This window comes from Oncorhynchus gorbuscha, linkage group LG18 (assembly GCF_021184085.1).
Source record: "Oncorhynchus gorbuscha isolate QuinsamMale2020 ecotype Even-year linkage group LG18, OgorEven_v1.0, whole genome shotgun sequence".
Lineage (NCBI taxonomy): Eukaryota > Metazoa > Chordata > Actinopteri > Salmoniformes > Salmonidae > Oncorhynchus > Oncorhynchus gorbuscha.
The window spans coordinates 50,063,159-50,135,247 of record NC_060190.1 but is presented as its reverse complement, the minus strand read 5'-3'; the positions used below and the strand labels follow the sequence as shown (position 1 = coordinate 50,135,247).

Below are 72,089 nucleotides of genomic sequence, written 5' to 3'. Positions count from 1 at the left end.
GTTAGCAGACTAGAGACCAGCCTCCACTAGACCCACAGGTAGTTAGCAGACTAGAGTCCAGCCTCCACTAGACCCACGGGTAGGTAGTAGACTAGAGACCAGCCTCCACTAGACCCACGGGTAGGTAGTAGACTAGAGACCAGCCTCCACAGGTAGGTAGTAGACTAGAGTCCAGCCTCCACAGGTAGGTAGTAGACTAGAGGCCAGCCTCCACTAGACCCACAGGTAGGTAGCAGACTAGAGACCAGCCTCCACTAGACCCACAGGTAGTTAGCAGACTAGAGACCAGCCTCCACTAGACCCACAGGTAGGTAGCAGACTAGAGTCCAGCCTCCACTAGACCCACAGGTAGGTAGTAGACTAGAGACCAGCCTCCACTAGACCCACAGGTAGGTAGCAGACTAGAGACCAGCCTCCACTAGACCCACAGGTAGGTAGCAGACTAGAGACCAGCCTCCACTAGACCCACAGGTAGGTAGCAGACTAGAGACCAGCCTCCACTAGACCCACAGGTAGGTAGCAGACTAGAGACCAGCCTCCACTAGACCCACAGGTAGGTAGCAGACTAGAGACCAGCCTCCACTAGACCCACAGGTAGTTAGCAGACTAGAGGCTAGCCTCCACTAGACCCACGGGTAGGTAGTAGACTAGAGACCAGCCTCCACAGCTAGGTAGTAGACTAGAGACCAGCCTCCACAGGTAGGTAGTAGACTAGAGGCCAGCCTCCACTAGACCCACAGGTAGTTAGCAGACTAGAGGCCAGCCTCCACTAGACCCACGGGTAGGTAGTAGACTAGAGACCAGCCTCCACAGGTAGGTAGTAGACTAGAGACCAGCCTCCACAGGTAGGTAGTAGACTAGAGGCCAGCCTCCACTAGACCCACAGGTAGGTAGCAGACTAGAGACCAGCCTCCACTAGACCCACAGGTAGTTAGCAGACTAGAGACCAGCCTCCACTAGACCCACAGGTAGTTAGCAGACTAGAGTCCAGCCTCCACTAGACCCACGGGTAGGTAGTAGACTAGAGACCAGCCTCCACTAGACCCACGGGTAGGTAGTAGACTAGAGACCAGCCTCCACAGGTAGGTAGTAGACTAGAGACCAGCCTCCACAGGTAGGTAGTAGACTAGAGGCCAGCCTCCACTAGACCCACAGGTAGGTAGCAGACTAGAGACCAGCCTCCACTAGACCCACAGGTAGTTAGCAGACTAGAGACCAGCCTCCACTAGACCCACAGGTAGTTAGCAGACTAGAGTCCAGCCTCCACTAGACCCACGGGTAGGTAGTAGACTAGAGACCAGCCTCCACTAGACCCACGGGTAGGTAGTAGACTAGAGACCAGCCTCCACAGGTAGGTAGTAGACTAGAGACCAGCCTCCACAGGTAGGTAGTAGACTAGAGGCCAGCCTCCACTAGACCCACAGGTAGGTAGCAGACTAGAGACCAGCCTCCACTAGACCCACAGGTAGTTAGCAGACTAGAGACCAGCCTCCACTAGACCCACAGGTAGTTAGCAGACTAGAGTCCAGCCTCCACTAGACCCACAGGTAGTTAGCAGACTAGAGTCCAGCCTCCACTAGACCCACAGGTAGGTAGCAGACTAGAGGCCAGCCTCCACTAGACCCACAGGTAGGTAGTAGACTAGAGTCCAGCCTCCACTAGACCCACAGGTAGTTAGCAGACTAGAGACCAGCCTCCACTAGACCCACAGGTAGGTAGTAGACTAGAGACCAGCCTCCACTAGACCCACAGGTAGGTAGCAGACTAGAGGACAGCCTCCACTAGACCCACATGTAGGTAGTAGACTAGAGACCAGCCTCCACAGGTAGGTAGCAGACTAGAGACCAGCCTCCACTAGACCCACAGGTAGTTAGCAGACTAGAGACCAGCCTCCACTAGACCCACAGGTAGGTAGCAGACTAGAGACCAGCCTCCACAAAACCCACAGGTAGGTAGCAGACTAGAGACCAGCCTCCACTAGACCCACAGGTAGGTAGCAGACTAGAGTCCAGCCTCCACTAGACCCACAGGTAGGTAGCAGACTAGAGACCAGCCTCCACTAGACCCACAGGTAGGTAGCAGACTAGAGACCAGCCTCCACTAGACCCACAGGTAGGTAGCAGACTAGAGTCCAGCCTCCACTAGACCCACAGGTAGGTAGCAGACTAGAGACCAGCCTCCACTAGACCCACAGGTAGGTAGCAGACTAGAGACCAGCCTCCACTAGACCCACGGGTAGGTAGTAGACTAGAGACCAGCCTCCACAGCTAGGTAGTAGACTAGAGACCAGCCTCCACAGGTAGGTAGTAGACTAGAGGCCAGCCTCCACTAGACCCACAGGTAGTTAGCAGACTAGAGGCCAGCCTCCACTAGACCCACGGGTAGGTAGTAGACTAGAGACCAGCCTCCACAGGTAGGTAGTAGACTAGAGACCAGCCTCCACAGGTAGGTAGTAGACTAGAGGCCAGCCTCCACTAGACCCACAGGTAGGTAGCAGACTAGAGACCAGCCTCCACTAGACCCACAGGTAGTTAGCAGACTAGAGACCAGCCTCCACTAGACCCACAGGTAGTTAGCAGACTAGAGTCCAGCCTCCACTAGACCCACGGGTAGGTAGTAGACTAGAGACCAGCCTCCACTAGACCCACGGGTAGGTAGTAGACTAGAGACCAGCCTCCACAGGTAGGTAGTAGACTAGAAACCAGCCTCCACAGGTAGGTAGTAGACTAGAGGCCAGCCTCCACTAGACCCACAGGTAGGTAGCAGACTAGAGACCAGCCTCCACTAGACCCACAGGTAGTTAGCAGACTAGAGACCAGCCTCCACTAGACCCACAGGTAGTTAGCAGACTAGAGTCCAGCCTCCACTAGACCCACAGGTAGTTAGCAGACTAGAGACCAGCCTCCACTAGACCCACGGGTAGGTAGTAGACTAGAGACCAGCCTCCACAGGTAGGTAGTAGACTATAGGCCAGCCTCCACAGGTAGGTAGTAGACTAGAGGCCAGCCTCCACTAGACCCACAGGTAGTTAGCAGACTAGAGTCCAGCCTCCACTAGACCCACAGGTAGGTAGCAGACTAGAGACCAGCCTCCACTAGACCCACAGGTAGGTAGCAGACTGGAGACCAGCCTCCACTAGACCCACAGGTAGGTAGTAGACTAGAGACCCAGTCTCAACTAGACCCACAGGTAGGTAGTAGACTAGAGTCCAGCCTCCACTAGACCCACAGGTAGGTAGTAGACTAGAGACCAGCCTCCACTAGACCCACAGGTAGGTAGTAGACTAGAGTCCAGCCTCCACTAGACCCACAGGTAGGTAGTAGACTAGAGACCAGCCTCCACTAGACCCACAGGTAGTTAGCAGACTAGAGACCAGCCTCCACTAGACCCACAGGTAGGTAGCAGACTAGAGGCCAGCCTCCACTAGACCCACAGGTAGTTAGCAGACTAGAGGCCAGCCTCCACTAGACCCACGGGTAGGTAGTAGACTAGAGACCAGCCTCCACAGGTAGGTAGTAGACTAGAGACCAGCCTCCACAGGTAGGTAGTAGACTAGAGGCCAGCCTCCACTAGACCCACAGGTAGGTAGCAGACTAGAGACCAGCCTCCACTAGACCCACAGGTAGTTAGCAGACTAGAGACCAGCCTCCACTAGACCCACAGGTAGTTAGCAGACTAGAGTCCAGCCTCCACTAGACCCACGGGTAGGTAGTAGACTAGAGACCAGCCTCCACAGGTAGGTAGTAGACTAGAGACCAGCCTCCACAGGTAGGTAGTAGACTAGAGGCCAGCCTCCACTAGACCCACAGGTAGGTAGCAGACTAGAGGCCAGCCTCCACTAGACCCACAGGTAGTTAGCAGACTAGAGACCCGCCTCCACTAGACCCACAGGTAGTTAGCAGACTAGAGACCAGCCTCCACTAGACCCACAGGTAGTTAGCAGACTAGAGTCCAGCCTCCACTAGACCCATGGGTAGGTAGTAGACTAGAGACTAGCCTCCACTAGACCCACGGGTAGGTAGTAGACTAGAGACCAGCCTCCACAGGTAGGTAGTAGACTAGAGACCAGCCTCCACAGGTAGGTAGTAGACTAGAGGCCAGCCTCCACTAGACCCACAGGTAGGTAGCAGACTAGAGACCAGCCTCCACTAGACCCACAGGTAGTTAGCAGACTAGAGACCAGCCTCCACTAGACCCACAGGTAGTTAGCAGACTAGAGTCCAGCCTCCACTAGACCCACAGGTAGTTAGCAGACTAGAGACCAGCCTCCACTAGACCCACGGGTAGGTAGTAGACTAGAGACCAGTCTCCACAGGTAGGTAGTAGACTAGAGACCAGCCTCCACAGGTAGGTAGTAGACTAGAGGCCAGCCTCCACTAGACCCACAGGTAGTTAGCAGACTAGAGGCCAGCCTCCACTAGACCCACGGGTAGGTAGTAGACTAGAGACCAGCCTCCACAGGTAGGTAGTAGACTAGAGACCAGCCTCAACAGGTAGGTAGTAGACTAGAGGCCAGCCTCCACTAGACCCACAGGTAGGTAGCAGACTAGAGACCAGCCTCCACTAGACTCACGGGTAGGTAGTAGACTAGAGACCAGCCTCCACAGGTAGGTAGTAGACTAGAGACCAGCCTCCACAGGTAGGTAGTAGACTAGAGGCCAGCCTCCACTAGACCCACAGGTAGTTAGGAGACTAGAGGCCAGCCTCCACTAGACCCACGGGTAGGTAGTAGACTAGAGACCAGCCTCCACAGGTAGGTAGTAGACTAGAGACCAGCCTCCACAGGTAGGTAGTAGACTAGAGACCAGCCTCCACTAGACCCACAGATACAGTGGGGAGAACAAGTATTTGATACACTGCCGATTTTGCAGGTTTTCTTACTTACAAAGCATGTAGAGGTCTGTAATTGTTATCATAGATAAACTTCAACTGTGAGAGACGGAATTTAAAACAAAAATCCAGAAAATCACATTGTATGATTTTTAAGTAATTAATTTGCACTTTATTGTATGACATAACTATTTAATCACCTACCAACCAGTAAGAATTCCGGCTCTCACAGTCTTGTTAGTTTTTCTTTAAGAAGCCTCCTGTTCTCCACTCATTACCTGTATTAACTGCACCTGTTTGAACTCGTTACCTGTATAAAAGACACCTTTCCACACACTCAATCAAACAGACTCCAAACTCTCCACAATGCACAAGACCAGAGAGCTGTGTGTAACGATCTGGGTGTAGTGGGTGCTAAGTCAGACGTCACACAGACATGCACACTAGTCACACAAACAATGACGTGAATATACAAAACCGAAAACAGTACCGTGTGGACCAAACACTCACACTGAAAACAAACACCCACATCCCAAAAGTGAAACCCAGGCTACCTAAGTATGATTCTCAATCAGGGACAACAATTGACAGCTGCCTCTGATTGAGAACCATACTAGGCCGAACTCAAAAACCAACATAGAGAAACAAACTGACTGCCCACCCAACTCACACCCTGACCATACTAAAACAAAGATATAATAACAGAACTAAGGTCAGAACGTGACACTGTGTAAGGACATCAGGGATAAAATTGTAGACTTGCACAAGGCTGGGATGGGCTACAGGACAATAGGCAAGCAGCTTGGTGAGAAGGCAACAACTGTTGGTGCAATTATTAGAAAATGGAAGAAGTTCAAGATGATGGTCAATCACCCTCTTTCTGGGGCTCCATGTAAGATCTCACAATATTGGGGCATCAATGATCATGAGGAAGGTGAGGGATCAGCCCAGAACTACATTTACATTTACATTTAAGTCATTTAGCAGACGCTCTTATCCAGAGCGACTTACAAATTGGTGCATTCACCTTATGACATCCACACGGCAGGACCTGGTCAATGACCTGAAGAGAGCTGGGACCACAGCTGGGACCACAGCGTAACACACTACGCCGTCATGGATTAAAATCCTGCAGCTCACGCAAGGTCCCCCTGCTCAAGCCAGCGCATGTCCAGGCCCGTCTGAAGTTTACCAATGACCATCTGGATGATCCAGAGGAGGAATGGGAGAAGGTCATGTGGTCTGATGAGACAAAAATAGAGCTTTTGGGGTCTAAACTCCACTCGCCGTGTTTGGAGGAAGAAGAAGGATGAGTACCACCCGAAGAACACCATCCCAACCGTGAAGCATGGAGGTGGAAACATTATTCTTTGGGGTTGCGTTTCTGCAAAGGGGACAGGACGACTGCACCGTATTGAGGGGAGGATGGATGGGGCCATGTATTGCGAGATCTTGGCCAACAACCTCCTTCCCTCAGCAAGAGCATTTAAGATGGTTCGTGGCTGGGTCTTCCAGCATGACAACGACCCGAAACACACAGCCAGGGAAACTAAGGAGTGGCTCCGTAAGAAGCATCTCAAGGTCCTGGAGAGGCCTAGCCAGTCTCCAGACCTGAACCCAATAGAAAATCTTTGGAGGGAGCTGAAAGTCTGTATTACCCAGCGACAGCCCCGAAACCTGTAGGATCTGGAGAAGGTCTGTAGGGAGGAGTGGGCCAAAATCCCTGCTGCAATGTGTGCAAACCTGGTCAAGATGTACCAAATATTAAGTTCTGCTTTTTTGATGCATCAAATACTTATGTCATGCAATAAAATGCAAATTAATTACTTAAAATCACACAATGTGATTTTCTGGATTTTTGTTTTAGATTCCATCTCTGACTGTTGAAGTGTATCTATGATAAAACTTACAGACCTCTACGTGCTTTTTAAGTAGGAAAACCTGCAAAATCGGCAGTGTATCAAATAGTTGTTCTCCCCACTGTAGGTAGCAGACTAGAGTCCAGCCTCCACTAGCCCCACAGGTAGGTAGTAGACTAGAGACCAGCCTCCACTAGACCCACAGGTAGGTAGTAGACTAGAGACCAGCCTCCACTAGACCCACAGGGAGGTAGTAGACTAGAGACCAGCCTCCACTAGAGCCACAGGTAGGTAGTAGACTAGAGACCAGCCTCCACTAGACCCACAGGGAGGTAGTAGACTAGAGACCAGCCTCCACTAGACCCACAGGTAGGTAGTAGACTAGAGACCAGCCTCCACTAGACCCACAGGTAGGTAGTAGTCTAGAGTCCAGCCTCCACAGGTAGGTAGTAGACTAGAGACCAGCCTCCACTAAACCCACAGGGAGGTAGTAGACTAGAGACCAGCCTCCACTAGACCCACAGATAGGTAGTAGTCTAGAGACCAGCCTCCACAGGTAGGTAGTAGACTAGAGACCAGCCTCCACAGGTAGGTAGTAGACTAGAGACCAGCCTCCACTAGACCCACAGGTAGGTAGACCCACAGGTAGTAGACTAGAGACCAGCCTCCACTAGACCCACAGGGAGGTAGTAGACTAGAGACCAGCCTCCACAGGTAGGTAGTAGAATAGAGACCAGCCTCCACTAGACCCACAGGGAGGTAGTAGACTAGAGACCAGCCTCCACTAGACCCACAGGTAGGTAGTAGACTAGAGACCAGCCTCCACTAGACCCACAGGGAGGTAGTAGACTAGAGACCAGCCTCCACTAGACCCACAGATAGGTAGTAGTCTAGAGACCAGCCTCCACAGGTAGGTAGTAGACTAGAGACCAGCCTCCACAGGTAGGTAGTAGTCTAGAGTCCAGCCTCCACAGGTAGGTAGTAGACTAGAGACCAGCCTCCACTAGACCCACAGGGAGGTAGTAGACTAGAGACCAGCCTCCACTAGACCCACAGGTAGGTAGTAGACTAGAGACCAGCCTCCACTAGACCCACAGGTAGGTAGTAGTCTAGAGTCCAGCCTCCACAGGTAGGTAGTAGACTAGAGACCAGCATCCACTAGACCCACAGGGAGGTAGTAGACTAGAGACCATCCTCCACTAGACCCACAGATAGGTAGTAGTCTAGAGACCAGCCTCCACAGGTAGGTAGTAGACTAGAGACCAGCCTCCACAGGTAGGTAGTAGACTAGAGACCAGCCTCCACTAGACCCACAGGTAGGTAGTAGACTAGAGACCAGCCTCCACTAGACCCACAGGGAGGTAGTAGACTAGAGACCAGCCTCCACAGGTAGGTAGTAGAATAGAGCCCAGCCTCCACTAGACCCACAGGGAGGTAGTAGACTAGAGACCAGCCTCCACTAGACCCACAGGTAGGTAGTAGACTAGAGACCAGCCTCCACTAGACCCACAGGGAGGTAGTAGACTAGAGACCAGCCTCCACTAGACCCACAGATAGGTAGTAGTCTAGAGACCAGCCTCCACAGGTAGGTAGTAGACTAGAGACCAGCCTCCACAGGTAGGTAGTAGTCTAGAGACCAGCCTCCACAGGCAGGTAGTAGACTAGAGACCAGCCTCCACAGGTAGGTAGTAGACTAGAGACCAGCCTCCACAGGTAGGTAGTAGTCTAGAGACCAGCCTCCACAGGTAGGTAGTAGTCTAGAGACCAGTCTCCACAGGTAGGTAGTAGACTAGAGACCAGCCTCCACTAGACCCACAGATAGGTAGTAGTCTAGAGACCAGCCTCCACAGGTAGGTAGTAGAATAGAGACCAGCCTCCACAGGTAGGTAGTAGTCTAGAGACCAGCCTCCACAGGTAGGTAGTAGAATAGAGACCCGCCTCCACAGGTAGGTAGTAGTCTAGAGACCAGCCTCCACAGGTAGGTAGTAGAATAGAGACCAGCCTCCACAGGTAGGTAGTAGTCTAGAGACCAGCCTCCACAGGTAGGTAGTAGAATAGAGACCAGCCTCCCCAGGTAAGTAGTAGTCTAGAGACCAGCCTCCACAGGTAGGTAGTAGACTAGAGACCAGCCTCCACAGGTAGGTAGTAGACTAGAGACCAGCCTCCACAGATAGGTAGTAGACTAGAGACCAGCCTCCACAGGTAGGTAGTAGACTAGAGACCAGCCTCCACAGGTAGGTAGTAGACTAGAGACCCTCTGCTTTCGTTTGTTCCCTTTTCACTAATCTATGGAGGTATAAGCAATAGCACCACCTATAGCTGCTGACATGAGGCATATGGGGTGTGATGTATGTAGGTGACTCACAGCATCTTAGAGTCTGCATTTCTAGTCTAACTTGCTAAATTGGATACACACAGACACGCTCTCACACTCACATTTGGAATGAACACTGAATTATTTCATGGAATACAATACAATACAATATAATTTTTCAGACATCATCATGATAGAAGGCAAACAAATATACATTGATCTGAATAAAACACAACACATGACTACACCATGCAGTTAGGTGCCCCCCTACTAGTCCAGTGACTAAACACATTTCTTTGACTTTGTGATGAAGCCACCAAATGTCACACACAGCTAGGCTATGTCTAAAGAAGTATTTTTGGCTTTAGTGCCATCGCATATCTGGTCCATTACCCCCGGGTGGCCCTTTCCAAAATGTCCAACAACTAGCTCCATAAATAATATGTACAGGAAGCCCAATGATGGATTAAAATGTTTGAGGGGTCTGGAGAAGAGAAGCAAATGGTCCAAATATGCCAGATACAGTACATGTATCCTTTACATTGTAGTAGAAGAGTGGTGAACAAGTGTACTGTTTTTTATAAATGTTTTCATAGCTTGCTCAATAGTTTACATGTAAACACTCAGGTTATATGGATGTTCCCTGGCATCTACTGATTGCAATGATATATAATATGATATTCTATATCGTGTCAATTTGAAGAAATGTGACAGGAAACCAGCCCTGTACATGTCACGTTGGGTCAAATCCAAATCCCCTCCTCAGAAATGCAGTCCTCCATAGGGATGAATGGAGTTCTACAGTAATTCAATTCAATATTTCAAGGACAAAATGACATGTATTTAAGTACTTTTTTGTTGCAGTTTTTTGTTGGACAGTAACATTAGTACTTTATACATTGTAGGTTTAGCTCACATATAATTTAAAGTGTGCATTAAGGTGTCTGTAATAAAATATATCTGTCAACAACTAATTTAGATGTTAGGAAATGGAATTCTATAGCTCCCAAAATATTATTTGGCAACAGTAGGGGAGTACCAGGATGGAGGTGTAGGTGCTTCAAAACAGAGCCCCCTGTCTGTCATCTAATGTATATATATATGTATATATATAAGAAATCCCTTATGCCAAGCAGAGAGATAGGTACCCGTTTCAACTCAATTATTTTATGATGAGACCATTCAACCTTTACCAAAGCAGGTAAAGGTTTAAATAAAGATATCTAGCTATAGTGCCATTGCAGAATGAAGATACAGTATATGTATCCTTTAAAACAGCGATGAGCAGCTTATGGGGGTGGCAGGTAACCTGGCGGGTAGAAACGATGGGCCAGTTGCTGGAAAGAAAGGTTGCTTGATTGAATCCCTGAGCCGAGAAGGTAAATATCTGTCATTCTGCCCCTGAGCAAGGCAGTTAACCCCGAACAACATATGCTTCCCAGGCACTGATGACGTGGATGTCGATTAAGGCAGCCTCCTGCATCTCAGAGGGGTTGGTTTAAATGTGGAAGACACATTTCAATTGAATGCATTCAGTTGCACTACTGACTAGGTATATCTTGGTGTCCTGATTGGTGTTTGCCCCGGCTAACTTCAATAATCAAAAGCTTCAGTTTAGAATGAAATGAGTTTAATCAGCTGTGTTTTTATTTTACTAGGCAAGTCAGTTTTATTTTCAATGACAGCCTAGGAACAGTGCCTTGTTCAGGGGCAGAATGACAGATATTTACGTTGTCAGCTCAGGGATTCAATCTAGCAACCTTTGCGATACTAGTCCAATGCTCTAACCACTAGGCTACCTGCCACCCCATGTCTGCTAGGGATGGGCACACCACATCATCAAACGTGGATGTTTGGGTAATATTTTGTAATAATGAGATTTCAACATTTATTCACCCTCTCAAAAATACAGTTTTTGAATTCCCAATGTGTTATCGCTATGCTTTGAACCATCTGAAAGCACAACCAAATACAAAAAGACTGTCCAATTATTGGTGTTGTTGTCATCTAAATGTGTTACCACTGCGCTTTCAACCATTTAAAAGCCCAACAAGGTAGAAATGGGAGCACAATTTTGTATTTATACAATAACTTAATCTAATAGCTCAACCAAATGACCAACATTGCAGTTGAGATTACATTAAAAGTACATAGTGCAAGTGATCAATGCTGTTTGAGATTCTTCACAGATTATTATAGAAATTGTGAAGATCTCCACTGATCTACGACCTCTGCGTACTATGTTGTACATGCACGCTTTCTATGATTACATAAGATATTTATACTGAGTGTACAAAACATTAGGAACACCTTCCTAATACTGAGTTGCACCCCGTTTTACCCTGAGAACAGCCTCAATTCATCGGGGCATGGACTCTAAAAGGTGTCGAAAGCATTCCACATGGATGCTGGCCCATGTTGACTCCAATGCTTCCCACAGTTGTGTCAAATTGGCTGACTGTCTGTTGGGTGGTGGACCATTCTAGATCAACACTGGTTATTGTTGAGCGTGAAGAACCCAGCAGTGTTGCGGTTCTTCACACACTCAAAACGATGTGCCTGGCACCTACTACTGTACCATACCCGTTCAAATGCACTTCAATATTTTGTCTTGCCCATTCACCCTCTGAATGGCACACATACACAATCCATGTCTCAAGGCTTAACTATCCTTCTTTGTCCTGTCGCCTCCCCTTCATCTACACTGATTGAAGTGGATTTAACAAGTGACATCAATAATGGATCATAGCTTTCACCTGGATTCATCTGGTCAGTCTGTCATGGAAAAAGCAGGTGTTCTTAATGTTTTGCACACTCAGTGTATATCATTGCAATCACTAGACTGTAGTGAACACCCATGTTTAAATGTAAAATACTGAAATTGAGAAGTATATTCATATACACAGCACCGGTCAGACGTTTAGACACACCTACTCATTCAAGGGTTGTTCTTGAATTTTACTATTTTCTACATTGTAGAATAATAGAAGACAGCAAAACTATGAAATAACACATTACAACTATGAAATAACACATGACAACTATGAAATAACACACATGGAATCATGTAGTAACAAAAAAAGTGTTAAACAAATCAAAACATATTTTATGTTTGAGATTCTTCAAAGTAGCCGTCCTTTGCCTTGATGACAGCTTTGCACACTCTTGGCATTCTCTCAACCAGCGTTCCAACATATGCTGATCCCTTTTAGGCTGCTTTTCCTTCACTCTGCAGTCCAACTCATCCCAAACCATCTCTATTGGGTTGAAGTCGGGTGATTGTGGAGGCCAGGTCATCTGAAGCCGCACTCCATCACTCTCCTTCTTGGTCAAATAGCCCTTACACAATCTGGAGGTGTATTGGATCATTGTCCTGTTGAAAAACAAAGGATAGTCTAAGCGCAAACCAGATGGGATGGCGTATTGCTGCAGAATGCTGTGGTAGCCATGATGGTTAAGTGTGCTTTGAATTCTAAATAAATCACTGACAGTGTCACCAGCAAAACATCCCCACACCATCACACCTCCTCCTCCGTGCTTCACGGTGGGAACCACACATGCAGAGGTCATCCGTTCACTTACTCTGCAACTCACAAGACACAGCGGTTGGAACCAAACATCTCAAATTTGGACTCATCAGATCATAGGATAGATTTCCACTGGTCTAATGTCCATTGTTCGTGTTTCTTGTACCAAGCAAGTCTCTTCTTTATATTGGTGTCCTTTAGTAGTGGTTTCTTTGCAGATATTAGACCATGAAGGCCTGATTCATGTAGTCTCCTCTAAACAGATGATGTTGAGATGTGTCTGTTACTTGAACTCGGTGGAGAATTTATTTGGGCTGTAATCTGGGGTGCAGTTAACTCTAATGAATGTACAGTGGGGCAAAAAGTATTTAGTCAGCCACCAATTGTGCATGTTCTCCCACTTAAAAAGATGAGGCCTGTAATTTTCATCATAGGTACACTTCAACTATGACAGACAAAACGAGGGGGAAAAATCCAGAAAATCACACTGTAGGATTTTTAAATGAATTTATTTGTAAATTATGGTGGAAAATAAGTATTTGGTCACCTACAAACAAGCAAGATTTCTGTCTCTCACAGACCTGTAACTTCTTCTTTAAGAGGCTCCTCTGTCCTCCACTCGTTACCTGTATTAATGGCACCTGTTTGAACTTGTTATCAGTATAAAAGACACCTGTCCACAACCTCAAGCAGTCACACTCCGAACTCCACTACGGCCAAGACCAAAGAGCTGTCAAAGGACACCAGAAACAACATTGTAGACCTGCACCAGGCTGGGAAGACTGAACTTGCACAATTGGTGGCTGACTAAATACTTTTTTGCCCCACTGTATCCTCAGCAGCAGAGGGACAGTGAGGGGGAAAAGTATTTGATCCCCTGCTGATTTTGTACGTTTGCCCACTGATAAAGAAATGATCAGTCTATAATTTTAATGGTAGGTTTATTTGAACAGTGAGAGACAGAATAAAAACAAAAAATATCCAGAGAAACGCATGTCAAAAATGTTATAAATTGATTTGCATTATAATGAGGGAAATAAGTATTTAACCCCTCTGCAAAACATGACTTAGTACTTGATGGCAAAACCCTAGTTGGCAATCACAGAGGTCAGACGTTTATTGCAGTTGGCCACCAGGTTTGCACACATCTCAGGAGGGATTTTGTCCCACTCCTCTTTGCAGATCTTCTCCAAGTCATTAAGGTTGAGGCTGACGTTTGGCAACTCGAACCTTCAGCTCCCTCCACAGATTCTCTATGGGATTAAGGTCTGGAGACTGGCTAGGCCACTCCAGGACCTTATTGTGCTTCTTCTTGAGCCACTCCTTTGTTGCCTTGGCCGTGTGTTTTGGGTCATTGTCATGCTAGAATACCCATCCACGACCCATTTTCAATGCCCTGGCTGAGGGAAGGAGGTTCTCACCCAAGATTTGAAGGTACATGGCCCCGTCCATCATCCCTTTTGATGCGGTGAAGTTGTCCTGTCCCCTTAACAGAAAAACACCCCCAAAGCATAATGTTTCCAACTCCATGTTTGACAGTGGGTATGGTGTTCTTGGGGTCATAGGCAGCATTCCTCCTCCTCCAACCACGGTGAGTTGAGTTGATGCCAAAGAGCTCCCTTTTGGTCTCATCTGACCACAACACTTTCACCTAGTTGTCCTCTGAATCATTCAGATGTTCATTGGCAAACTTCAGACGGGCATGTATATGTGCTTTCTTGAGCAGAGGGACCTTGCAGGCGCTGCAGGATATCAGTCCTTCACGGCGTAGTGTGTTACCATTTGTTTTCTTGGTGACTATGGTCCCAGCTGCCTTGAGATCATTGACAAGGTCCTCCCGTGTAGTTCTGGGCTGATTCCTCACCGTTCTCATGATCTTTGCAACTTCACGAGGTGAGATCTTGCATGGAGCCCCAGGCCGAGGGAGATTGACAGTTCTTTTGTGTTTCTTCCATTTGCGAATAATCACACCAACTGTTGTCACCTTCTCACCAAGCTGCTTGGCGTTGGTCTTGTAGCCCATTCCAGCCTTGTGTAGGTCTACAATCTTGTCCCTGACACCCTTGGAGAGCTCTTTGGTCTTGGCCATGGTGGAGAGTTTGGAATCTGATTGATTGATTGCTTCTCTGGACAGGTGTCTTTTATACAGGTAACAAACTGAGATTAGGAGCACTCCCTTTAAGAATGTGCTCCTAATCTCAGCTCGTTACCTGTCTAAAAGACACCTGGGAGCCAGAAATCTTTCTGAATGAGAGGGGGTCAAATACTTATTTCACTCATTAAAATGCAAATCAATTTATAACATTTTTCTGGATTTGTTTGTTGTTATTCTGTCTCTCACTGTTCAAATAAACCTCCATTAAAATTATAGACGGATCATTACTTTGTCAGTGGGCAAATGTACAAAATCAGCAGGGGATCAAATACGTTTTTCCCTCACTGTACCTCTGGGTCTTCCTTTCTTGTGGTGGTCCTCATGAGAGCCAGTTTCATCAAAGCGCTTGATGGTTATTTGTGACTGTACTTGAAGAAACTTTCAAAGTTTTTGAAATGTTCCGTATTGACTGACCTTCATGTCTTAAAGTAATGATGGACTGTTGTTTCTCTTTGCTTATTTTAGTTGTTCTTGACAAAAAATGGACTTGGACAAGCTAGGGCTTTCTTCTGTAATATTTCATTTAACTAGGTAAGTCAGTTAAGAACAAATTCTTATTTATAATGACAGCCTACCCCTGCCAAACCTGGGCTGCCCTATGGTACTCCCAATCACAGCTGGATGTAGCCTGGATTTGAACCAGGGACTGCAGTGTCCCCACTTGCACTCGAATGCAGTGTCTTAGACCACTGCGTCACTCGGGAGCCCAACTATATCACCCCTACCTTGTCACAACACAACTGATTAGCTCAAACGCATTAAGAAGGAAAGAAATTCCCACAAGCTAACTTTTAACAAGGCATACCTGTTAATTGAAATGCATTTCAGGTGAGTACCTCATGAAGCTGGTTGAGAGAATGCCATAGAGCTAAAAACACTTCTAAGGACCTGTCATAGCTGTGTGTGAAATCTGGTGCCTTTTAACATAAAGTCCACAATTCCCCTCACATTTGATGCATAGCCACTGGACTGTACCCCCTGTTCGATATAGGCCCAGACCTAGAGGCTGTAGTAGTACATTCACAGACAGGGTGTCTATATATGCCCTGTATCCATACCAACTCTTGTGGAATACAGTGCTGTGATAAACAGGAACCAGTCTGAGGACTAGGCTGCATGGACAGATTGATTGATCATTGAAGATCATGGCTTTTGAATTGTAAGTGGGCCAGTTCATCTTGGGTTGGTTAGACACATGGTTCTGTCTATCTGGTGGGCCTCAATAAACTCTAGAGGGATTTAAATGGGTCACATCCCCAAACTGATGTCCCAAAGGGACAGTTCTGCTGACCTCACTCTTTCCATAAACTCCGGGAATCCGCCAGGAGATGGAGATGGAGCTAGGGAATGGAAAGCAGCAGAGGGAGGAAGAGAGGAGAAGAAACGAGAGAGGACAGATACTGTATCAGTGAGACAGATGGTGAGTGACCTCACTGATAACATCATCTCCTCCCTGAGTGGATAAATCAGATAAGGAGAACAGCGGGGATCAGACAGGGAGTGAAAGTGACAGGCGTGTCGTGGTCCAGAGCTTTCCAGGCAATGTGTTCATGTGGGCAGCCTGCTGTGGTCTTGGCCAGTACTGTTTATATGGGCTCAGCTGCACTAGCTCTCTCCATGCTGGTGGGTTTTTCTATGGGGGATTGGACTCAGTATTGGTTCCCCTTGGCCTGCATGGCGACCACCTCTCTCTCTAACATACAGCTGTGGACACAGTGGATATATGAAGACCATCTCAGGCAGGACGGTGTGTCGACACATCATACGGGTGGATCAGAGATGTGTGAGATGTTCCTCACACCTGGACAGTGCTAGCACCTGTGGGAATGTATCTGTGGCGTGGCAGGTGAGGGGTGACGGACTGTGTGTGTGTGTGTGTGTGTGTGTGTGTGTGTGTGTGTGTGTGTGTGTGTGTGTGTGTGTGTGTGTGTGTGTGTGTGTGTGTGTGTGTGTGTGTGTGTGTGTGTGTGTGTGTGTGTGTGTGTGTGTGTGTGTGTGTAGTACAGCTGAGACTGAGGGGAGACGGACTGTGTGTGTGTGTGTGTGTGTGTGTGTGTGTGTGTGTGTGTGTGTGTGTGTGTGTGTGTGTGTGTGTGTGTGTGTGTGTGTGTGTGTGTGTGTGTGTGTGTGTGTGTGTGTGTGTGTGTGTGGTACAGTACAGCTGAGACTGAGGGGAGACGGACTGTGTGTGTGTGTGTGTGTGTGTGTGTGTGTGTGTGTGTGTGTGTGTGTGTGTGTGTGTGTGTGTGTGTGTGTGTGTGTGTGTGTGTGTGTGTGTGTGTGTGTGTGTGTGTGTGTGTTACAGCTGAGACGGACTGTGTGTGTGTGTGTGTGTGTGTGTGTGTGTGTGTGTGTGTGTGTGTGTGTGTGTGTGTGTGTGTGTGTGTAGTACAGCTGAGGCTGAGGGGAGACGGACTGTGTGTGTGTGTGTGTGTGTGTGTGTGTGTGTGTGTGTGTGTGTGTGTGTGTGTGTGTGTGTGTGTGTGTGTGTGTGTGTGTGTGTGTGTGTGTGTGTGTGTGTGTGTGTAGTACAGCTGATGCTGAGGGAGACAGACTGTGTGTGGTACAGCTGAGGCTGAGGGGAGACGGGCTGTGTGTGTGTAGTACAGCTGAGGCTGAGGGGAGACGGAGTGTGTGTGTGTGTGTGTGTGTGTGTGTGTGTGTGTGTGTGTGTGTGTGTGTGTGTGTGTGTGTGTGTGTGTGTGTGTGTGTGTGTGTGTGTGTGTGTGTGTGTGTGTGTGTAGTACAGCTGAGGCTGAGGGGAGACGGACTCTGTGTGTGTGTGTGTGTGTGTGTGTGTGTGTGTGTGTGTGTGTGTGTGTGTGTGTGTGTGTGTGTGTGTGTGTGTGTGTGTGTGTGTGTGTGTGTGTGTGTGTGTGTGTGTGTGTGTTTCCACAGAGGTAGGTGGAACTGTGTGTGTGTGTGTGTGTGTGTGTGTGTGTGTGTGTGTGTGTGTGTGTGTGTGTGTGTGTGTGTGTGTGTGTGTGTGTGTGTGTGTGTGTGTGTGTGTGTGTGTGTGTGTAGTACAGCGGAGGCTGAGGGGAGTGTGTGTGTGTGTGTGTGTGTGTGTGTGTGTGTGTGTGTGTGTGTGTGTGTGTGTGTGTGTGTGTGTGTGTGTGTGTGTGTGTGTGTGTGTGTGTGTGTGTGTGTGTGTGTGTGTGTGTGTGGTACAGCTGAGGCTGAGGGGAGACGGACTGTGTGTGTGTGTGTGTAGTACAGCTGAGGCTGAGGGGAGACGGACTGTGTGTGTGTGTGTGTGTGTGTGTGTGTGTGTGTGTGTGTGTGTGTGTGTGTGTGTGTGTGTGTGTGTGTGTGTGTGTGTGTGTGTGTGTGTGTGTGTGTGTGTGTGTAGTACAGCTGAAGCTGAGTGGAGATGGACCATGAGAGTGTTACATGTATCTGTTAGCCGGTGACGACTTACCATCTCACAACAAGCTGTGCTGTGACAGGAGCTTGGTATCCATGATCTCCACAAACAGCCCCTCCAACCCACTCTGCTGCAACATATCTCTCTCTCACACAAACACTAGCTTTGCCAAGTCTGAGCTAGTAATGGAATTGATAGGAAATGACATCAAGTCGGGATGTTCTGTCTTAGTACATTTATTGTCCTGAAATACACTCAACAACCTGTGCCTAAACCCAAAAGCATACTGCCTTTCAGGTCAATCAAAGAGAACCAATATACAGAAATATTGATAACCTTCCTTCACTGAGTTGATCACTGACCTGTACGATGTGAATACTTCAAGAAAGTAAAGAAGGATTGTAAAATCATTCAGAATGGACCTGGGAGACAGCAACTCCAGATGAAATATCAGGCATCTAAATCTTTCTCTTCCCTCTGCCATCCCTGTGGCCATCTTTAGCATGGCATCATGGGCCACGTTCACACCGCAGTCAGCATACCTGCACCTGTTTCTCTCTTTATCTTGTCCTTCCTTTTCTCTTTATCCCCCCCTTTCTCTCCCTCTTACTTGATGAAAAACACATTGTCTTCCACATATTGGCAAGAGTGTCTGGCAAAAGACAGTAAATAGACAGCCCTCTAAGTTAACAGCCCTCTAAGTTAACCGCCCTCTAAGTCAACAGCCCTCTAAGTTAACAGCCCTCTAAGTTAACAGCCCTCTAAGTTAACCGCCCTCTAAGTCAACAGCCCTCTAAGTTAACCGCCCTCTAAGTTAACCGCCCTCTAAGTCAACAGCCCTCTAAATTAACCTCCCTCTAAGTCAACAGCCCTCTAAGTCAACAGCCCTCTAAGTTAACAGCCCTCTAAGTCAACAGCCCTCTAAGTTAACCGCCCTCTAAGTCAACAGCCCTCTAAGTTAACCGCCCTCTAAGTCAACAGCCCTCTAAGTCAACAGCCCTCTAAGTTAACCGCCCTCTAAGTTAACAGCCCTCTAAGTTAACAGCCCTCTAACAAATTAACAGCCCTCTAAGTCAACAGCCCTCTAAGTCAACAGCCCTCTAAGTTAACCTCCCTCTAAGTCAACAGCCCTAAGTCTAAGTTAACAGCCCTCTCAACAGCCCTCTTAACAGCCCTCTAACAGTTAAGTCAACAGCCCTCTAAGTCTAACAACAGCCCTCTAAGTCTAAGTTAACCGCCCTCTAAGTCTAACAGCCCTCTAAGTTAACCAGCCCTCTAAGTCAACAGCCCTCTAAGTCAACAGCCCTCTAAGTTAACAGCCCTCTAAGTCAACAGCGCCCTCTAAGTTAACAGCCCTCTAAGTCAACAGCCCTCTAAGTTAACCGCCCTCTAAGTCAACAGCCCTCTAACAGCCCTCTAAGTAACAGCCCCTAAGTCAACAGCCCTCTAAGTTAACCGCCCTCTAAGTCAACAGCCCTCTAAGTCAACAGCCCTCTAAGTTAACAACAGCCCTCTTAACAGTTAACAACAGCCCTCTAAGTTAACAGCCCTCTAACAGCCCTCTTAACAGCCCTCTAAGTCAACAGCCCTCTAAGTCAACAGCCCTCTAAGTCAACAGCCCTCTAAGTCAACAGCCCTCTAAAGCCCTCTTAACAGCCCTCTAAGTTAACAGCCCTCTAAGTTAACAGCCCTCTAAGTTAACCGCCCTCTAAGTTAACCGCCCTCTAAGTCAACAGCCCTCTAAGTTAACCTCCCTCTAAGTCAACAGCCCTCTAAGTCAACAGCCCTCTAAGTTAACAGCCCTCTAAGTCAACAGCCCTCTAAGTTAACCGCCCTCTAAGTCAACAGCCCACTAAGTCAACAGCCCTCTAAGTTAACCGCCCTCTAAGTCAACAGCCCTCTAAGTCAACAGCCCTCTAAGTTAACCGCCCTCTAAGTTAACCGCCCTCTAAGTTAACAGCCCTCTAAATTAACAGCCCTCTAAGTTAACAGCCCTCTAAGTCAACAGCCCTCTAAGTTAACAGCCCTCTAAGTTAACAGCCCTCTAAGTTAACAGCCCTGATACAGACATGTCATGGAATTGTTTAATGACAGTCAATTATTGCAATACACACAGACAGGCAGGCAGACAGATAAACATCAGGCGTGCGCTTGAACACCCCCCCCCCCCCCCCCCCAGGCACACATCACCCACGCACAGACACACACACACAAGGCTGAGGTGGCATGCCCATGCGTCTCCTAGACATATCTGTAGTGCTTTAATAAACTGCTAAAACCTTGACTGTGCTTTTCATCATAAGTCATCTTCTGTGGAGATCATCGTAAAACGCTCAAGTCGTAAAACGCTGCATAGCTACACAGTTCTAGTGTTCAGCACTGCGCTTCTCTCAGTATTCCCATCCTGGAACATGGCTCTCTTCCAGCTGTGTGTGTGTCCCAGGTTGAAGGGTTCCTCTTGTGGTTCTCAGTTATTTCCAAGCTCTTATTTCCAAGTTATTTCCAAGCTTCTTATCCCAGAGGAGACGTTTAAACATGCTCGATCATGATTGGCTGTCCCTAAGGGGACATTTAAACAGGCTTGATCTTGATTGGCCCTCCTAGAGGAGATACTTAAAACAGTCTGTCAGTAATGTGGAAGAGCAATGAGTTTTGTGGGACTCTTCACTCAGCTCTACATTAACCCAATGAGTCTTGTGGGACTCTTCACTCAGCTCTACATTAACCCAATGAGTCTTGTGGGACTCTTCACTCAGCTCTACATTAACCCAATGAGTCCCAGCGCGACACAGGTGGGACTCACGATATATAATTCTAACAACACATTGTGATTTTGAGCTACATACTTCTGGGTTGATTCGCCTCTTTCTTCTACATCCATTGGTACCAACCAATAGTCTGTGTGATAAACGGGGGCTGAACTAGAGTGGCGTTTCTGAGTCCGAATGGTCTGTAGTCCGAATGGTCTGTAGTCCGAATGGTCTGTAGTCCGAATGGTCTGTAGTCCGAATGGTCTGTAGTCCGAATGGTCTGAGCTACAAACTATTAAAAGCTACTGTATCTATGGAAAGCTGAGACACTCACAAGCCACACAGCTGTTGCTAGAAGGTAAAGGTTTCTTCTACAAAGAAGATCCAAGAAGGACAGTGTCTACAATACTGTCAACCTCCAAAGAGTTGTCACTGACTAGTTGGTCCTTCGTATTTGTATTGACATTTGTCAATAAAACTCATGAATTCAACTGTTTGCCAAATTGTTTTGTGTTCTGCTTGTAGCCCTGGTTGTCCTGAACACACCCCCCGCACTAACACACAGAGAGGAGAGTTGTCCTGAACACACCCCCGCACTAACACACAGAGAGGAGAGTTGTCCTGAACACACCCCCCGGACTAACACACAGAGAGGAGAGTTGTCCTGAACACACCCCCCGCACTAACACACAGAGAGGAGAGTTGTCCTGAACACACCCCCGCACTAACACACAGAGAGGAGAGTTGTCCTGAACACACCCCCCAGACTAACACACAGAGAGGAGAGTTGTCCTGAACACACCCCCGGACTAACACACAGAGAGGAGAGTTGTCCTGAACACACCCCCGCACTAACACACAGAGAGGAGAGTTGTCCTGAACACACCCCCGCACTAACACACAGAGAGGAGAGTTGTCCTGAACACACCCCGCACTAACACACAGAGAGGAGAGTTGTCCTGAACACACCCCCGGACTAACACACAGAGAGGAGAGTTGTCCTGAACACACCCCCGCACTAACACACAGAGAGGAGAGTTGTCCTGAACACACCCCCGCACTAACACACAGAGAGGAGAGTTGTCCTGAACACACCCCCGCACTAACACACAGAGAGGAGAGTTGTCCTGAACACACCCCCGCACTAACACACAGAGAGGAGAGTTGTCCTGAACACACCCCCCAGACTAACACACAGAGAGGAGAGTTGTCCTGAACACACACCCGCACTAACACACAGAGAGGAGAGTTGTCCTGAACACACACCCCGCACTAACACACAGAGAGGAGAGTTGTCCTGAACACACACCCCGCACTAACACACAGAGAGGAGAGTTGTCCTGAACACACCCCCCGGACTAACACACAGAGAGGAGAGTTGTCCTGAACACACCCCCGCACTAACACACAGAGAGGAGAGTTGTCCTGAACACACCCCCGCACTAACACACAGAGAGGAGAGTTGTCCTGAACACACCCCCCGCACTAACACACAGAGAGGAGAGTTGTCCTGAACACACCCCCGCACTAACACACAGAGAGGAGAGTTGTCCTGAACACACCCCCCAGACTAACACACAGAGAGGAGAGTTGTCCTGAACACACACCCGCACTAACACACAGAGAGGAGAGTTGTCCTGAACACACACCCCGCACTAACACACAGAGAGGAGAGTTGTCCTGAACACACCCCCGCACTAACACACAGAGAGGAGAGTTGTCCTGAACACACCCCCCGGACTAACACACAGAGAGGAGAGTTGTCCTGAACACACCCCCGCACTAACACACAGAGAGGAGAGTTGTCCTGAACACACCCCCGCACTAACACACAGAGAGGAGAGTTGTCCTGAACACACCCCGCACTAACACACAGAGAGGAGAGTTGTCCTGAACACACCCCGCACTAACACACAGAGAGGAGAGTTGTCCTGAACACACCCCCGCACTAACACACAGAGAGGAGAGTTGTCCTGAACACACCCCCCAGACTAACACACAGAGAGGAGAGTTGTCCTGAACACACCCCCCAGACTAACACACAGAGAGGAGAGTTGTCCTGAACACACCCCCCGCACTAACACACAGAGAGGAGAGTTGTCCTGAACACACACCCCGCACTAACACACAGAGAGGAGAGTTGTCCTGAACACACCCCCAGACTAACACACACAGAGGAGAGTTGTCCTGAACACACCCCCAGACTAACACACAGAGAGGAGAGTTGTCCTGAACACACCCCCCAGACTAACACACAGAGAGGAGAGTTGTCCTGAACACACCCCCCAGACTAACACACAGAGAGGAGAGTTGTCCTGAACACACCCCCGCACTAACACACAGAGAGGAGAGTTGTCCTGAACACACCCCCCAGACTAACACACAGAGAGGAGAGTTGTCCTGAACACACACCCGCACTAACACACAGAGAGGAGAGTTGTCCTGAACACACACCCCGCACTAACACACAGAGAGGAGAGTTGTCCTGAACACACACCCCGCACTAACACACAGAGAGGAGAGTTGTCCTGAACACACCCCCCGGACTAACACACAGAGAGGAGAGTTGTCCTGAACACACCCCCCGCACTAACACACAGAGAGGAGAGTTGTCCTGAACACACCCCGCACTAACACACAGAGAGGAGAGTTGTCCTGAACACACCCCCGCACTAACACACAGAGAGGAGAGTTGTCCTGAACACACCCCCGCACTAACACACAGAGAGGAGAGTTGTCCTGAACACACCCCCCGGACTAACACACAGAGAGGAGAGTTGTCCTGAACACACCCCCGCACTAACACACAGAGAGGAGAGTTGTCCTGAACACACACCCCGCACTAACACACAGAGAGGAGAGTTGTCCTGAACACACCCCCCGCACTAACACACAGAGAGGAGAGTTGTCCTGAACACACCCCCGCACTAACACACAGAGAGGAGAGTTGTCCTGAACACACCCCCCAGACTAACACACAGAGAGGAGAGTTGTCCTGAACACACACCCGCACTAACACACAGAGAGGAGAGTTGTCCTGAACACACACCCCGCACTAACACACAGAGAGGAGAGTTGTCCTGAACACACCCCCCAGACTAACACACAGAGAGGAGAGTTGTCCTGAACACACCCCCCAGACTAACACACAGAGAGGAGAGTTGTCCTGAACACACCCCCCACACTAACACACAGAGAGGAGAGTTGTCCTGAACACACCCCCAGACTAACACACAGAGAGGAGAGTTGTCCTGAACACACCCCCGCACTAACACACAGAGAGGAGAGTTGTCCTGAACACACCCCCAGACTAACACACAGAGAGGAGAGTTGTCCTGAACACACCCCCAGACTAACACACAGAGAGGAGAGTTGTCCTGAACACACCCCCCACACTAACACACAGAGAGGAGAGTTGTCCTGAACACACCCCCCAGACTAACACACAGAGAGGAGAGTTGTCCTGAACACACCCCCCACACTAACACACAGAGAGGAGAGTTGTCCTGAACACACCCCCCGCACTAACACACAGAGAGGAGAGAGAACGAGAGCTCAGCTGTGATGGTGGTGATTGTGCCCACGGGGTTCTGGTTTTATGAGTTGTGAGAGTTGAAGAGGAGATGATACTTGTACTGGCGAACACACAGTTTATCAAAGAAAGTAGCGGGGAAAATACTTATTTTTCCAGTTCTGCAGTGTAATGTAAAGTATAACAGGCGTGGACCTTGAAAAACAGGATGGATATCAGCAGGTTTTGGTACCACCAGTATGGCATTATGACGACTAATCTGTGTGCTTGGATAGCAACAGCGACAGTGTTATCTAAATGTCTCCTCTGCAGGTGTCTACCCCTAGCTAACATACCATCACATATAGGAATGCCCTTACCTCAGCCTGTGGGATAATTCATGGCTGTCCATTTCTCTTTAGCGTAGGAAGGCGCTGACACACAGCAGTCCAGAAATGCACGGAATGTGTGAAGGCCTCGCAGGGGTGGAGGGGTGTGTGTAGGGGGGGCATATTTCTACCCCCCTTAGGGCCAGATAATCTGGGTCACCTATCCTGGGAGTTCTCCCTCATCTACAGCGATTTGAGGAATTCCAATTCTGTGGTGTGTGTTTGCCAGCATCCGTATAACCATGTGCATGTTTGTGCATTTCAACACAAACCACCCCATCAATAAAGCCAGACAACACAGACTTCATCTTTTCATATTTAGTTTCATGTAATGAGTATGGAGGCAAAACATTAGTTGCCCATTTCGCTGTCTGATCTTTTTTTCTCCAGCAGATGGCAGCAGTGAGAGCAGTATGTCTCACCTGTGGTCAAATGGCGCTCCCTGGTGGTTAAGGATTGTTCTACATATACTCAAGAATATCACATTCTTGAAAGACTGCATGCGCAACAGCTTCCTGGATTGTGATTAGTATGGAGGATACAGTGATGAACTTAACTTCGACATAGCCTTTTTCTCAGTGTGATTGGAATGTTGAATATTTACACTTCGATTGTGATTTAGAGCCTCACATTGCAAAAACCCATTTGATGTCAAACTGAACACACCCCCCTTATAGGAAAGATGATAATTGGTGCTGTGTTTTTACCACCATTATTATCACCTGCAAAGAAGAATGGGTACAGCCTCTCAGTGAAGGTGCCGCCAGTGAAAGAGTAGATATGAGACCTGGCCTCCACATTGGTTGACCTCCCCCTCCTCATAATCCACATACACCTCCACCTTCCGGGGCTTCTCATTCAGTGAGAGGTACACAGTGTCCTGCGTTAGACACATACTCATCCATCCTTACAGTGTAGAACCCATTTATTAGATTTAATGACTCTCTGGCCAATCCTAAAGCCCAGCGGATCTTCCCTTCCACCTGGACCTCACAGTAGGATCTTCCTGAGGAAAACCCCTCCTTTACCATGATACACGCAGCAGGATCAAATCTCTCTGGATTTGTAGGCAGATCCTGGATGATGTCATACCTCACTTGTTTTCTGTCTTCAGATATGATGAGAAAGGGATTCGTTGTACCAGGGTCACATCCACTGCATACTGTTGTATCCTCTTCAGTTTGATTTCAGGCAACTTCTCCATCTCTTTAGTAAGTGCCTTCTCCATATGAGAAACGGCTCTCATCACAGTCCCCACACACAGACTGCACACTGATCTCAGTCCAGTCCTTGGTGAGGCTGCAGAGCAATGGGAAGTTCTGGAGTAGGAGGAGGTGGTCCTCAGTGTGTTTCTCCAGCTCAGTGCTTCTCCTCTGTAGCTCAGTGATTTCCTGCTCCGGGTCTTTAATGAGGCCTTCAGCCTGCCTCTCTGTTGCTCTCTGCTTCTCCTCAATGACCTCAATTAGCTCAACCTGGCTTCTGTCAATGAATCGCACCAGTGAAGACCTCCACACTGCCCGCTATCATCTCCATCTCTGTTTCTCTCTTGTTGAGCTCTACTGAGTGTTGGATCTCCTTAAGCTGCACTCACTGGATCATCTGCTGTGCTTTCCCCCTTTGGCTTCTGCAGGTGAGCCTTCCTCTCTCCACACTCTTCCTCTAGGGACAGTACTAGGGACAGTACTGTGGTTCTTGTGGTCTGTTTCAGTGCAGACCTGACATACATACTTCCGGTCACTCCGACAGAACAGCTCCAGGGGTCTCAAAGACACTGATATCAAATGACTTAAAACAAGATATTGTATTATAGCCAATAGAACAAGAAGTCATTCATGCAGTGTCTAAACGTGTCTGTGTAAAATGTCTCTCTCTACCTTGTGTAGATGTTCTCTTTGTTCTTCTGATCAGAAAAAGGGTCCAAACATAGTCACATATGAATTCCCCAACAAACAAAGGAAAGCTATGTTCAGTCTCTGCTTGAACATGAACTCCCCAACTTCCTGGTTCTTTCTGTGACAATACACAAACACTCAACCAATCAAAACACAGCAAATTAAATGCCAGTTAAAATAAGTAAATACATTTTACAACACAGAACTGATTCAACACATTTCACAGTATAAGTGCCATAGATTTGTTTTTGTTTTTCGAAAATTGTACTACAAAAACAAAATAATTCTCACAAAAGTAGTTTACTCATTATTATTTGTAGATCAGTCAGTTAGTCACCATTCACCCACGATGCATCATGGATTTGCTGCTCTCGAATATGGCCATTGATGAAGTCGCTGCAATTTCTCCTCACCGACTGCACTACGCAGCCATCACCTGCCTAGTGATAGGCACTATTAGTCAACCAATCATTATGCTATTTCGGTTGACCCATGCGAATGTGACCAAACACGTGAATGAAACAGGAGCCAACTTTGCTGATTGACCACAAGTTCTCAATGGGATTCAGGTCTGGGGAGTTTCCTGGCCATAGACCCAAAATATTGATGTTTTGTTCCCCGAGCAACTTAGTTATCACTTTTTCCTTATGGCAAGGTGCTCCATCATGCTGGAAAAGGCATTGTTCGTCACCAAACTGTTCCTGGATGGTTGGGAGAAGCTGTTCTCAGAGGATGTGTTGGTACCATTCTTTATTTGTGGTTGTGTTCTTAGGCAAAATTGTGAGTGAGCCCACTCCCTTGGTTGAGAAGCAACCCCACACATGAATGGTCTCAGGATGCTTTACTGTTGGCATGACAGAGGACTGATGGTAGCGCTCACCTTGTCTTCTCCGGACAAGCTTTTGGCCATGATTGTATACTTGCATGTCTTTGGTATGTCATAGAATAAAGCTGTGAAAATATATTAATTATTGCTTTTTCTGCCAAGATATTCTAAAATGGCCTGGACACATTTGTTGGTATCCCTTAGAAAAGATAATGCATAATTGGATTATAGTGATATTTCAAACTACTTATTTTCTTTAGTTAGTATCACGTCTCCAATCTTGTAATCAGTCATTCAGCCTATTTAAATGGAGAAAAGTAGTCACTGAGCTGTTTGGTATCATTGTGGTCACCACACTGAACATGGACCAGAGTAAAGTAGTCACTGTGCTGTTTGGTATCATTGTGTTGCACCACACTGAACATGGACCAGAGTAAAGTAGTCACTGTGCTGTTTGGTATCATTGTGGTCACCACACTGAACATGGACCAGAGTAAAGTAGTCACTGAGCTGTTTGGTATCATTGTGTTGCACCACACTGAACATGGACCAGAGTAAAGTAGTCACTGTGCTGTGGACCAGAGTAAAGTAGTCACTGTGCTGTTTGGTATCATTGTGGTCACCACACTGAACATGGACCAGAGTAAAGTAGTCACTGTGCTGTTTGGTATCATTGTGGTCACCACACTGAACATGGACCAGAGTAAAGTAGTCACTGTGCTGTTTGTATCATTGTATCATTGTGTTGCACCACACTGAACATGGACCAGAGTAAAGTAGTCACTGTGCTGTTTGGTATCATTGTGGTCACCACACTGAACATGGACCAGAGTAAAGTAGTCACTGTGCTGTTTGGTATCATTGTGGTCACCACACTGAACATGGACCAGAGTAAAGTAGTCACTGTGCTGTTTGGTATCATTGTGTTGCACCACACTGAACATGGACCAGAGTAAAGTAGTCACTGAGCTGTTTGGTATCATTGTGGTCACCACACTGAACATGGACCAGAGTAAAGTAGTCACTGTGCTGTTTGGTATCATTGTGTTGTAAAGTAGTCACTGTGCTGTTTGGTATCATTGTGTTGCACCACACTGAACATGGACCAGAGTAAAGTAGTCACTGTGCTTTCTGAGCAAAAGTGGGCTCCATGGAAGAAGGACTCCACTTTTGAAAGAAAAACATAAAAAAGCCAGACTGGAGCTTGTTAAAATTCATAGTGACAAGCCACAATCCTTCTAGGGAGAATGTAATTTGGACAGATGAGTCAAAATTGGAGCTTTTTGGCAAGTCACATCAGCTTATTGTTCACAGTCGAAAAATGAAGCTTTCAAAGAGAAGAACACCATACCTACAGTGAAACATGGAGGAGGCTTGGTTATGTTTTGGGCCTGCTTTGCTGCGCCTGGCACAGGGTGTCTTTAATCTGTGCAGGGCACAATGGAATCTCAAGGCTATCAAGGCATTCTGGAGCAAAGTGTACTGCCCAGTGTCAGAAAGCTGTCTCAGTCGCAGGTCATGGGTCCTCCAACAGGATAATGACCACAAAACACACAGCTAAAATCACCCAAGAATGGATAAGAACAAAACCTTGGACTATTCTGGAGTGGACTTCTGTGAAGTCCTGATCAGAATCCTATCGAAGATCTATGGAAAGAGCTGAAGCCTGCAGAAGGAACCCATCAATCCTGAGACAGCTGGAGCAGTTTGGTCAGGAACAGTGGGCCATACGACCTGTTAACAGGTGCAGACGTCTCATTGAGAACTACAGAAAACATTTGATTTCAGTGATTGCCTCTAAAGGTTGTGCAACAAAATATTAGATTAATTAAGGTTCCCATCATTTTTGTCCATGCCATTTTCATTTGTTTGATTATTTACAAAATAATGTTGAATAAAAATCTAAAAGCAAAGTCTGATTTCTATTAAATATGGAAGAAACAATGGTGGACGCCAATTACTTTTGTCAGTTTCAAGTTATTTCAGAGAAAATTGTGCATTCTTCGTTTTTTGTAGATGGGTACCAACCAAACTAAACGCTTACAGATGTATTTATGGGATGTATAGGATACCCATGCACCGTCCAAACTAAACACTTACAGATGTATTCATGGGATGTATAGGATACCCATGCACCGTCCAAACTAAACACTTACAGATGTATTCATGGGATGTACAGGATACCCATGCACCGTCCAAACTAAACACTTACAGATGTATTCATGGGATGTACAGGATACCCATGCACCGTCCAAACTAAACACTTACAGATGTATTCATGGGATGTACAGGATACCCATGCACCGTCCAAACTAAACACTTACAGATGTATTCATGGGATGTACAGGATACCCATGTACCATCCAAACTAAACACTTACAGATGTATTCATGGGATGTATAGGATACCCATGCACCGTCCAAACTAAACACTTACAGATGTATTCATGGGATGTATAGGATACCCATGCACCGTCCAAACTAAACACTTACAGACTTGCAGGTTCCTTCTTGACAATGCAACAATAAGAAATAAAATGCTAAAAAAGTAAATGGCTCAGTAGAAAAGAATAAACATCTTATCATAAGTACAGTATAATAATGGAAGGCACAGATGACAGCACAATATTTACACATGTACAGTTGAAGTCGGAAGTTTACATACTCTAACATAAGTGTCATTAAAACTCATTTTTCAACCACTCCACAAATTTCTTGTTAACAAACTATACATTTAGGCAAGTCATTTAGGACATCTACTTTGGGAATGACAAGTAATTTTTCCAACAATTGTTTACGGACAGATTATTTCACTTATAATTCACTGTATCACAATTCCAGTGGGTCAGAAGTTTACATACACTAAGTTGACTGTGCCTTTAAACAGCTTAGAAAATTCCAGAAAATTATGTCATGGATTTAGAAGCTTCTGATAGGCTAATTGACATAATTTGAGTCAGTTGAAGGTGTGCCTGTGGATGTATTTCAAGGCCTTCCTTCAAACTCAGTGCCTCTTTGCTTGACATCATGGGGAAATCAAAAGAAATCAGCTAAGACCCCAGAATTTTTTTTGTAGACCTCCACATGTCTGGTTCATCCTTGGAAGCAATTTTCAAATGCCTGAAGTTACCACATTCATCTGTACAAACAATAGTATGCAAATATAAACACCATGGGACCACGCAGCCGTCATACCGCTCAGGAAGGAGACACGTTCTGTCTCCTAGAGATGAACGTACTTTGGTGCGAAAAGTGCAAATCAATCCCAGAACAACAGCAAAGGACCTTGTGAAGATGCTGGAGGAAACAGGTACAAAAGTATCTATATCAACATAACCTGAAAGGTCGCTCAGCAATGAAGAAGCCACTGCTCCAAAACCGCCAAAAAAAAGCCAGACTACGGTTTGCAACTGCACATGGGGACAAAGATCGTACTTTTTGGAGAAACGTCCTCTGGTCTGCTGAAACAAAAATTTAACTGTTTGGAGGAAAAATAGGGAGACTCGCAAGCCGAAGAACACCATCCCAACCGGGAGGTACAGGGGTGGCAGCATCATGTTGTGGAGGCGCTTTGCTGCAGGAGGGACTGGTGCAATTCACAAAATAGATGGCATCATGAGGTAGGAAAATTATATGGATATATTGAAGCAACATCTCAAGAAGTTAAAGCTTGGTCCCAAATGGGTCTTCCAAATGGACAATGACCCCAAGCATACTTCCAAAGTTGTGGCAAAATGGCTTAAGGACAACAAAGTCAAGGTATTGGAGTGGCCATCACAAAGCCCTGACCTCAAACCTATAGAAAATGTGTGAGCAGAACTGAAAAAGCTTGTGTGAGCAAGGAGGTCCTACAAACCTGACTCAGTTACACCAGCTCTGTCAGGAGGAATGGCCCAGAATTTACCCAACTTATTGTGGGAAGCTTGTGGAAGGCTACCCGAAACATTTGACCCAAGTTAAACAATTTAAAGGCAATGCTACCAAATACTAATTGAGTGTATGTAAACTTCTGACCCACTGGGAATGTGATGAAAGAAATAAAAGCTGAAATAAATCAATCATTCTCTGTACTGTTATTTCACATTCATAAAGTGGTGATCTTAACTGACCTAAGACATGAAATTTTTACTTGGATTACATGTCAGGAATTGTGAAAAACTGGGTTTAAATGTATTTGGCTAAGGTGTATGTAAACTTCTGACTTCAACTGTATCAGGGACGGTGGGGACGGGGGTATTTTTTACTTCACTTTTATTTCTACAGGGCGGGTCACCATTGAGACCAGGGTGTCATTTACAAGGGAACCCTGTGAACATTAACATACATTATGTATTAAACTGTGTAAGACAATCAATACAATAAATACATCAAGATGAATAAAGAAAACTCACATCACCTTCCTTCAACTCCATCTCATGGAGACAAGCGTCTATTTCAAGGTGGCTTGAAGGCTATTCCATGAGCGGGGGGCATAAAAACTCTAATCATTTTTCCCCAGGTCAGTGGAGACCCGCAGGACCTCCAGAACCACCCAGTCCAGAGAGTGGTTCTGAAAATGGCTGGATCTTCAATTAAAGGGGAAGAATGTTTTTACAACCAAATCACATTTTTTTGTATGTAAATGGTATGTTGTGTGTGTGATTTCACATCTTTGAGGAAAAAAATGCCCCCGAAAACACAAAAAGTTATATAACATTGCAGATAACGTTCAAAAACTTCTAAAGACCCGTTTCACTATACGAAGAGCTTTGCCGCTTCTAACAGGACATATTTGGGTGTTTCTTTGGGGGCCCCCATACTACACAACGAGGAGGGCCCACCAAAACCGACCCCTGCAGCACACCTTTCATAATATTGAGGAAACTAGATTTGATACAGCCAGTAAGCACATGACCGTTAGTGCTGGAAACAATTGGAAGATGCCTGATCTCGGACTATTTCAAACAACCTTGGAACAAGTAAGAAATGGTCAACCGTATCAAATGCCTTCGACGGGTCAATAAATAGTGCAGCACAATGACTTTTATGATCTAAACAACAGAGCACATCATCTAAGACGAGTGTAACCGCTGAAACAGAGCTATGTCCTGGTCTAAAACCAGACTGGTACAGTGCTATGTCCTGGTCTAAAACCAGACTGGTACAGTGCTATGTCCTGGTCTAAAACCAGACTGGTACAGTGCTATGTCCTGGTCTAAAACCAGACTGGTACAGTGCTATGTCCTGGTCTAAAACCAGACTGGTACAGTGCTATGTCCTGCTCTAAAACCAGACTGGTACAGAGCTATGTCCTGGTCTAAAACCAGACTGGTACAGTGCTATGTCCTGCTCTAAAACCAGACTGGTACAGTGCTATGTCCTGGTCTAAAACCAGACTGGTACAGTGCTATGTCCTGGTCTAAAACCAGACTGGTACAGTGCTATGTCCTGGTCTAAAACCAGACTGGTACAGTGGTCTAGTGCTATGTCCTGGTCCTGGTCTAAAACCAGACTGGTACAGTGCTATGTCCTGGTCTAAAACCAGACTGGTACAGTGATGTCCTGGTCTAAAAAACAGACTGGTAAAACCAGTACAGTGCTATGTCCTGGTCTAAAACCAGACTGGTACAGTGCTATGTCCTGGTCTAAAACCAGACTGGTACAGTGCAGTATTCCAGATCTTAAGGGATAACCCCAAAAACAAGTGTCAAGTAAAAAAATATAGGTGAATGATTCTGCCATGTGCAGAAAGCTGCAGCAAAAAGGGATCAAGTGGATCTGTTTACATGATAAATGTGCAGTATTAGTAATAGCAAGTAGGATTCTGGTGGCAAATTGTATCCTAAATATATATTTTAAATTAAAGACATAAAAATTTGTACCCGTTTTTTGTCGTGTCCAATTGTTTAGTAGCTATTAGATTGTCTCATCCTACAACTCCCGTACGAGGAAACACCGTGCACCTGGCAACCTTGGTTAGCGCGCACTGCGTCCGGCCCGCCACTGAAGTCGCGCGATGAGACAAGGACATCCCTACCGATCAAGCCCCCCCTAACCCGGAAGACGCTAGGCCAATTGTGCGTCACCCCATGGACCTCCCGGTCGCGACCGGTGGACCTCTGGGTTCGCGGTGCAGTACAGTGCCCTTAACCACTGCGCCACCCGGGAGGCCCTAAATTAAATTCTTATATCAATGGGCAAGATGCTGTCACATTGTGTGCCCCTATGGACTTGAGATCTGACAGGTGTAAGCATTTTGGTAATAGTACCAACTCGCCCTCTGATAGGCTGAGTGGAAGTTTCACCATATTGCGTATACCAATCAAATCCTCTTAGATCTCCACAAGTGCATAGGAGTCGATTTGGCAATGGGACAGCAAGGTTCTCTCGTTTTGGCCTCTCTCCTCTCTGACCAGGAAACCGATAAGTGGTTGAGTGAATCAGCATTTGAATCAGAACAAGCAAGTTTAAAAACAATATGCTACTTACTCTATACATGTCCTGCACAACTAACTTTATTTGTTTTGAGCACTTCAGTTATTTTGTGATCCATTGTGTGGGTGTGTCAGGTATCTCAATAGGGGTGTCAGGATGCTGTTCTGCTCTCCATGTTAGGATTCACATCTACACTCTATGTACAAAAGTATGTGGACGCCCATTCAAATGAGTGGATTCGGCCATCTCAGCCACCCCCATTGCTGACAGGTATATAAATCCTAGCACACAGCCATGCAATCTCCATACACAAACAATGTCAGTAGAATGGCCTTACTGAAGAGCTCAGTTACTTTCAACACGGCACTGTCATAGGATGCCACCTTTCCTACAAGTCAGTTCGTCAAATATCAAATGTAAGTGTGGTTATGGGTGAAGTGGAAACAGCTTGGAGCAACAACGGCTCAGCCGCGAACCGGTAGCACGGGCCGTAGTGCTGAAGAGCGTACAAGTCGGTCTTCGGTTGCAACACTCACCACGGAGTTCCAAACTGCCTCTGGAAACAACATCAGCACAATAACTGTTCATCAGGAGCTTCATGAAACGGGTTTCATGGCCGAGCAGCAGCACACAAGCCTAAGATCACCATGCTCAATGCCAAGCATCGGCTGGAGTGGCGTAAAGATGGCCATCATTGGACTCTGGAGCAGTGGAAAAGCATTCTCTGGAGTGATGAATCACACTTCACCATCTGGCAGTCCGACAGACGACTCTGGGTTTGGGGGATGACAGGAGCACACTATCTGTCCCAATGCATAGTGACAACTGTAAAGTTTGGAGGAAGAGGCCCTTTGCTGTTTCAACATGACAATGCCCCCATGCACAAAGAGAGGTCCATAAAGAAATCGTTTGACGAGATCGGTGTAAGAATTCGACTGGCCTGCATAGAGCCCTGAACTCAACCCCACCGAACACCTTGGGGATGAATTGGAACGCCGACTGAGTCAGGCCAAATCGCCTAACATCAGTGCCCAACCTCACTAATTCTCTTATGGTTGAATGGAAGCAAGTCCCCGCAGTAAAGTTCCAACATCTAGTGGAAAGCCTCCCCAGAAGAATGGAGGCTGTTATAGCAGCAAAGGGGGACCAACTCCATATTAATGCCCATGATTTTGGAATGAGATGTTCCGACGAGCCGACATGACTTTTGGTCATGTAGTGCATTTGTCCCTTGAGCACCACCTCAATAATTCGGTAAACTGCCTGATGAATAAGAATGGCCAAGGAAAAGGAGTGAAGGCAATTAAGGTATAAGTTTAATATTTGTTTCAAAGAATGCATATACAAAGAACAGAGACGTAAGACAAAGCATTTGGTTTCGCACCAAAACAACAACAGTTATAATAACAATAATGTTAACTTGGTCTGGACGTCAACCCAACCTCGGAGCCACCAGTGTCTACCAACCAATCACAATCCAGGGTTGACAGACATTCCCTGTCATTGGAGGTCATTGGTGTTTGTAGCTGGTGTGTCAGAGTTCAGCTGAGTTCCGGACCCTAAGTGGAAAAGGACAGGAAGTAACCTTTTTAAAATTAAAAAATAAAACAGATTATGGTAAAACATCTGGAGCCTACATTGACGCATGTGCCAGCTTATTATTATTAAATCTGTTTACCTTTGACCGCAGAGGAGACCAGGGGCTCACCTACAGGCATTACCACAACGTTACCACCACAGAATTACAAGTAATAGAACCGACACAGTCCCTCATACCACAGATTTATTAGGAGGTACACCTATCATGGCGGCACAATAGCATTGCCATCGCAGCATGACAATATAGAACACTGAGAAAGGCACAGAATTCTGATGCTATAAGCATCAATTCATTCATCCAAATGGGACAAAATATGGCCACCGGTCTACACACAACAGAACGTTGCTTAGAACAAGTCAGCTTCACTAATAGTTCTATGGTTACCATAACGTTGAGACAGAGTTCAGCTAACTCTCCCTTGGTCCCTGGCAACAACTTCTTCTGCTAACACTGTTTAAGTTCCCTGCTTCAAAAGGCCAATTCCTGCATCAAGACCCATCGCGACAGGATGCCTTTAGTTCTTCAGTAATGCCAGTCTAGTCTACTCTAACCTCTTCCCCTACAGTACAGTTCTGAAAGGATTTGGATCGGTATAAGCAGTATGGTCATAAAATATTTCCCCATCTACTTGATTTACTAAAGAGCCCAGGTGGTGGGGCATCATTTGGGATTGATCATTAAAATGGCAGACTGTTCTGTCACTAGGAAAGGAGGGGAGACTTTGGCAAAGAAAACAAATAAAAAATGGCTACTTTGCTTTATCAGGTGGTGTTGGAGGTGGAGCAGCGGGATTGGGTGCTTGATGTACTCGTCGTGAGGGGTGGAGCTTAATACTACAGCAGCGTGTCAAGCTGTCACTCTGAGCCATTTCATTTGAAGGCGGAGCATAGGTCTATCAGAAGTGCACAGGAGCTAAGTGGCTCAGAGCCAAATCAACACCACTGACAGAGAAAGCTGTCAAAGACAGTAAGATGTCATACTTTAAATCAGCCTGCTGTCCTATCACCAATGAGCGGTTATGACACCTTGACAGCTTACGTCAACCCTACAACAGCTTAAGTCACCTGTATGACAGCCTGTGTTATCTAACCACCTGGAAGGTTTAAACCCTTTGGAGAGTAAAAGGGGGCATGTTTTGGCCTTCTCCTTGAGTACAGGGCTGAATCTCAATAGACTATAGTTACTGCCTCTCCTCGTCTCCTTCCCTTTCATCTTCACTGATGTTTAAAGACAATGCCCAGTAGGCATCCATCATATTCCTTTTGCTAACAATTTACTTGGAGACCAGTGTAGAGAAAGGGAAAAAAAAATAGAGAAATCAACTTGAGCCTAGTGAGATGCACCAGTCTCGCGCTGTCCATCTGAAAGCTCTGACTGTTGTAACTGGAATGGGAGTGTGGCCACGGTAGTCACGGTTACAAGCTGGGTTAGGTTCTCTTCTGTGCCTCTCTTCCCGTTGGTCCGCTGGTTGAACACAGGGATGGAGGAACTCATCGCTCCTTATTGCAGAGTCTAATCTGAAACTTTTGTTTGTTCCTATACTTCGCTTCAGAGTGCATGGCTGTCAATCAGCCTTAGCAGAGCAAGGGAGGAGGGGATGGGGGGGGGGGTGAAGGGGAGGGTGTACATGTGTGTGAGAGTTGGGGTCATTCATAGCAGCACACATTTGCGTTTCTTCTTGGGCTCGGGAGGCTCCAGCGCAGCCAGTATCGCCTCATCAAACACATTCTTTAGTCCTTTCTGTGGATAAAAACAAAACACACAGGCTCAATGAAGGGGCAACACACACACACACAGGCTCAATGAAGGGGCAACACACACACACACAGGCTCAATGAAGGGGCAACACACACACACACAGGCTCAATGAAGGGGCAACACACACACACACAGGCTCAATGAAGGGGCAACACACACACACACAGGCTCAATGAAGGGGCAACACACACACACACAGGCTCAATGAAGGGGCAACACACACACACACACACAGGCTCAATGAAGGGGCAACACACACACACACACAGGCTCAATGAAGGGGCAACACACACACACACACAGGCTCAATGAAGGGGCAACACACACACACACAGGCTCAATGAAGGGGCAACACACACACACACACAGGCTCAATGAAGGGGCAACACACACACACACACAGGCTCAATGAAGGGGCAACACACACACACACAGGCTCAATGAAGGGGCAACACACACACACACAGGCTCAATGAAGGGGCAACACACACACACAGGCTCAATGAAGGGGCAACACACACACACACAGGCTCAATGAAGGGGCAACACACACACACACACACACACACACACAGGCTCAATGAAGGGGCAACACACACACACACACAGGCTCAATGAAGGGGCAACACACACACACACAGGCTCAATGAAGGGGCAACACACACACACACAGGCTCAATGAAGGGGCAACACACACACACACAGGCTCAATGAAGGGGCAACACACACACACACACAGGCTCAATGAAGGGGCAACACACACACACACACACAGGCTCAATGAAGGGGCAACACACACACACACACACAGGCTCAATGAAGGGGCAACACACACACACACAGGCTCAATGAAGGGGCAACACACACACACACACAGGCTCAATGAAGGGGCAACACACACACACACACAGGCTCAATGAAGGGGCAACACACACACACACACAGGCTCAATGAAGGGGCAAACACACACACACACACAGGCTCAATGAAGGGGCAACACACACACACACACAGGCTCAATGAAGGGGCAACACACACACACACAGGCTCAATGAAGGGGCAACACACACACACAGGCTCAATGAAGGGGCAACACACACACACAGGCTCAATGAAGGGGCAACACACACACACAGGCTCAATGAAGGGGCAACACACACACACAGGCTCAATGAAGGGGCAACACACACACACACACACACAGGCTCAATAAAAGGGCATTCAACTTAATAGAACACAAAGGGGTTAAAAGATCAAGTGCAAACTAAACCATAGCATTAGACATAAAAGGAAATAATACTTCATTCTCATAGAGGGCTGGAAATGAACAAAGACAACCGGGGATATTATCAACAAAGGAAAATAGTAATACTACCTGCATTGATTCATGTCAAAGTGAAGTTGGATCGGGCAGTGAGCGTTCAAAACAAAGGCCGGGCAAACAAGAAAGTGGAGGTAGGAGAGGACATGGGCTCAGAGACACACACACAGGGCCCAAGGGGATTCAAGTATAAACAACCAAAGTCAGACCACTAAAGTCAAAAAGGTGTTGAGAAAGACACACAGGTTTACCCTGATCACTAAAGACGCTACTGTTAGCCAGAACCTCCCATGGCGTCTGCAGATCAACATGCAATTAGTCAGAGCAGCACACACAGAGCAGCTGAGGATTGGAAGGAATGCCTTGGGCCATGTCATGTGAGAGTCGTATAATGCAGATGAGCAGAGCAGGAAACCCATGTATCCCTCTGTTCGGGGAAACTCGAGAAACCCCACAGAAAACCTATGGCAAGACTTCTATTTGAAGACCAGAGTTTAGGCTCTATATCATACTGGTCTTGGAGGCTGTGCGGCCAGAGGACCGAGCACTACTGAGCTGCTATCCAGCTGTCCCCATAGATAGAGGAAGGAAAGGAGAGGCAGAGGAAAAGGATAGCAATTTTAGTAGTCCTTTATTCATTAATTTCACAAATAATTCCACACAATTATATTAGCTTTTTAATCTTTTTAAACTCCCAAGATGGCTAGATATGAACTGCAGCAATGGAACATAACAGAGTGGAACAGAGAGAGAGTTTGGGCCCCGTGATGCTGCTACTGGGTTCTGGCTCTAATTCCATTGCTTCCCTTTGCAAGTTTGGCTTTAAAGTTCAACGGTCGGTCATCAGTCCACACTGCACCAAACTCTCCATCTGTGGCTCTGGCACTTGATAGCCCTAAATGTCACCACGGTCACACCTCAGTCTCGTCATACACCAGCAGTAGTACAAAAACACAACATTAGGAATCATGGAGGCTCCTAGAATTGGTGCTTAAATCACAATGCTGTGGAGTCAAGTAAATCAGACACTCCCTTAACTCTGGACTCTCCAAACACCATAACAGAAGGAGAAACACTAACCAAAGAAGAAGACATAGGCCGTGTCTCAAATCACATCCTAATTCCCACAAAGTACACTACTTGGTCCACTATGGGCAATAGGGTGTCATTTGAGATTTGCCCTGAGAGGATAAGTGATGTGATTAACCAAACCCAAAGTCAGCACTGATAGATCTGAGAAAACCCAAGAGCAACGGACACAGTCCTTCAGGCACAGTAAGGCCATGAGGACAAGTAAACAAAAAGGGGAGGGAAGGAAGAGTCAGTAACACTCAATATTAAGTAACACTGTCGTAAAGGGGATAGCTTGAAGAGGTGGTTGGTTGGGTTTAAACTAAAAGTAAGCAGCAGACAAGGAGAGAAAGACATTAGAATATACAGCACTTCCTCTTTCTTTGCGTCTCTGGTGGCTCTAGGGCGGCTAGGATAGCTTCATCAAATACATTCTTCAGCCCTCGCTATAACGACAAAGGGGAGGGGAGAAAACGACAACAGTTAGCACAGCAAACAGAAAAAAGGTTGAGATGAGCAGAGAAGAACGTAGGATAGCAAACAGATAGAAAAAAAGGAAGTTGAGATGAGGGTAGAGAGGGAGAGAAGAAAGTAGGGGATAGGGAAACAGAGTGTAGAGAGGGAGAAAGAGGGAGAAAGAGGAGGGGGGAAGTAGAGAGTAGGAGAGAGGTAGAGAGGGAGAGGGTAGAGAGGGAGAGGGTAGAGAGGGAGAGTGTAGAGAGGGAGAGAGTAGAGAGGGAGAGTAGCAACATTAGAGAGGGAGAGGGTAGTGAGAAAGAGTAAGTGCAACATTGTGTAGAAAAACAGAGCACAAGGAGACTAAAGAGGACTGGAAGATAGCTAAAGTTGGTAGAGGAGATGAGGAAACCTCTAGACTATGGAGATACTGCCCTGCAAGATCGGAGCTGAAGCGTTTGAGATAGAAGTTTCCCTGACCCACATATCTAGGATCAAATGACCCTACCCCCCTGTCCCAACCTTCATTATCAGGTGCAAATAACATCTGACCCAGGACGGGTGGTTAGGGAAACATCTGACTGGCAGGCAGAACAGTCACACAGGAAACAGGATATTGCATCAGCAGCTCTTACAGCAGAGGAAGCTGGTCTAGAGAGAGGAAGGACGGGGGCAGGATGCCAGGGCAGCGCAGGAGAGGAAGAGACACAAGATGGGGTTGGGGAGGGAGACCTAAACTTGGCCACAGTTATGATCCACTATGGCCCATGGTTTCCATTACAGTAAAGCCCTCGACTCCCACCGAGTAACACCATAGGGCACAAGATGGCCGTATGAGAGGGAGGTGATCGCTGTACTCCTTCACTTTTCCCATTTCTTATGACTGTGGTCGGCAACAGGCCATATTTTTGTTTTTGGTCAAAATAGATCGTAAAATCACCAGGAATTCAGCAAAAAATTTGTTTAAATAATTCTGCTCCCATTTGTCCACCACTTGGATGTATTCTAGCCCTGATATCACACAAAAGTCTTGGACTACAGAGGTTTCTAAATCTGAACAAAAATAACATTTACGCTCATTGAATATTAGAGAAGCACACTACCCCATGTTTCAATGCAAACTGGGCTTAATTGGCACACACCGGGCTTAATTGGCACACACCGGGCTTAATTGGCACACACCGGGCTTAATTGGCACACACCGGGCTTAATTGGCACACACCGGGCAATGCAAACCGGGCTTAATTGGCACACACCGGGCTTAATTGGCACACACCGGGCTTAATTGGCACACACCGGGCTTAATTGGCACACACCGGGCTTAATTGGCACACACCGGGCTTAATTGGCACACACCGGGCTTAATTGGCACACACCGGGCTTAATTGGCACACACCGGGCTTAATTGGCACACACCGGGCTTAATTGGCACACACCGGGCTTAATTGGCACACACCGGGCTTAATTGGCACACACCGGGCTTAATTGGCACACACCGGGCTTAATTGGCACACACCGGGCTTAATTGGCACACACCGGGCTTAATTGGCACACACCGGGCTTAATTGGCACATTTTCACATTTTAAGAAATAGTAAGGAAATATACTATCATATCAATACATAAGCACATTCATCTCCTCATTTTATATATGAAGTACGGTCACTTATTGGAGAAGCTATTAACAATTTCTGAAAAAGAATGTGCTTATCTGACAGTAGCCTCAAAAACACCTTTTTGCAGCTTTGAAACTGGCCACTAGTGGGAACTCAGTCAATAATGTAGAATAAAACATAAGACTGGCTAAGAATAAAACACTCATCGATATAAGCAAATGAATTAGTTGAAACATTCAACTTTTTATTTCAATGCACAGATGGAGGTGGGTTTAGTAGGTTCCTCTATTGATTCACAGGGAACAGCCAGAGTGGGAGTTGAACCAGACACGTTGAGGTTTCAGGGCACTAGTACCGCCTGCTATAAGGGTCAGGATACGACACAGATCAGAACACGCAGCCAGTCCGTGGACCAACACTCTGTACCGTTCTCCATCCACTTTCTTGTTTCTTTGAGCCGTGACAGATGATATGTAGCATTGAAACAAAATGGTGCATTTCTTAATGTCCGCTCACTTCAGCTGACCAGAGACGAGAGAGAAAACTTAGCTGCAAGTGTCCTGTGTGATTTCAGGATTGTGAAGATGTGTGGGAGTGACTCTGATGATGTTCTAACGTGTTTGTGGAAGGGACTTGCATGTGCTAGGCTGGGGGCGTGTAGCATGTGTCTCTCTTCGCTCATACATGTGTGGGGACTGTGTGTGTGTGTGAGGTTGCACGACAGTGTGGTCTTACCTGCGTGAGGGCTGAGCACTCCACATATTTGACGGCCTTGAGGTCTTTGGCCAGTTTCTCTGCCGTCTCAAGAGTGATGGGCTTCTGTTTGTTCTTGGCCAGCTTCTCTATGGTGGACGGGTCGTCTCGCAGATCTATCTGAGTCCCCACCAACAGGAACGGGGTCTTTGGACAGTGGTGGGTGATCTCTGGAACCCACTGGAACACACGGGTTAGAGAGTGTGTGAGTGACACGGGAGGAGACTGGAAGAGAGGCAGCAGCAGAAGATGGGAGGAAGAGAAGGCCAACCTTTTCTTTGACATTTTCGAAGGAGGAGGGGGAAACGACGGAGAAACAGACGAGGAAGACATCTGTCTGGGGATAACTCAGAGGTCGTAACCTGTCGTAGTCCTCCTGACCTGGGGGGAGAGAGAGAGCACACACAACGTTAGCCTACACACACACACACACACACACACACACACACACACACACACACACACACACACACACACACACACACACACACACACACACACACACATGGAACATGCACTTCCATGTATACACCGACACACTAGGGGACATTGGCATCAGCATTCAGGCCATCCAGAGAAGGCAGGGTGTCTTTGATCAGACTGAGGCAGAGCCAAAACTCTCCACTTTATAGAGACCAGGACACACCCTAATCTAAAATAGCAATGACACACATTTTAAATATTTGATTTGAATCCAGTGTAGACTGTACCTGCAGTGTCAAACAAGCCCAGGGTGTAGGGCTCCCCTCCTATCATTACAGTTACAGCATAGTTGTCAAACACCTGCAACACAGAGACACATGAGAGAAAGAGAGAGACAGGGGCGCGCGAGAGAGCGGGGAGCCGGGCGGGAGCGAGAGCGGGAGCGAGAGAGAGAGCGGGAGCGAGAGGGAGCGGGAGAGAGAGGGAGCGAGAGAGCGGGAGAGAGAGCGGGAGCGAGAGAGAGAGCGGGAGCGAGAGCGGGAGCGAGAGAGAGAGCGAGAGCGAGAGCGGGAGCGAGAGAGAGAGCGAGAGAGAGAGCGGGAGCGAGAGCGGGAGCGAGAGAGAGAGCGGGAGCGGGAGAGAGAGAGCGGGAGAGAGAGAGCGGGAGAGAGAGAGCGGGAGAGAGAGAGCGGGAGAGAGAGCGGGAGGGAGCGGGAGCGAGAGCAGGAGCGAGAGAGAGAGCGGGAGCGAGAGAGAGAGCGGGAGCGAGAGAGAGAGAGCGGGAGCGAGAGAGAGAGCGGGAGCGAGAGCGGGAGAGAGAGAGAGCGGGAGCGAGAGAGAGAGAGAGCGGGAGCGAGAGAGAGAGAGAGCGGGGAGCGAGAGAGAGAGAGAGCGGGAGCGAGAGAGAGAGAGCGGGAGCGAGAGAGAGAGAGAGCGGGAGCGAGAGAGAGAGCGGGAGCGAGAGAGAGCGGGAGCAAGAGAGAGCGGGAGCGAGAGAGAGAGCGGGAGCGAGAGAGAGAGAGAGCGGGAGCGAGAGAGAGGGAGAGCGGGAGCGAGAGAGAGGGAGAGCGGGAGCGAGAGAGAGGGAGCGAGAGAGAGAGCGGGAGCGAGAGAGCGGGAGCGAGAGAGAGGGAGCGAGAGAGAGGGAGCGAGAGAGAGAGCGGGAGAGAGAGCGGGAGCGAGAGCGGGAGCGAGAGAGAGAGCGGGAGCGAGAGCGGGAGCGAGAGAGAGAGCGGGAGCGAGAGCGGGAGCGGGAGCGAGAGCGGGGGAGAGAGAGCGGGAGAGAGAGAGCGGGAGAGAGAGAGCGGGAGAGAGAGAGCGGGAGAGAGAGAGCGGGAGAGAGAGCGGGAGAGAGAGCGGGAGAGAGAGCGGGAGAGAGAGCGGGAGAGAGAGCGGGAGAGAGAGCGAGAGCGGGAGCGAGAGAGCGGGAGCGAGAGAGCGGGAGCGAGAGAGCGGGAGCGAGAGAGCGGGAGCGAGAGAGCGAGAGAGCGAGAGAGAGAGAGAGCGGGAGCGAGAGAGAGCGGGAGCGAGAGAGAGCGGGAGCGAGAGAGAGCGGGAGCGAGAGAGAGCGGGAGAGAGAGGGGAGCGAGAGAGAGCGGGAGCGAGAGAGAGCGGGAGCGAGAGAGAGCGGGAGCGAGAGAGAGCGGGAGCGAGAGAGAGCGGGAGCGAGAGAGAGCGGGAGCGAGAGAGCGCGAGAGAGCGCGAGAGAGCGGGAGCGAGAGAGCGGGAGCGAGAGAGAGAGCGGGAGCGAGAGAGAGAGCGGGAGCGAGAGAGAGAGCGGGAGCGAGAGAGAGAGCGGGAGCGAGAGAGAGAGCGGGAGCGAGAGAGAGAGCGGGAGCGAGAGAGAGAGCGGGAGCGAGAGAGAGAGCGGGAGCGAGAGAGAGAGCGGGAGCGAGAGCGGGAGCGAGAGCGGGAGCGAGAGCGGGAGCGAGAGCGGGAGCGGGAGCGAGAGCGGGAGCGGGAGCGGGAGCGAGAGCGAGAGAGAGAGCGGGAGCGAGAGAGAGAGCGGGAGCGAGAGAGAGAGCGGGAGCGAGAGAGAGAGAGCCGGGAGCGAGAGAGAGAGCGGGAGCGAGAGAGAGAGCGGGAGCGAGAGCGGGAGCGAGAGAGAGAGCGGGAGCGAGAGAGAGCGGGAGCGAGAGAGAGCGGGAGCGAGAGAGAGAGCGGGAGAGAGCGGGAGCGAGCGAGAGAGAGAGCGGGAGCGAGAGAGAGCGGGAGCGAGAGCGGGAGCGAGAGAGAGGGAGCGAGAGAGAGGGAGCGAGAGAGCGAGAGCGGGAGAGAGAGCGGGAGAGAGAGCGGGAGCGGGAGCGAGAGAGAGAGCGGGAGCGAGAGGGAGCGAGAGAGAGGGAGCGAGAGCGGGAGCGAGAGAGAGAGCGAGAGAGAGAGCGAGAGAGAGAGAGAGAGCGGGAGCGGGAGCGAGAGAGAGAGCGGGAGAGAGAGAGCGGGAGAGAGAGAGCGGGAGAGAGAGAGCGGGAGAGAGAGCGGGAGAGAGAGAGAGAGCGGGAGCGAGAGAGAGAGCGGGAGCGAGAGAGAGAGCGGGAGCGAGAGAGAGCGGGAGCGAGAGAGAGCGGGAGCGAGAGAGAGCGGGAGCGAGAGAGAGAGAGAGCGGGAGAGAGAGAGCGGGAGCGAGAGAGAGCGGGAGCGAGAGAGAGCGGGAGCGAGAGAGAGAGCGGGAGCGAGAGCGGGAGCGAGAGAGAGAGCGGGAGCGAGAGCGGGAGCGAGAGCGGGAGCGAGAGCGAGAGCGAGAGCGAGAGCGAGAGAGAGAGCGAGAGCGAGAGAGAGAGCGGGAGCGAGAGAGAGAGCGGGAGCGAGAGAGAGAGCGGGAACGAGAGAGAGAGCGGGAACGAGAGAGAGAGCGAGAGAGAGCGGGAGAGAGCGAGAGAGAGCGGGAGAGAGCGAGAGAGAGCGGGAGAGAGCGAGAGAGAGCGGGAGAGAGCGGGAGAGAGCGCCGGAGAGAGAGCGGGAGAGAGAGCGGGAGAGAGCGCGGAGAGAGAGCCGGAGAGAGAGCGGGAGAGAGAGCGGGAGAGAGAGCGGGAGAGAGAGCGGGAGAGAGAGCGGGAGAGAGAGCGGGAGCGAGAGCGGGAGAGTGAGCGAGAGCGTGAGAGAGAGCGGGAGCGCGAGAGGGAGCGGGAGCGCGAGAGGGAGCGGGAGCGCGAGAGAGAGCGGGAGCGCGAGAGAGAGCGGGAGCGCGAGAGAGAGCGGGAGCGCGAGAGAGAGCGGGAGCGCGAGAGAGAGCGGGAGCGCGAGAGAGAGCGGGAGCGCGAGAGAGAGCGGGAGCGCGAGAGAGAGCGGGAGCGCGAGAGAGAGCGGGAGAGCGAGAGAGAGCGGGAGCGAGAGAGAGCGGGAGAGAGAGCGGGAGCGAGAGAGAGAGCGGGAGCGAGAGAGAGAGCGGGAGCGAGAGAGAGAGCGGGAGCGAGAGAGAGAGAGCGGGAGCGAGAGAGAGAGAGCGGGAGCGAGAGAGAGCGGGAGCGAGAGAGAGCGGGAGAGAGCGGGAGAGAGCGGGAGAGAGAGCGGGAGAGAGAGCGGGGAGCGAGAGAGAGAGCGGGAGCGAGAGAGAGAGCGGGAGCGAGAGAGAGAGCGGGAGCGAGAGAGAGAGCGGGAGCGAGAGAGAGAGCGGGAGCGAGAGAGAGAGCGGGAGCGAGAGAGAGAGCGGGAGCGAGAGAGAGAGCGGGAGAGAGAGAGAGAGCGAGAGAGAGAGCGGGAGCGAGAGAGAGAGCGCGAGAGAGAGAGCGGGAGCGAGAGAGAGAGAGCGAGAGAGAGAGCGGGAGCGAGAGAGAGAGCGCGAGAGAGAGAGCGGGAGCGAGAGAGAGAGCGCGAGAGAGAGAGCGGGAGCGAGAGAGAGAGCGCGAGAGAGAGAGCGGGAGCGAGAGAGAGAGAGAGAGAGCGCGAGAGAGAGAGCGGGAGCGAGAGAGAGAGCGCGAGAGAGAGAGCGGGAGCGAGAGAGAGAGCGCGAGAGAGAGAGCGGGAGCGAGAGAGAGAGCGCGAGAGAGCGGGAGCGCGAGAGAGCGGGAGCGCGAGAGAGCGAGAGAGCGGGAGCGCGAGAGAGAGAGCGGGAGCGCGAGAGAGAGAGCGGGAGCGCGAGAGAGAGAGCGGGAGCGCGAGAGAGAGAGCGGGAGCGCGAGAGAGAGAGCGGGAGCGCGAGAGAGAGAGCGGGAGCGCGAGAGAGAGAGCGGGAGCGCGAGAGAGAGCGGGAGCGCGAGAGAGAGCGAGAGAGAGAGGGAGCGAGAGAGAGAGCGGGAGCGCGAGAGAGAGAGCGGGAGCGCGAGAGAGAGAGAGCGAGAGAGAGAGCGGGAGCGCGAGAGAGAGAGCGGGAGCGCGAGAGAGAGAGCGGGAGTGAGAGAGAGAGAGCGGGAGTGAGAGAGAGAGAGCGGGAGCGCGAGAGAGAGAGCGGGAGCGAGAGAGAGCGGGAGCGAGAGAGAGCGGGAGCGAGAGAGAGCGGGAGCGAGAGAGAGCGGGAGCGAGAGAGAGCGAGAGAGAGCGGGAGCGAGAGAGAGCGGGAGCGAGAGAGAGCGGGAGCGAGAGAGAGCGGGAGCCACGAGCGAGAGACCGAGAGAGGGGTTAGAGGTGTGTGTTTAAGGTACTTACCGTGGGTACATATTCAGAGGGGAACTTGTTTGTGGTGTAGGAGATGAGCAGACAGGTTTTACCCACAGCTCCGTCACCCACCACAACACACTTGATCGTTTGCATAGCTGTGCTTTAGAAACCTCTCTACTCATTCAAGATCTAGAGTGTAAAAGAACCAAAAGAGAGATTAGTGGGTAGAACGGCAGAACGACAGCCTCGGAGACAGCTACAGGCTAATGAGCACCCTGTTCAAGGCCTACGCTTTTCTGTTTCTAAAATAACATGAAAATGTTGTCTTCATGCCATTTACATTCTCCATTCCAAGCAGCATGGTTGGACTGTGGACTGAGGTAGTGACAGCATACTGCCCCTGAGTGAACGTGAGAATCAGAGATGAGGAAGAAGACCGGTTGGAATAATCATGAGCTGAAGTTCACCCAGTGAGACAGACCGAGCTCTGACAGTCACTATTACACATCTCTTCCATGGGGTCTTCTGACCATCTCCCTCCATTTCTCTACCCACACACAACCACTCTCAATACACATGCAGGGGTGTCATGTACACACACTACCCTCTCCTCTCCCTGTCATTACACACTTGCTCATTACATAACCCATGCTTTCATTACACACGCCATCCAGCCAGAGAGACCACATCACAGTTCAGTGAAAGAGAAGTGTTGGTTAAGAGGTGCAACAGTGACTACAGTCAACACCCAGACATCTCCTGTTCCATAGCTGATTGACGCAGGCCTGGTCTGTAAAACCTCTTGCCTGCCCCAAACCCTTCCGCATTACGGGGATTTCTTCAATAGATGACAGATGGGTTGAATAGAGAGTCAGGAATATTTCTAATCCACTCATCCCATTCTTTTAGATCTGAGGCAATAGGAGGAGACCTGTTCTGTAACTACACCTCCAGAAACGACCCTAATGGAGAAAACTATAGACAGAGGGAAGGACATTTGGGTCATTTACATAGTAGTGTCATTCACACAAACAAGGCATGGCTGTGGAGGGTCACACATACAGCAGAGTTGGGCTGCTGGCATGGAGAAATGGGCTCCATCAGTGAGAGGGGAACACTGGGTTTTGTGATGCTACGGAATACACACCTCACACTGATCTTCACTTTACCCATCTACTACCCGTAGAACAAGCAAGACCAAGACGCAATAACGCAGAAATGGTCCGTTTTAATGGGGGGAAATCAGTAACCACAGAGAGGAAGTGGGAAGAAACCAACAAGCAGACAAAGATCTGACCTGGAAGAAGAGGGTGGCATACTTTCAATTGCAGCTATACATGTTTTGGGATAGATAAATATAAACGGATCAAACTGACCTAAGACACTGATTTGACAGCGAGGCCTAAATGCTTTATCATTAGCACAGCAACATCTAGTAGCAAATCAATAACCCATATCCACACACAGTACTAGACAATGGCAGATGTTATTGGCACAACACATTTGAAATCAGCCTAAATAAAATAAAACATTGTCTGTATACACACATCATTTACCATATTATTTCATGATAATATAGTGACGTCAGTCCCCAGCCACAGCAGGCCACTCACACAGACAACCAGGCCTGGAATTTTGTGATCTCCGGGGCATTTGGTCTTCAAGAGATTCCCAATCTGCCAGGGCACCAAGGCCATTAACCAAAATAGCCAAATAACTTGATTAGAAAACCGAAACACACTAAAAATTCAGTTAAGAAAAGACAAGTCTATATAAAATGTTAAGGCTGACTCCAATTAATCGACTGTTTGGTCGTTAGGCTGTTGGTCGACGGAGATTGACTAAAACAAGCAGTAACAGATATACAGTACCAGTCAAAGGTTTGGACACCTCCTCATGCAAGGGGTTTTGTTTATTTTTTACTATTTTCTACATGAAATAACACAGACATGTAGAAACCCCCCCCAAAAAGTTCAATTAAAATATATTTTATAGGAGATTCTTCAAAGTAGCCACCCTTTGCCTTGATGACAGCTTTGCACACTCTTGGCATTCTCTCAACCAGCTTAGTGAGTTTGTCACCTAGAATGCATTTCAACTGACAGGTGTGCCTTGTTAAAAGTTAATAAGGAAAGAAATTTAGCAAATTATGGCAAGGACAGATCAATTAAGCAAAGAAAACGACAGTCCATCATTACTTTAAGACATGGTCAGTCAATGCGGAACATTGCCTTGACGAAACTTGCAAGGTTCTTGAAGTCGCAAAAACCAAGCGCGGACTCTCAAGAGGACCGCCACAGGAAAGGAAGACCCAGAGTTAGTTCTGCTGTAGAGGCTAAGTTCATTAGAGTTAACTGCACCTCAGAAATTGCAGTCCAAATAAATGCTTAAAAGTTCAAGTAACAGACAGTTCAAGTAACAGACAACATCAACTGTTTAGAGGAGACTACATGAATCAAGCCTTCGTGGTCTAATATCTGCAAAGAAACCACTACTAAAGGACACCAATAATAAGAAGAAACTTGCTTGGTCCAAGAAACACATAATGGACATTAGACCAATGGAAATCTGTCCTTTGGTCTGATGAGTCCAAATTTGAGATGTTTGGTTCCACTGCCGTGACTTTGTGAGACACAGAGTAGGTGAACGGATGATCTCTGCATGTGTGGTTCCCACCGTGAAGCATGGAGGAGGAGGTGTGATGGTGTTGAAATGCTTTGCTGGTGACACTGTCAGTGATTTATTTAGGATTCAATGCACACTTAACCAGCATGGCTACCACAGTATTCTGCAGCAATAAGCAATCCCATCTGGTTTGGGCTTAGTGGGACTAACATTTGTTTTTCAACAGGACAATGACCCAATACACCTCCAGATTGTGTAAAGGCTATTTGACCAAGGAGAGTGATGGAGTGCTGCATCAGATGACCTGGCCTCCACAATCACCTGACCTCAACCCAATTGAGATGGTTTGGGATGAGTTGGACCACATAGTGATGGAAAAGCAGCCAACAAGGGCTCAGCATGTGTGAGAACTCCTTCAAGATTTTTGGGAAAGCATTCCAGGTGAAGCTGGTTGAGAGAATGCCAAGAGTGTGCAAAGCTGTCATCAAGGCAAACGGTGGCTACTTTGAAGAACCCCGAATATAAAATATATTTTGATTCTTTAACACTCTGGGTTACTACATGATTCCATATGTGCTCTTTCGTTGTTTTGATGTCCTCACTATTATTCTACAACATAGAAAAGAGTCCAAATAAAAACCCTTGAATGAAATGGCTACCCATACTATTTGCATCGTGTGAATTTTTTGCTTTGATTCTTAGTGTATATCAATTATCCATAACATATAACCCAGTTGTACATTTACCGTTAATTCCTAGTCTACAATGTTTGTTACTTTGGTAATGCATTTCAATATTATTATTCCTCCCATTTTCATTGTCTGAGAGGACACATTGTTTGCAGAGTTCACAACCGATGCTACAGTTGTGAGAAACAAGTTTGTTTATTTCATTCCATTTACGAGTTTCAACAATTTAGTCACCGTCTTTGGTTTGGAGATGTCCTGTCAATGTTGAGTAAGGACGCGCACACATAGATGTAAGCTTACATATCAACATATAAATGTTCCCATATGGGGATCTGATACTATTTCTGATTGGCTTAACGCACCACCACTAATGACATTTAGAGCTTCTCAAGGTAACGTTTTCTTCACCCCAAACAGCAAGTAAATGAAGTCTTTTTTACATCCATTGAGAATTACAATAGTTCCACAATGTATTTTTTAAATCTTTCCAGCCCTCTCCCTTTTGATAACCACTCTGCGAAAAATCTCATGCTCCGACCCAGTGGAAACGTCGTAAAATAGGCATACCCGATTACTTATCAGTGCTCGACTTGCCCTGAAATAGGTTCCGATACTGTTTTTGGGTGCTGGTACAGTTTATATTTAGGTGCAGGAGCTCCACAATACTTTTGAGCTAATATTCTTGAAGAGGAACAGGAGCACAAGCAGTAGAACGTTTGAGGGGCCAGTACTCAGCTCTGGTGAGCTCCGGCCCAAGTCAAACACTGCTTCTTAAACCCTTGCGCAAATAGCCTACTGCTGCTTCTGTACGAAGCTCACTGGCGCTGGAAACTGAGCACCCAGAATATTTTATACAATGTTGCAAGTTTGCTAGCACAAGCTTCAGGCCAGACCCAAGTTAATAATTGATCATGTTTCAAGAAATGTTCATCACAGAGTTCACAACAAGCCAGGCGGCCCAAACTGCTGCATATACACACTGCTTGCACTGAATGCAAGAGAAGTTACAATTTCCCTAGTTAATATTGCCTGCTTGTTGCATACCAATTGCATTAATTTATTTTAACTAAATATGCAGTTCTCTTTATGTACTACTGTGCATTGATTTTAAGAAATGCTTCGATGTTTATGATCAAGTACATTTGCGCAACAATCATGCTTTTTTCGCAAATGCACTTTTCTTAAATCCTCACCCATTTGCAGAGTTGAAGTAGGCTGTAATTTGATGATAATTGAGCAGGCACTGCATTGATTATATGCAACGCAAGACAAGCTAGTTAACCTAGTAATATCAACCATGTGTAGTTTAACTAGTGATTATGAAAATATCCATAGTTTTTTTATAAGAGAAGTTTAATGCAAGCTAGCAACTTACCTTGGCTCCTTGCACCCACATGTACCACTAAGTAACAAAATATGGAAAAAGTCAAGGGGTGTGATTACTTTGAAAGCCAAACACCAGTCATGTTTGACAAATAATGTAGGATAATTCATTTTGATGCTGCACTCATGTAACAGGTGTTCAGTCTGCCACGCAGTCTCCTTGTGGATTGCAATGTAATCGGCCATAAATGGCGCCCAAAAAGGCAGATTACAGATTGTTACGGGAAAAAATGTTTTATATAAAAAATAAATAAAAAAAATAAAAAATTAAAAAAAAAATAAAATCGGTCAACCTCTAATAGGAGATTTTACTAAAAAACACATAGGGTGTGTCTATATATGGAAGAATATACGTTTAGAAATTGACCAATTGATTGGTCTAAAGAACAGACAACTTTCAGTCGACCAACATGTTGTTGTGGACAGCCCTAACAAATGTATATAAATAATTAGCCTACATGTCAAAGTGTAGGTGATAGACTATATGTATTGGCTACAGCTGACATGAGGGAGGCGCCAGAGACTGCAGCCAAACTTGAATGAGACTTTTAATTACATATACAGTACCTTCAGAAAGTACTCACACCCCTTGAATTTTTCCAATGTTGTTGTTACAGCCTGAATTTAAAATGTTTAAACACAATACCCCATAATGTCAAAGTGGAATTATTTTTTCAAAAATGATACTAGTTAATCATCTCAGATGTCTCAAGTCAATAAATATTTGACGCCTTTGTTATGGCAAGCCTAAATATGTTCAGAATTTGCTTAAGTCACATAATACACAACATGACCAAAAGTGGACATCTGCTTGAACATCTCATTCCAAAATCTTTGGCATTAATATGGAGTTGGTCCACCCTTTACTGCTATAACAGCCTCCACAATTCTGGATATGATTTCCACTAGATGTTGGAACGGGGGAGTTGCTTCCATTCAGTCACAAGAACATTAGGGATGTCGGCAGTAATATTGGGCGATTAGGCCTGGCTTGCAGTTCCAATTAATTCCAAAGGTGTTCAATGGGGTTGAAGTTAGGGCTAGTCCAAGCCAGTAAAGTTCTTCCACACCTATCGACAAAAACATTTCTGTATGGATCTTGCTTTGTGGGCATTGTCATGATGAAACAGGAAAGGGCCTTCCCCAAACTGTTACCACGAAGTTGAATGCACAGAAACGTCTAGAATGTTTTCCTATGCTGTAGAGCTTGCAGAACTTAGAAAAGAATAAATGGGTGTCGAAAGCTCATAGACTTAAGGCATCAGCATTATTCAGTTTGGCTAGCACATAGCAGACCCCAACAAGTGTGCTCATACTCTTAAAAGACCTTTGCTTGATTTAAAAATATTTAAAAAGCGGTAAAAGTACTGTTAGTCTGAATTAATCAAACATAAATCGGAAATGAATTACATTTATTGAGATCTTAGTTGTGCAATTTTACAACTAAGATGTTTGTATTTCTCAATGAAAAAATGTGCAGGAAAACAAGTCTCTTGTTGAACGACAACATCATTTATTGAAGAATATCTACCGTTGACCAATCACCGACAAAGGGACGTAGACTCCGCTACAGAATAATGTGCCCGAAAAGCCTTCAAAATCTGTATGTTAGTCCAAACCATACATGAAACATCACAGAAAGGAGTCATAATATGCAAACTCTTCTGAACAGTTTTGGCTGGGGAGCATGCCAAAAAGACTCACAGCTGTAATCGCTGTCAAAAGTCATTCTAACATACATTGACACAGGGGGTTGAATACTTATCTAAATCAAGATAGTGTTTAATTTTCCTAAAATGTTAACATTTTTCTTCCACTTGGACAGAGTATCATGTAGATCGTTGACAGAAAATGACAATTAGATTTATTTTAATACCACTGCAAATGAGAGTGGCTTCACGGCAGAGACGGAAAGAGCTAGACTTAAAACATGTTAAAGTGACCAGGATTGTGTCTTTGGCTGGTGGACAACAAAAGAAAATTGAAAACATGAGAAATACTGGTTTCAATGGCATATGTGGACAAGTTTATAAAACAATCCCCTTACTATTCCTATAGTCGGAACTAGTCTAGGGAGGTAAAATAAATAAAAACATGTATTTGGAAAAAGCCACTGGATGATTTTTCAACACTGCCAATACTGTTGAAAATAATTCTTAAGTGTTTGTTATTATACATTTGAATACGTGTGACTGACAGTCAGTGTAAAATACCTGCAGTCAACTTGTGCAATGGTTCAGGAGATTTAAAAAAACATTGGGTTCTTCATGTCACCCGTTACATTATTATGGCGCTTACTGTAGTCCCCAGTCACGTGGTGTTTGATTACAAGCACACAAAGATGAGACCCGAGCCTTGTGAATCACTAACTGTAGTGCAGCGTGCGCCAGGTGATCCAATTACAGTACGGAATTCACAGCTAAATATCTTCAAACTATTAAAAGTTAACTGTCTAAAAATGTGCTAAATGCTCTGCAGTTGTGAATTTGGTTTGCTAATTTAGTAGCTAGTTAGCTATCTAGCTAAGTGGTCAACTCTTCCACAATCAACCATTCACTTGATACCAGCAGAGAATCCCCTCCTGGATCAAGAGCCTTGCTGGCTAGTATTTGTTTTGTGCGTGCAGCAAACCGAGTTGCATTTGAGTTACTTGTACAGATTCTGACCAAAAATATACAAAAAGTTCGTAGTGCGTTCATTAGCATTAAGTTAGCATGCTCTATGAGATTTTACATGTACTTGTTAGCATTGCTAACCTTTGGATTACAGAGTATCATTGGGGTTTGAAAACAACGCCCCTTGTGTTCAATGCAGGTATTACATATTCCCTTGAGCACTTACACTGAACAAAAAAAATACATGAAATGCAACAAGATTTTACTGAGGTACAGTTCATATAAGGAAATTAGTTCATTGAAATAAATTCATTAGGCCTTAATATACGGATTTCACATGACTGGGCAGGGGTGCAGCCATGGGTGGACATAGACCCAACCACTGGGGAGCCAGGCCAAGTCAATCAAAATGAGAACTCCTCAGATTCAGTCGGACAGCTGCAGTCAGCATACCAATTGCACACTCCCTCAAAACTTGAGACATTTGTGGCATTGTGTTGTGACTGAACTACACATTTTTAAAGTGGCCTTTTTACTGTCCCCAGCACAAGGTGCACCTGTGTAATGATCGTGCAGTTTAATCAGCTTCTTGATATGCCACACCTGTTTATTTCAGCTCATATATATAAGAGCGAGAAATGTGAGTACACAAACAGTCAAAAGAGGTCAAATGCCAATCCCCAGTACAGATAACTCATCCAGAGCTCTTTGACCTCTGGCAGAAAGCTGTTCAAAGATATGATGGCAAACATTTAGTTGTGAATTGCATACAAATGTAGCGAGGAAGAGAGAGAAAGCAAGACTGCAAGTCATATTTCAAGTGAGCAAGAGAGCGTAAGAGTGAAAGAAACAGCGTGTGCAAACAAACTGGTCATGCACAGATGGACCCCATCCTTCCATACCACAACACCCTAAGGATGTGGTGCTGACCATCGTTCTGGACCAGTAGGACACACAGCAGATTGATCAGGGTGTTCTCTTTCTACAGTGACTCAAGGCAGCTGGACACTGGCTGGGGTGAGTTGATGCAGATGCCAAGTTATGAGTGATAGCACTGTTTAGGTGGTCTGCACGAGAAGAACCCACAGAAGTCCAAACTAGAGGTCGGCCGATTAATCGGAATGGCTGATTAATTAGGGGCGATTTCAAGTTTTCATAACAATCGGAAATCGGTATTTTTGGGCGCCAATTTTTTTATTTTAATATGTTTTTAATGCCTTTATTGAACTAGGCAAGTCAGTTAAGAACACATTCTTATTTTCAATGACTGCCTAGGAAGGGTGGGTTAACTGCCTTGTTCAGGGGCAGAACGACAGATTTTCAATCTTGCAACCTTACAGATAACTAGTCCAACGCAATAACAACCTGCCTCTCTCGTTGCACTCCACAAGGAGACTGCCTGTTACGCGAATGCAGTTTGCCAAGGTAGGTTGCTAGCTAGCATTAAACTTGTCTTATAAAAAACAATCAATCATAATCAGTAGTTAACTACACATGGTTGATGATATTACTAGATATTATCTAGCGTGTCCTGCTTTGCATATAATCTGACTGAGCATACAAGCATCTGACTGAGCGGTGGTAGGCAGAAGCAGGCATGTAAACATTCATTCAAATAGCACTTTCATGCATTTTGCCAGCAGCTCTTTGTTGTGCGTCAAGCATTGCGCTGTTTATGTCTTCAAGCCTATCAACTCCCGAGATGAGGCTGGTGTAACCGAAGTGAAATGACTAACTAGGGGAACGGAAGCTATACCGTTACACTGGAAATACTAAAGTGCCTATAAGAACTTTCAATAGTCTAAAGTTAATGAAATACAAATGGTATAGAGGGAAATAGTGCTATAATAACTACAACCTAAAACGTAATACCTGGGAATATTGAAGACTCATGTTAAAAGGAACCACCAGCTTTCATATGTTCTCATGTTCTGAGCAAGGAACTGAAACGTTAGCTTTCTTACATAGCACATATTGCACTTTTACATTTTTCTCCAACACTGTTTTTGCATTATTTAAACCAAATTGAACATGTTTCATTATCTACTTGAGGCTAAATTGATTTTATTGATGTATTATATTAAGTTCAAATAAGTGTTCATTCAGTATTGTTGTAATTGTCATTATTACAAATAAATAAAAATAAATAAATAGGCTGATTAATCGGTATCGGCTTCTTGGGTCCTCCAATAATCGGTATCTGCATTGAAAAATCATAATCGGTCTACCTCTAGTCCAAATGTTGCCACATCTAGCCCCTCCACCCTGAGCGGTTTACCAGACAAAACTGGGACCCATTAAAGGCCATTGCTGCCCGCTGCTAGATTAATGAGCATGTTCAACCCACAGCCTGCAAAATGTTTTCTCACCTTGTCTGTCTAGTAGCACTGACAGTGTATCCGTCTACCCAAATTTTACCCTGCACTGACAGTCTATTTATAACTAATCAACACTGTTAATAGCTAATACAATCGTCATACTTCCAGAAGGGTGACCTGCATGACCAAAGCAGATGTCATGAGACGGCTACAGCTAATTCTGCCAAGGCCAAGTCAAAACGGATGGACTCAAAGTAGGCACAACAAACTGGGGTTTGGGCCATCTAGTGGTTACAGACACCATCTTTGGTGCACGTAGACCCGTGAGAGCATAGGATCGTATCCCGATCCCGGCGTCACACACACACACACACACACACACACACACACACACACACACACACACACACACACACACACACACACACACACACACACTTCTGTTCATCATTTGATATAGGCCAATAAAATATACTGTTAAAAGGAAACTCCAATAGTTGCCAACCAACACCAAGCAACTTTTCACCTGTGGACTCAAGACTACACTGAATCTGTGACTGTCAATACTGATTCTGTGGGTTTATCTATAAGCTTATTTCACTGATCTGGCTGAACTTGCTTCCGAGTGCTGGCTGGCCTACAAATACAAATGAGTGGATAAAGGCTGTTGCAGTCATTACTACAACTGTAAAGTGTCTCCATCGCCACACACACATCTAATGTTCAACTAATACTAGTGGGTGTTCGGCTATTCCAAGAATGTCTAAAGAGAAGACTCTCCATCCCACTCCTTTGTATTTGCAAGGGTTCACTGTAATAAAAAAATCTGCAAGAAACTCAGTAGAAATGTGAAATTAGGCTAGCCTTCCTAGCAAACCAATATGTCTTCTCATATCTATGGCACTTCTACAGTACGAAAAAAGTATTGAAATGTATGCATTCACTACTGTAATTTGCTCTGTGTAAGAGTGTCTGCTAAATGACTCATTTTAAAATGTAGAGAGCAGGGGACACAGAATGTAGTTGTACAATTGTTTTCAGGGACTTCCTCCTCTGGGCTTACAGTTAAATGCTGTGCAGTAATAGGCTACCAAAACCAGCTCTATCTGCAAGGCGGTGTCTGGTATTACGCCGGGTTTGCTCACCCTGAAAGGCTTTAGTGATCATTCACAGCCTCCCTGTTTCCTTCCTACTGGCTATGTAGAAAAACAAAGACTCACATACTGCTAACCAGCCCTTCAATCAAAGGTCCATGTTAGTAAAGACAGCCAAATTACTATTACTGCACACCACTGTACTGTCTGGTACACCAAGCAAATTAAATCAACGTACTACAGAAAGTCAATAATGTTCAGTTGGATCCCGTTTCTATTAGCACTGACTATATAGGGCAATGTGTAATAGGGGAAATCAGCTCTACACAAGACAACTAACCACACACACTTTCCTATGGCATGGATCTCAAGTCCAACTACCTTGATTAGAATTGGTCTGGGTAATTAGCATGGAAGGTCAGTCGCCGTCTATTTATTGCAACATCCAACATTATTGGATTATTTAGCTATGCAATCAATTTTAGTGCGGATTCAACATCCGGACTTCACAGGAATGCAGCATCATCAAAACATTGGCCGAATGTCAACCGTAACTTCTTAGCTGGGTAAATGATGAATAATGTCCTGGTAGCTTGGTAATAACAACATACGAGCTAAATAACGTAACGGATCGTACTAGTCGATGGCCTAATGTTTTGGTGACAATTTTATCACATTGATAGGGAAATGTTCGACAATCAAACATTTGCAAAATAATAAGACGCCTATGTAATATTAACGTTACATGTACAAACTACATTGTCTTGAAATAATTAAACATTGTGTGTTCTGGCTACCATAGTTTAGTTTTCCTTCCCGGCTCTCAGTAACGTTACTCTCCCTGGCAGTTTTCAGCAGTGAGCAACCATCGCCATTCGAGCTACTTAGTTATCCAAGTTAACAGTTAGCAACAGTGCGATCGGTCAATGATGAATAAATGCATAATAACGTGATTTGTTTTCATATGAACCCTGTCATACCGGTTAGCTCATTTAGATATAATATTTCATTGAAAATGGATGATTACCGTTGACCTAGCTTGCTCTCAGCTTCCTCTGCTGCTAGCTAGTAACGTTAGTTTGCAGTAGACTGGCTGGCAAGCGGATGCTGTTGTTGAATGAGATTGACAAAATGAAGCATTTTATCTCCAATTAAGTAAACAACCAGATACATACGTTGATAGTGACATGCTAGTAATAACAGTTTTTAACCACTCTTCGGGGGGAAATTATTGATGAAAAAGTGATTTTCCGTACCGTCTCCTCTCTGTCTCTGCGCGGGCGTTGGCAGGTTCGCGCTTGGGGGTTTCTAGTCCAAATTGCAGGGGCACGTTGCGTATGGCGTAATGCGTGACGTGCTAATCACAAATCACTTGTAGCTAAATGTATTGATTTACATTTCAATAACAGTGTACATTGATGTTTTCCGTAGTAAGAATAGTATAGTACAATACTGGATTTATCTTACCATGTGGTAATAAAAGTTGTGAAAACACCTGCCTTTTCGAAGTATATATATATATATATATATTAGAGAGACCCTTTCCGAACGAATCCGAGGACAACTAGACCCGATCAGTATAGACCAGCACTGTAAAAAGATATCTGTCATTTTACTGGACATGTAAACATGTTTCCCATGCCAATAAAACCCTTGAATTGAGTTGAGTGGTGGTGTCCTGTCGGCCAGGCAGTTGGCATGGTGCAGGAGCAGATAAGTAGTGGAATGGGGTAGTGGGTAGGGTAATTACAAATATATTTGTATTTTATTTTTCTCGTTTCCCGTTTTGTATCACAAAGGGTAATGGATTTGTATTATAGTTCAGTTGGTGGCAGTAATGCAACATATTGTATGTTAAACTCCACCGAAGAATCTGCTGAGTGTGGAGACACCTGTGGTGGCAGGTTGGATAGATAGTGCTGTTTGTGGGATTGGAGAGGATTGGAGTGGTGGTAGCTTTTGCTGGGTTCCCGCCCATGTGGGTGTGGAGGGTAATGAGAAGGCTGATGTGGTGGCTAAGAGTGCAGTGAGGAGAGAGGGGGTAGATATTCAGGTCCCGCTGGGCCGCAGGGAAGTCAAGTCCTTGATCCGGGCTCAATCTTTGGCAAAGGGAGTGGGATGCTAGAAGTAAGGGGAGGCAATTTTATAATGTGCAGTTAAGGAAGAGGTGGGGAGTATGGGATGTAGGAGAGAGGAAGTTGTGTGGAGTAAACTACGGTTTGGGCACACAGGTTTGAATGCCACATTGTGGATGATGGGGAGACATGAAACAGGTCTGTGTGATGAGATGTTCTTAATGTTTGGTAAACTCAGTGCAGTACCAGTCAAATGTTTGGACTCAACTACTCATTCAAGGGTTTTTCTTAATTTTTACCATTTTCTACATTGTAGAATAATAGTGAAGACATCAAAACTATGAAATAACACACATTGAATCATGTAGTATCAAAAAAGTGTTTAACAAATCAAATATATATATAATTTTGGAGATTCTTCAAATTAGCCATATAGTGCTATCTTCTGTATAACACCCCTACCTTGTCACAACACAACTTATTGGCTCAAACGGAAATAAATTCCACAAATTAATTTTTAACAAGGCCCACCTGTTAATTGAAATGCATTCCAGGTGACTACCTCATGAAGCTGGTTGAGAGAATGCAAATAGTTTGCAAAGCCGTCATCAAGGCAAAGGGTGGCTACTTTGAGGAATCTAAAATCTAAAATATATTTTGATTTTGTTAACACTTTTTTGGTTACTACATGTTATTATTATTTCATAGTTTTGATGTCTTCACTGTTATTTTATTAGAAAATAGTAAAAATAAAGAACCCCTCTTTAGTATTCAGACCCTTTACTCTGTACTTTGTTGAAGCCCCTTTGATAGTGATTACAGCCTTGATTCTTCTTGGGTATGATGAAAAAAGCTTGACACACCTGTATTTGGAGACTTTCTTCCATTCTTTTCTGCAGATCCTCTCAAGCTCTGTCAGGTTCGATGGAGAGCGTCGCTGCACAGCTATTTTCAGGTGTCCCCAGAGATGTTTGATCGGGTTCAACTCCGGGCTCAGGCTGGGCCACTTAAGGACATTCAGAGACTTGTCTCGAAGCCACTCACCTCTGTCATCATGAAGTGCTTTGAGAGACTAGTCAAGGATCATATCACCTCTACACTACCTGTCACCCTAGACCCACTTCAATTTGCTTACCGCCCCAATAGATCCACAGACAATGCTATCGCCATCACTTTGCACAGTGCACTCTGCACTATCCCATCTAGACAAGAGGTAATACCTATGTAAGAATGCTGTTTATTGACTATACAGTAGCTCTGCATTCAACACCATAGTACCCTCCAAGCTCATCATTAAGTTGAAGGCCCTGGGTCTGAACCCCGTTCTGTGCAACTGGGTCCTGGATTTCCTGACGGGCCGCCCCAGATGGTGAAGGTAGGAAAGACCTCCACTCCGCTGATCCTCAACACTGGGGCCTCACAAGGGTGTGTGCTCAGCACCCTCCTGTACTCCCTGTTCATCCATGACTGCGTGGCCATGCACGCCTCCAACTCAATCATCAAGTTTGCAGACGGCACAACAGTAGTAGGCTGGATTAACAACGATGACGATACACCCTACAGGGAGGAGGTAAGGACTCTGGGAGTATCACTCAACATCAACAAAACAAAGGAGATGATCGTGGACTTCAGGAAACAGCAGAGGGTGCACCCCCTTATCTCATCGACGGGACTGCAGTGGAGAGGGTGGAAAGCTTCAAATTCCTGGCCGTACACGTCACTGACAAACTGAAATGTACCACCCACACAGAAAGTGTGGTGAAGAAGGCGTAACAGAGCCACTTCAACCTCAGGAGGCTAAAGAAATGTGTCTTGTCACCTAAAACCCTGACAAACTTTTACAGATGCACAATTGAAAGCATCCTGTCAGGCTGTATCACCGCCTGGTACGGCAATTGCACCGCCCGCAACTGTAAGGCTCTCTAGAGCAGGGCTGCCCAACCCTCTTCCTGGAGATCTACCGTGCTGTAGGTTAACAATTTAACACATCTGATTCTACTAATTAGCTGCTCAACAAGACCTTAACTAGCTGAATCAGATATGCTAAATTAGGGTTGGACTGAAAACCTACAGGACATTAGATCTCCATGAAGAGGGTTGGGCAGCCTTGCTCTAGAGGGTGGTGCAGTCTGCCCAACTCATTACCAGGGCAAGTAACCAGGGGCAAACTACCCGCCCTCCAGGACACCTACAGCACCCGATGTTACAGTAAGGCCAAAAAGATCATCAAGGACATCAACCACCCGAGCCACTGCCTGTTCACCCAGTTATCATCCAGAAGGTGAGGTCAGTACAGGTGCATCAAAGCTGGGACCGAGAGAATGAAAAACATATTGTATCTCAAGGCCATCAGACTGTTAAACAGCCATCACTAGCACATTAGAGGCTGCTGCCTATAGGCATAGACTAGAAAACACTGGCCACTTTAAGGAATGGAACACTAGTCACTTAATGTTTACATATCTGGAATTACTCATCTCATATGTATATACTGTATTCTATACTATTCTACTGTATCTTACTCCGTTCTGCTCTGACATCGCTCGTCCATATGTATATAGTCTTAATTCATTCCTACTTAGATTTGTGTGTATTGGCTAAATGTTGTGAAATGTGTTAGATATTACTTGCTAAATACTACTGCACTGTCGGAGCTAGAAGCACAAGCATTTCCCTACACCCGCAATAACATCTGCTAATGCTAATCACGTGTATGTGACCAATTAAAGTTGATTTGATTTGCACATTGCTCCGTTCATATTTGCCTCGATCCTGACTAGTCTCCCAGTCCCTGCTGCTGAAAACCATCCCCACAGCATGATGCTGTTACCACCGTGCTTCACCGTAGGGATCATGTCAGGTTCCACCAGACATGATGCTTGGCATTCATGCCAAAGATTTCAAACTTACTTTAATCAGACCAGAGAATCCTGTTTCTCATGGTCTGAGAGTTGTTTAGGTGCCCTTTGGCAAACTCCAAGCGGGCTGTCATGTGCCTTGTTACAGAGAAGAGGCTGTCCACTCTACCATAAAGGTCTGATTGGTGGAGTGCTGCAGAGATGGTTGTCCTTCTGGAAGGTTCTCCCATCTCCACAGATGAACTCTGGAGCTTTATCAGAGTGACCCTCGGGTTCTTGGTCATCTCCCTGACAAAGGCCCTTCTCCCCCGATTGATCAGTTTGGCCGGGCGGCCAGCTCTAGGAAGAGTCTTGGTGGATCCAAACTTCTTCAATTTAAGAATAATAGAAGCCACTGTTCTTGGGGACCTTCAATGCTGCAGAACGTTTTTGGTATCCTTCCCCAGATCTGTGCCTCGACACAATCCTGTGTTGGAGCTCTATGGAAAATTCCTTCAATCTAAAGGCTTGGTTTTTGCTCTGACATGCACTGTCAACTGTGGGACTTTATATAGACAGGGGTGTGCCTTTCCAAATCATGTCCAATTAATTCAATTTACCACAGGTGAACTCCAATCAAGTTCTAGAAACATCTCAAGAATGATCAATGGAAACAGGATGCACCTGAGCTCAATTTTGAGTCTCATAGCAAAGGGTCTGAATACTTATGTAAATGTGATATTTCAGGGTTTTTTTTATATACATTTGCAAAAAATCTAAAATCCTGTTTTTGCTTTGTCATTATGTGGTATTGTGTGCAGATAGATGAGGGGAAAAACAATTTAATGCATTTTAGAATAAAAGTGTAACGTAACATGTGGAAAAAGTCATAGGGGTCTGAATACTCTCCGCATGCACTGTATTATACTGTATATACACTAAACGCTTGTTGTCACTTTTATCCTAATTGATTGATATTTTTTGTGGTCTACTTAAAGGATTGCTTTAGATCATTAGTAATTATTTTTCCTATTGCCTGTATTTAGTTTCTTTTCCATGGTAATTCTATATCCTGATATTTTATATGATTCTTAAAATATTTTTTTCAAGGGGAGCATTACGTTTTCAGTGTTGGTGAGGTATATCAGGAGATCATCTGCCAATAAGTTTATATGAGTTTATATTCATTTTTACCTGTACGTTTGGGTCTTGTCTAATTCTTTCTGCAAGAGATTTAATTGCCAGTGCAAACAGGAGTGGGGAGAGAAGACATCCCTGTCTTGTGCCCCTTTCTAAAGCAATAATTTATTATTATTATCAGATAATGTATTATTTCTGTATATTTTTGCTTTAAGACATTTTATACAATATTTTTATTTACATTTACATTTACATTTACATTTAAGTCATTTAGCAGACGCTCTTATACAGAGCGACTTACAAATTGGTGCATTGACCTTATGACATCCAGTGGAACAGCCACTTTACAATAGTGCATCTACATATTTTAATTTTTTTTATGAAATGTATTACAGGGGTCTTGCTTCATTTCAGCGACAAGATCATTAAAGAGGTCGGGCACTGATGGCCGATTAGGCCTGGCTCTCGGCCGGTATTCCAATTCATCCCAATGGTGTTTGATGGGTTTGAGGTCAGGGCTCTGTGCTGGCCAGTCTATGATCCAAGCCACAGACCACATTAAGCCTGACAAGCAGAGTCCTCCATCCCTCCACACACATACACTGTCTGCTACTCCTACAGATATGTTGTGCAGCTTGGTTTTATTTGGTCCTAATAGAATAAAGTAGTGATTAACTAATCTGCGTTGCCTTGGCCTCCACTTAAACTTAAGCTCTACACTGTAAAAAATAAACCCAAAGCATAATTTTACCACAGATACGGTACTATCTTTGATTTTACTTATGAAAAACTCACTCACACTGGACATTATGAGCTAACACGCTAGGTGGCAGTATTGCACAAACATTCAGGCTCCAGCCTGCACAGGTGGACGAAAAGAGAATGGGTGCTTCGCCAAATATTTCCTAGTATGGCTTCAATAGCTGCTTGCAACCATGAACTTATTCACCAAAATGGCTCGATTGGAATCTCTTAAGGTGTTTCTAGCCTTTCTAGCCTTAAATGATTACCAAGTATGAGGGTCAAATGTTATGTTTCAAGCAGGAGAACGACGTGCACCTACCGAGCATGTTGGACGTTGCGGTGAACACTGAAACACTAATCTCAGGCCTGGAACTAGCTAGACTGGTAGCTAATTTGAAGTTTATGTACAATTTTCTAAAGTATACTCTGGACCTATCTTGTTCCTGGCAACAGTACCATAGTACCTAACCTATGTATTACTGTCTCTAACAAATCCATATCTGTCTACCACAGCTACTAAGTAGCTATAATTTGTCACTGTTGTGCACTTGAATAATGGTACGGTATCATCAACATAAGGTGTAGTTTGCTTTGATGAAGTGGATGCCTCTTAGATATTTTGTTCTATCTATTACTATTATCAATAGGTTGTGGGTCATTTTCACTATTTTATGCCCGATGGTCATTTGAACTAATAATATAATCTGTCTTTTCAGATTCTCGAATGCTCGCACTCTCAGGCTCCATGGAGGATCCCCATGACCAGCCACAGGAGTGGAGCCACTGTCTGGGACAGGAGGGCAAGACCAGCCATGAAAGACGCACCTCAGTTGTCACATGCATACCGAACTGTACACTCATCGGCACTCGCTGACACAGCCTTCCTCAGAGGAAAACACAGACAGCTCCTCAGCATGGAGTGAAAGCCCCAGTGAGAGTGAGAGCCAAGGAAGTGATGATGAGTACCAACAACTGCAGACGGAAAACTCACGCAGGAGAGGAAGTGGAAAGGGCAGAGAGTAAGGGCTCAAAAGAGTCAAAGGTAAGCGGGAGGAACGGGGCAGAGACCTCCCAGGAGTCTCCATCCTCCATCCAGAGCCAACAACCCTCCTTCCCCTGTAAGGTCTGCAAGTCATTCAGGCACATGGGAAATGTCAACGTGCATGTAAGAGTGCACACGCAGGAGGAGCTGTACCTCTGCAGTGTGTGTGGTAAACAGTGCCGGTCCTCAGAGGAACTGACAGGAAACTATGAGATCCACATCGGGGAGAAGCCCTACCGCTGCCACTCCTGTGGAAAGGGCTTCAGACAGGCAGGAGAGCTGAGGGTCCACACAGGAGAGAAGTCCTACAAGTGTTCTGAGTGTGGGAAAATGTTCATCTCGCCACTACACTCAGAATCCGTCAGAAGATCCACACAGGAGAGAAGCCCTATTGCTGCGAGGTCTGTAGGAAATTCTTCACTCAGAAGGTTCACCTCAACGTGCACATGAAGGTCCATGTAAAGGCCAAATAGTGAGGATATAGAGAGAGGAGTAAGGGATAGACTGCTTTTCAGGTCAATAGCATAAACTATTCTGACATGTGGCGTCACTCCTACGCAACACTCGTTCCTCTGTTTAAAGATATTGTGTGAGACTGATTCCCTTCTCCTGATTTTTTTAATTATAATTATACTCAAAGAACATTTGCTATGTGAAAATGTGTGGTAAGTGTTAATCTTCAATGCTTCAAACCAGTGGCGATTTTAGCATGTAAATCTTGGCCCAAAAAAAACTAAAGTAGGCTGCATTGCTAGCAAAGCCACTACACTACACAACACAACACTAAACAATACATTTAATTGCACTATAACAGTGACAAAAGGTGCCCACAAACTGTTAGGACCTACATAAAGCTGTCCCAAAAGCAGTCTCAACACCGTACCACTGCTACACCTGGCTATCAGCGGAGCCTTGTCTGGCAGCGAAACAGTTCATTCAGCTTCATTTACTGCCTTTTAAAAAACATAGCTGATATGGCTGACTTGCTTAAACAAATGTGGTTTCTACTGACAATTGAGATGTACTAACTATGGCATAAAGGGACAACAAGCAGATTAAGAGGCAATCAGTAATTTCTATGAAGACATTAATGAGCGAGCTAGGTCGGACGTAGTCAATATAAGTTCAGCACCTTGGTAATGTACAGCAACATAATTCAGAACATGTGCCGTTCTTACAGTGTTCTCCGTGTACACCAAGTCAGAACCATAGGATAAATAAAGGGGTCATACAATATAAGCAGACAATGAAATCTCTTAAAATATTTGATGATTACATTTCTCTAAAAACAGGTTATAGGCTACATGTGCACCACCAAGTCAGAATATTAGGTGAAATTAAGAGGTGAAAATAGACAAAATTATTAGGGTGGGGCACATGGGCTACTAACAGCTTACTACACAAAATACACTTAATATTACTTTCTTAGCTACAGTATACATATCTCCCTGGCATATTACATAATTTATGCAGCAGCATACAAGACATTTTTGGACTCACCTTGTGCTGTGCTCACTTGAACAGGAAGGTGGCGCGGATGTCCTTCGTGTGACGAATTTTGTCATCAAACTTTGTCATCAAAGTCTGGCATTCTCTGGCTTTATGGTTTTTTCAAGACAACTGGGAACTTAAACAAAAAAAGGGTTGATTCATGATGACATCAGTGATCTTCAGGTCGTATCTCTAGAAAGAGGCCCAAGTTCCGAATGTACAATTCCGAGTTGGATGAAAGTTTAAAACGTATTTTCCCAATCGTAGCTCGTTTTTCCAGAGTTCCCAGTTGTCTTGAACTCACTGAAGTCAAATTTTGCAGTTCTGAGTTAACTTGTTTTGAGCGCGGCACAAATCATGCTTCATTGACAGCATGGCCAATGTTGAATGTTTATCATTTTAAATTAGGAAATGAGACCCTTAATCTTAGACTTGGGACCACACAGTCACTGCACTGAATAGCAGGATAATTATTGCTTTGCAATGCTTGCAGTTAGCCACTGATTCCTTCCAAACCACTCATTGTTGAATTTGCGATTTCCAACTTGTGTAATGTTTATGTCCAATGGCCGATGAGCACTGATACGTTTTTATCTATTATTTCTCTTAATTATTTATCTTCATATGTCAAGGAATAAAAAGGATTTGCCAGTAGATTGTCAACTTGATTCACAATGATGACTGCTAGCTAAGATTTGAAAGTATGATGTTGACATGATCAGTCCAATCTGTAGATATGTGATTTAATGTAATTTTATCTGTGGCCAATGACCTTGAGCCTTCTTGGATGGGCACTTCTAATGTAACTCTATGGCAGCACCCAAGGGGTTTGAATTTTCTAGCTCCACCCTTAGACTTGGAGTTGACTTAGTGTCCCCATGAGTGACAGAACACTCCGTATTTTCTGCTGGCTTGCCCCATCACAGAAAGCGCATTTTGGAGCTGCCTTACTCAATAAACAAAAGAGACCATGTTTGTATGCAGCTTTAACTCAGTGATATCAGTTTGTAAACAATGTTTAAAAAAGTGACATATATTAATGTCAAAATAACATGCAAAACAGGAAAGACCCCCCAAAATGTTTTATTTTAGGCTCTGTCCCACCTGCACTGAATGGCCAGTTGCTACTGCTTACATTAATTTGGGATCCTAATCCGAAAGCAGACATTTTGCCAATCATTAATAGACAGGACAAAACACATATCACAGAGACAATGATAAACAGCTGCCTCTGATTGAGAACCAATCTAGGCAACCATAGACATAAAAACACCTAGACTAGAAAAAACCCCATAAACATACAAAAACCCTAGACAGGCCAAAAACACATATCACCCTCATCACACCCTGACCCAACCAAAATAATAAAGAAAACAAAGATAACTAAGGTCAGGGCCTGACACTGATGGCAGCCCATTCTTGCATAATCAATGCTTGGATTTTGTCAGAATTTGTGGGTTTTTGTTTGTCCACCCGCCTCTTGAGGATTGACCACAAGTTCTCAAGTGGATTCAGGTCTGGGGAGTTTCCTGGCCATGGACCCAAAATATTGATGTTTTGTTCCCTGAGCCACTTAGTTATCACTTTTGCCTTATGGAAAGGTCCTCCATCATGCTGGAAAAGGCATTGTTTGTCACCAAATTGTTCCTGGATGGTTGGGAGAAGTTGCTGTCGGAGGATGTGTTGGTACCATTCTTTATTTATGGCTGTGTTCTCAGGCAAAATTGTGTGCCCACTCCCTTGGCTGAGAAGCAACCCCACACATCAATGCTCTCAGGATGCTTTACTGTTGGCATGACACATGACTGATGGTAGCTCTCACCCTGTCTTCTCTGAACAAGCTTTTTTCCGTATGCCCCAAACAATTGGAAACGGGATTCATCAGAGAAACTGACTTAATCCCAGTCCTCAGCAGTCCAATCCCTGTACCTTTTGCAGAATATCAGGCTGTCCCTGATATTTTTCCTGGAGAGAAGTGGCTTCTTTGCTGCCCTTCTTGACAATAGGCCATCCTCCAAAAGTCTTTGCCTCACTGTGCGTGCAGATGCACTAACACCTGCCTGCTGCCATTTCTGAGCAAGCTGAATTAACTTTAGGAGACGGTCCTGGCACTTGCTGGACCTTCTTCACAACAATTGAACAGCTCTCCTTGAAGTTCTTGATGATCCAATAAATGGTTGATTTAGGTGCAATCTTACTGGCAGCAATATCGTTGCCTGTAAAGCCCTTTTTGTGCAAAGCAATGATGATGGCACGTGTTTCCTTGCAGTTGTGTCACGACCTTGGCCGAAGTCGATGCCTCTCCTTGTTCGGGTGGTGTTCGGCGGTCGACGTCACCGGTCTTCTAGCCATCGCCGATCCATTTGTAATTTTCCAGTTGTTTTGTCTTGTTTTCCCACACACCTGGTTTTGATTTCCCAATTACTGGGCATGTATTTAATCCTCTGTTTCCCCCATGTCTTTGTGTGTGATTGTTATTTGTTCAGGTCGGTATGTTCCGGCTGGTTTGTACCGGGAGCTGTTTATCACCCATGCTTTGTGGCAACCGTTCTTTTTGCACTTCGTAAATTGTTTACTTTGTGCTGTTGAGTAAAGTGCGTTGTTTCACTCATCTCTGCTCTCCTGCGCCTGACTTTATACACCAGCTACACCCACCATCCTGACAATTTAACCATGGCTGACAGAAGAAGAACAATGATTCCAAGCATCACCCTCCTTTTGAAGCTTCCAATCTGTTAATCAAATTCAATCAGCATGACAGGGTGATCTCCAGCCTTGTCCTCGTCAACACTCACACCTGTGTTAAGGAGAAAATCACTGACATGATGTCAACTGGTCCTTTTGTGGCTGGGCTGAAATGCAGTAGAAATGTTTTTTGGGGATTCAGTTCATTTGCATCACAAAGAGGGACTTTGCAATTAATTGCAATTCATCTGATCACTCTTCATACCATTCTGGAGTATATGCAAATTGCCATTATACAAAATTATATATATATATTATCACCCACAATCTTACACAAGTGGCAATACATTTCCCCACTCTACTCCATGCTGATCATTCATTTACACAGGAGAAGTAATGCATAGTGGGAAACATACTGCAGCGTCCCCCATTAACACGATTCTGTCTGGAGAAGCCCCTGACTGCAGTGTGCAGTTCGGCCAGGGCTCAATGTGGGCGAAGTCAAACGTCGGTGCCGGGCTCAATGTGGGCGGAGTCAAACGTGTTTAACCAGAACCCTTCCCTTCTCCTTCAAGGTCACCCAAGTTGAGGTAAACGTTGAATGAAAGCCAATCTTTTTTATTTAATTTTTTTGAATTTTTACCCCTTTTTTCTCCCCAATTTCGTGGTGTCCAATTATTGTAGTAGCTACTATCTTGTCTCATCGCTACAACTCCAGTACAGGCTCGGGAGAGACGAAGGTTGAAAGTCATGTGTCTTCCGATACACAACCCAACCAAGCCGCACTGCTTCTTAACACAGCGCACATCCAACCCGGAAGCCAGCCGCACCAATGTGTCGGAGGGTACACCGTGCACCTGGCAACCTTGGTTAGCGCGCACTGTGCCCGGCCCGCCACAGGAGTCGCTGATGCGCGATGAGACAAGGACATCCCTACCGACTAAGCCCTCCCTAACCCGGACGACGCTAGGCCAATTGTGCGTCGCCCCGACAGAGCCTGGGCGCGAACCCAGTGACTCTGATGTCACAGCTGGCGCTGCAGTACAGCGCCCTTAACCACTGCGCCAAATGAAAGCCAATCTTAATCGAACCTAACCTACATGGATAAAAATATCAACCATGGAAGTAAGTGAGACTGTCATTATGCATAATGTACTTTGTAATATTCATGTTATAACAATGCAGTGGTATATTTTTATATGACCAACTACGGCACCGATGTTAGCATAGCGTTAATTAGCACCCATTTGCACGTGAGCTAGCTAATTGCTCACAATTGGGGAATCTTATTTGGACAAATTTGCCTACTTGAGCAGTAAGCCTCGGTTTACATGTACAGTTATGTAATCGATTTGATCATTGATTTTCTTCTGTGTTTCTTCAATGTCTGCCTTGTTGTGTTTGGCTGGCTCTAAATGTGTATCATTGATGCCATTCCCTTAGTTACACATAGCGAGTCTACACAGCCTACACATAGTATATACAACAATGAAATCCCCTGGTCCCAACATAAACTCACCAAAAAAAGAAACGTCCCTTTTTCAGGAACCTGTCTTTCAAAGATCATTCGTAAAAATCCAAATAACTTCACAGATCTTCATTGTTAAGGTTTTAAACACTGTTTCCCATGCTTGTTCAATGAACCATAAACAATTAATGAACACGCACCGGTCGTTAAGACACTAACAGCTTACAGACTGTAGGCTATTAAGTTCACAGTTATGAAAACTTAGGACACTAAAGAGGCCTTTCTACTGACTCTGAAAAACACCAAAAGAAAGAATCCCAGGATCCCTGCACATTTTCTTGAACGTGCCTTAGGCATGCTGCAAGGAGGCATGAGGATTGCAAATGTGGCCAGGGCAATAAAAATGTCTGTACTATGAGACGCCTAAGACAGCGCTACAGGGAGACTGGACGGACAGCTGATCGTCCTCGCAGTGGCAGACCACAGGTAACAACACCTGCACAGCATCGGTACATCCGAA

At 46.3% G+C, this 72,089-nt stretch overlaps 2 protein-coding genes across 4 annotated transcripts; one reads left to right on the top strand and one right to left on the bottom strand.

Moving 5' to 3' along the window:
- Positions 1 to 35,127: 35,127 nt before the first annotated feature.
- On the bottom strand, positions 35,128 to 59,445 carry LOC124002587 (cell division control protein 42 homolog). Of its 3 annotated transcripts, none has more exons than XM_046310117.1 (6): positions 59,344 to 59,445; positions 47,412 to 47,552; positions 43,118 to 43,190; positions 42,679 to 42,788; positions 42,390 to 42,587; positions 35,128 to 37,173 (listed from the first exon to the last, which is right to left on the bottom strand). In XM_046310117.1, exons 2-6 carry the CDS (start codon positions 47,514 to 47,516, stop codon positions 37,084 to 37,086), a joined length of 576 nt encoding a protein of 191 aa, XP_046166073.1. In that variant the 5' UTR covers positions 47,517 to 47,552; positions 59,344 to 59,445; the 3' UTR covers positions 35,128 to 37,083. The 3 variants fall into 3 exon arrangements, with proteins under 3 accessions (XP_046166073.1, XP_046166070.1, XP_046166071.1); XM_046310114.1 differs by lacking the exon at positions 59,344 to 59,445 and adding an exon at positions 59,115 to 59,239; XM_046310115.1 differs by lacking the exons at positions 35,128 to 37,173; positions 59,344 to 59,445 and adding exons at positions 39,127 to 40,029; positions 59,115 to 59,249.
- LOC124002588 (zinc finger protein 253-like) lies at positions 55,347 to 66,797 on the top strand. The gene is made up of 2 exons (XM_046310118.1): positions 55,347 to 55,692; positions 65,600 to 66,797. The coding sequence occupies exon 2, from the start codon at positions 65,839 to 65,841 to the stop codon at positions 66,373 to 66,375; it is 537 nt and encodes a 178-aa protein (XP_046166074.1). The 5' UTR covers positions 55,347 to 55,692; positions 65,600 to 65,838; the 3' UTR covers positions 66,376 to 66,797.
- Positions 66,798 to 72,089: the final 5,292 nt, after the last annotated feature.

Excerpts from the sequence above, each read along its gene's own strand:
- LOC124002587 (XM_046310117.1), bottom strand. The coding sequence starts at position 47,516 with ATGCAAACGATCAAGTGTGTTGTGGTGGGTGACGGAGCTGTGGGTAAA. Across the intron at positions 43,191-47,411 it reads CCTCTGAATATGTACCCACG|GTGTTTGACAACTATGCTGT; the intron begins GTAAGTACCTTA and ends TCTGTGTTGCAG. Across the intron at positions 42,789-43,117 it reads GGGCTTGTTTGACACTGCAG|GTCAGGAGGACTACGACAGG; the intron begins GTACAGTCTACA and ends CTCTCCCCCCAG.
- LOC124002588 (XM_046310118.1), top strand. The coding sequence starts at position 65,839 with ATGATGAGTACCAACAACTGCAGACGGAAAACTCACGCAGGAGAGGAA.